Source organism: Microcebus murinus, chromosome 20 (assembly GCF_040939455.1).
Source record: "Microcebus murinus isolate Inina chromosome 20, M.murinus_Inina_mat1.0, whole genome shotgun sequence".
Classification (NCBI taxonomy): Eukaryota; Metazoa; Chordata; class Mammalia; order Primates; family Cheirogaleidae; genus Microcebus; species Microcebus murinus.
This window is the reverse complement of record NC_134123.1, coordinates 10605263-10676492: the sequence shown is the minus strand read 5'-3', so window position 1 is coordinate 10676492 and position 71230 is coordinate 10605263. Positions and strand designations below refer to the sequence as shown.

General features: G+C 42.8%; 2 protein-coding genes across 3 annotated transcripts; one reads left to right on the top strand and one right to left on the bottom strand.

Moving 5' to 3' along the window:
• Positions 1–7951: 7951 nt before the first annotated feature.
• MT4 (metallothionein 4) lies at positions 7952–10380 on the bottom strand. The gene is made up of 3 exons (XM_020282549.2): positions 10295–10380; positions 8694–8759; positions 7952–8173 (listed from the first exon to the last, which is right to left on the bottom strand). The coding sequence occupies exons 1-3, from the start codon at positions 10323–10325 to the stop codon at positions 8082–8084; spliced, it is 189 nt and encodes a 62-aa protein (XP_020138138.2). The 5' UTR covers positions 10326–10380; the 3' UTR covers positions 7952–8081.
• A 26305-nt stretch (positions 10381–36685) lies between these two features.
• Positions 36686–69718, top strand: BBS2 (Bardet-Biedl syndrome 2). 2 transcript variants are annotated; one of them, XM_012755957.2, is made up of 17 exons: positions 36686–37007; positions 41831–42058; positions 45830–45955; positions 46603–46665; positions 47533–47610; positions 50502–50606; positions 50690–50776; positions 53857–53992; positions 54493–54632; positions 55511–55655; positions 55739–55910; positions 56590–56719; positions 57810–57941; positions 58426–58563; positions 59246–59358; positions 68006–68154; positions 69236–69718. In XM_012755957.2, the coding sequence occupies exons 1-17, from the start codon at positions 36891–36893 to the stop codon at positions 69340–69342; spliced, it is 2166 nt and encodes a 721-aa protein (XP_012611411.2). In that variant the 5' UTR covers positions 36686–36890; the 3' UTR covers positions 69343–69718. The 2 variants fall into 2 exon arrangements, with proteins under 2 accessions (XP_012611411.2, XP_012611410.2); XM_012755956.3 differs by having other exon boundaries at positions 55496–55655.
• Positions 69719–71230: the final 1512 nt, after the last annotated feature.

Here is a 71230-nt window from a genome sequence, read left to right as displayed (position 1 = left end):
TTTCTCAACTGAGATAGATCTGACGTGGGAATGCTGCTCCTCCTTACTCTTGGGTTATGCTGAGCATTAAATAAGATTCTTCCTGCAGATTGTTTAACACATGATAGGTGCTCAATAAATAGCAATTCTAGCATCAGTCCCCTGCTTAGGAATCTTGGAGGGTCTGGGATTAGCAAATAACAGACTGCAGTTCCCCCTAGCCGACCTTTACACACTCTTCATGGTCTGCCCCCCGCCTGCATGTGCCAACCAAATGCGATTCATGCTAATCCAGAAATACACCCCAGCTTTCCTGCCTGTATGCTTCTGCTCACTGTTACCTCTTCTTGGAATGTCCTGCTTCAATTTCTGCCTTGGCTGGGCATAGTGGCTCATGCCTATAATCCTAGTGCTTTGGGAGGCCAAGGCAGGAGGATTACCTGAGGCCAGGGGTTCAAGACCAGCCTGAGCAACATAGCCAGACACTGTTTCTACAAAATAATTTAAAAAATTAGCCAGGTGTGGTGATGTGTACCTGTAGTCCTAGCTACACAGAGGCCGAGACTGCAGGATCACTTAAGTTCAGGAGTTTGAGGCTACAGTGAGCTATGATTGTGCCACTGCACTCCAGCCTGGGTGACAGAGGGGGACCCTGTCTCTTAAAAAATTTCCACTTGTTTTAAATCCTACTTATCCTTCTAGGACCTGCTCAAATGCCTCAGGAAGTCTTCCCTCCTGCCTGCAGCCAGATGTAACCTCCCCTCCTTGGAACTTCTGTAGGGTCTCGTCTGGATGTTTTCTCCCCTGTAGGAGAGGGGCAAGGTTATTTTCACATCTCCGCAACAGGGAGACTCAGCTGAAAGGGCTCATTCCTTCCTCTTCCCTCTTCTGTGTTTAGCAAAGTTTCCCGCATACCTGAAGTGTCCTTTGAATGTCGAGTGAATGGATCAATGTGAGAATTGAGTGAATCTGACGTTGGGCTAATCCCTTTTTGTGGGATCCTTTGAAGGCTGAGAAGTGTCAGGTTGAATTAAGTATGTATTGGTGAAGTTACCCTGTAGCCCCCACCATCCTGCTTTGCCTAAATGAGTGATGTGTGATGAATTTCGTTTCATACCACAAATATTTACCGAGCACCGCCTTAATGCGGGCATCATGTTAGGAACAACAGATACAAGGATGAGTAAGACAACGTCTATCTTCTGTAAGAGCCCACAGTCTGGGTAAGCAGCAAGCCGTTTAATAAAAAATCAACACGTAGTAAGATAAATGCAGCTAGAAGTCTGCATGGAGTGGTAGCACCCGTGCCTTTTTACATAAACCAATCTTTCCTCTCTCCCTTCCTAATTATTTGCTTCGCAGGTCCCTCTCCCAGAAATGACTGAGCATCAGAGTCCCCTCTGACAAAGTGCCATATTTCAGTGGTTCTCAACTGTGGGTGATTTTGCCCCCAGGGGACATTTGGCAATGTCTGGGAACTTTTTTTTTTTTTTTTTTGAGACAGAGTCTCACTCTGTTGCCCAGGCTAGAGAGAGTGCCCAGGCTAGAGTGAGTGCCATAGCGTCAGCCTAGCTCACAGCAACCTCAATCTCCTGGGCTCAAGCAATCCTCCTGCCTCAGCCTCCCAAGTGGCTGGGACTACAGGCATGCGCCACCATGCCTGGCTAATTTTTTCTATATATATATTAGTTGGCCAATTAATTTCTTTCTATTTATAGTAGAGACGGGGTCTCGCTCTTGCTCAGGCTGGTTTCGAACTCCTGACCTGAAGCAATCCGCCCGTCTTGGCCTCCCAGAGTGCTAGGATTACAGGCGTGGGTCACCGCGCCCGGTCTGGAAACATTTTTGTTTGTTGCAACTTGATAGCAGTAGTGGTGTGATGCTGCTGGCATCTTATGGGTAGAATCCAGGGATATTGCTAAACATTCTAAAATGCACAGGACAACACCCCCTCCAAAAAACCCCAAAGGATTATCTGGCCTAAAATGTCAGTAGTACCAAAGCTGAGAAATCCTGTTTTACTTTGTCCGGTAATATCCCCTTGATGATTTTGAGCAGATCAAACATATAGGGAAGGGAGCCAGGGGGATCGAAGACCTGCCATCCTGCCCCATCGCTAACTTGCATGTCTGGACTCTATCCAATGGCTACCCCCACCTGCCCGGCAAAGGTGTCCGGGGGCACAAATATGAAAAAGCAAGTGAGAACACTTGGGAAAGTAAATCTGCAAGGTGGATGGTGAGGCTGAGGGAATTTTTTGCAATCGAATGGCCCAAATTTTCCAAGTCAGTTTCAATTTCAAGTATTCTATCCTTTTCTTGTCTTTAAAAATAAATTTGACAATTCAGGCCATCTGTGCCTCAGATTTAAAAAAAACACCTGGGTCTAGCTCCTCTCCCCATCTCTTCTCCTTTGTTTATTTTAGAAAATTCTGAAAAATTAAAAAAAACACACATGTAATCCCTTCAAATGTAAAAACAGAAGCCTATAGTACATAACTGATTTGTAAATGACTTTTTCACATGCTCATCAGTAGATTATGAAATCTGTTCATGACATTAATTTCACTTCTACAATTTTAATAGATTCATTCTGCGATTTACTTAACTAGTTCCCTACTTTGAGACATTTTTGTTGTTTTCAAATCATCCCTATTATAGTCCATGCCATGAAAAACATCTTGGTAGCATTTGTATGTGTATATTCATGATTTTTTCCCCCTTAGAATACAACATTTCTTAAAGTAAAATCTCTGGCTCAAAAGGATGCATACTTTTTTTTTCCTTTTTAAAATGTATTTATTTATTTTAAAATATGCTACTTCAGTAAATTTGGGGAAATTCTGAAAAACAGAAAGGAAGGAAAAGAAAAAATTATCTTTTATCTATGATCTGAACACAACCACTGTTGACATTTTAGTGTATTTCATTTGTGTATTTTGTATTCTATGCGGCTTCTTTAAAATAAAAAAATCACCATGCAACTAATTTGGTTTAGCATTTTACCATAATCATTTCCTGTGTCTTCGTATTCTTAATGACTGTGCCATATCCTCTTGCACGCATGGGCCCTAGCGTACTTGAACATTTCCTAGAGCAGGCATCCTCAAACTATGGCCCGAGGGCCATGTGTGGGCCGCCTGGCACATTTATCCAGCCTGCCGGGTGTTTTTGCTGCGGCTGCCTGTCCTGCTTAGCAGTTGACTGGTCCCGGGCCCACAGTGCGCACTCTCCAATGGTCTGAGGGACAGTGAACTGGCCCCCTGTTTAAAAAGTTTGACGACCCCTGTTTTAGATTTTAGGTTGTTTCTAGCTTTTCATAATTGTAAGTAGGACTGCAATCAATCTGTTTGTGAGTGAAGTTGTCTTTCTGCTTCTTTTCCCCTGAATTCATGCTAAATTCTTTAGATTTCCAGAAGTGAAACTACGGAGTCAGGTGGGAAGAACATGTTTATGGCTCTTTGATGTGTTCGTATATTGCCAGATTATTTTGAAAGCCTATGCCCTGTGAGTCTGGGTGGTTGCACATGGTTAAGTTCCTTTACACCTATGGCCTACCCAGCCCTTCCGGAGCTTGTCCTGATTTATCCTCCCAGCAGCCAGCCGTGTGTGAAGGTCCTGGGCCCCTTCCAGGCTCTCTTGGGCCCCCAAGGCAGCCAGACTGAGGTGGGAACAGCGCCCTCAACCGTTGTGAATTCCCCAGGGCTCAGATGACTAATTCTGCACCTGCCTCTGGGCCTGGAGTGCTCCCTGCTGCCCATGTGAGCATATTGCCTCCCTGTCCTGTGACCTGGGCTCCACCTCCTCCCCAGCACACCCTCCTCTGGTGTCCCCAGTTCAGGTATGGCCTGAGCAGGTGCAGGGACAGTCACAGCCTCTCGGAGGTCTCCACTGTCCCTTAGGCAGGACAGGAGCACAGTCTGGGATGTGTCAGCCTCCTGCACTTTCCTGCTCTAGGCAGCTCTGCCGGGAGAAAGTTCTTCTTTCTCTTGACCTAAAATCTGTTTCCTTGGTGTTTCTTCTCTCCATTCCTGTGTTACCCCTAAGGGCCACAGGTCGCCACTCTGCATACTTTTCCCTGAGGCCCTTCCTTTCCTCCAGATCTCCTTCCCTCGGGGTCTTCAGGTTTCTCTCTCAGCTGGCCCTGCAGGCGCTCGGGAAGAGTTCCCTCACTTCTGAGTCTCAGCTCCCACTGTAGGACAGAGATAAAGCTCTCCATCCCGCAGGCTGGTTGCAAAGACTCGGCGTAATACCAACAAAAATCCTGGCTCAGACTCTTGGCTCAAGATGGTAGCCCAGCACACGGATGTGCTTCTCCTTCCTGCTGAACATCTGTTCACAGAAACTAAACTAAACTAAAGGATTGAGAGGGAAAAGGAAAAACCACTAAAAAGCTGCGTGGGGGAAGATGGTTTGGACAATACCTCAAGGAATCAGAGATTTTAACATATTCCTGGAATATCAGAATGGGTCACATCCCATTTATTGGTATATGGGAGCAGAGAAGGCCGTGGCCGAGATGGAGAAGTAGAGAGGTCTATGGGGGGCTTTGGTTTGGTGGGGTGAGGTCAGGCTAGGAGAGCAGAAGAGGCAGGAGGGACAAAAGCCAGGGTGGCAGCTGCCACGTGGTAGTCAGGTTGACCTCCTGCACCTCGACTTGGACAGCCATCATTTCCCCTAGGCAAGATTTTCTCTGAAGAAATTGAGTAGCCAGTCTAGGAGGGGCCAGGGCTTCCAGAGAAGGGTCAACCCCACAGAGGACGGCCCTTCTTGTTTTGACCCCATTTCCCCACCTGAGCGTGCCAAACCTGAGCTGGCCAGTCAACAAGCTCTGCTCACGTCCACGGAGTCTGCTTTCAGCTCAAAGAAACAGAACTGATTTGAGAAAGAGAAAACCTTCTAGAAGCAGACTGTGACAAAAAAAGAAAAAAAAAAAAAAAAGAGAAAGAGAAAACTTAACAATAAAAATTAAAACCCTTTAACTCATCAGAGAGATTCAGAAAATGACTCTATTCATAATATAGAAAACAGGATATTATGATAAAGTGACATCCAAGGAAGAGTTCTTATATATTTAAAAACGTTCAATGAATTTTTTTAAAAAAATCAATAAAAAGATTGCAAAAAAGCTTGAGAAATTTCTCAGAATGAAGAAGAGAGAGATCCATAATATGAGAAAATATTATGAGACACAGAGGATTGATCCAGGAAAACCAGTAACCATTAATAGCAATTCTGTAGGAGAAAACTTATTGGAGGGGTAAAAATGATTAAAGAAATAATAGACACTTTTCCAAGACTTAAGGAAAAAAAAAAAAGACAAAGTCTTGAGAATGAAAAATGCCACCAAACATAGAGCAGGGTGAATGAAACAAAAAATCCAGATTTGAACCTATATTAGATATTTTAGAGTAGTAAGGATAAGTTAAACACCCCCAAACTTCCAGTGAGAAATAAAAGGCAGGTCATGTTAATGTTTGTAACAGCAACACTGAATCTTAGCGATGGAGACATGCCTTAAAAAGAGCTGAGAGAAAATGATATCGAGCTTAAACTTTGGTATCCAATCAAACTATTAATATGAATCAGGCATGAGAAAAAAGTAAAGATATTTTATGACATTCGGAGACTCCAACGTTTCTCCTAATTCAACCTTTTGGTAAAAAATTGCTTGAGGATATACTCCAGCAAAATGAAAAGGAGTCCAAGACAGAGGATGACCGGGATCCAAGAAGCAACGAATCTAACATAGGAGAGCAATGAAAAGAGAATAACAACTATATGGCAGATTAGGCCTGCCCCTAACATTTATTTGCAGGGCCTGGGGCAAAAGCAAAAATGGAGGACTACCCTGCAGTTCATCCCCTTCTCTTCCCATCCTGACTTATTTCACTCTGTGTGGACATAAAAACTTGCATGTCCAATCCCTGTTCACACATCCTCCCATCCCTGAATACAGGTCCCACTGGCCATCCTCAGGCCTAGATGTGCACAGACTGGTGGCATGGTCCACCGTGAGGAAGGGCAGACCTGGAGAGGAAGCCTATGCAAACCTTGGGATTAAGCTGGGGGGTCCCAAGTACTCAAAGCATTGTAATGGGGCCTTGGGGGAAGGGATCGACGTGAGTTCCAGTTGGACCTTCCTCTCGTATCCAAGAGACTTCTCATATGTGGGGAGGAAGACCAGGGACAGACCCTCTAAGGCAGGGGTCCCAGAGTAGGACCCTCGTTGTCTGGCTCTGAAGTGGTCCTGATTGTGCAGGGTCCATGAGATGATGCTTACAGACTGCTTAAAACAACGCTTGGCGTGCATTAAGTGCTCAATAAATATTAGTTGTTGGTATTATTATTATTCAAATGAGTATCTGAGGGCTGACTCACCCTTTCAAGGATGTGATAGGAATAAATGAGATTTTTTAGATGCAGCTGCACTGAAGGCATGTGGATGGGATGAGAGGGCACCCCTCTGCTCTGGGCACCGAGACTGAGGTTGCAGGGAGGGCGGCCAGCCTGCTTGCTAGAAGCACAAAAGACTGCTCTGCCCCCTGGAAGTTGTTATTACCAGCATTGTGTCCTTCCCAAGGTTACCAAGAGCTCTGCAATTATAGAGTGACTTGGCTGGGGCTTCTCAGAGATTGGTAAACAGAAGCCTAAGATGGGCTGTAGCTCTATTATAATAAAATCTCTGTCTATGGGGCACCTGCTATGTGCATAGATGCTGTGCTACAGTTTTTTCCCTACAACCCCAGAGGGAGGTACATTTCACAGATGAAGCAACTGAGCCTCAGGAGATTAAGTGTCTTGGTCAAGGTCATGGGGCCAAGGAGGGGTAGAATGTTGAGCCCTAAGGCCAAGCCCTTTCCTTTGCATTGTGTTGCTGCATCTAAGGCACAACTCATGGATGGAGGGTGGAGACCTTTCCAGGGAGACCCCAGCTGATTTCCAAACAGGGATAACGAAAGTGCCCAGTACCAGGAAGCACTCAGGAACTCCTGCTCCTTGCCTTGCCAACTGAGCCCGGCTCGGCAGCACGCCCTGGAGCTGCTCTGTGCCCCTGGCGAAGGCTCCGTTGTCACCCAGCCCTTTATCTGGTGGTTGCTGGACAGAGGCTGGGGGAGGAGGAGGCTGCTGCAGTCTCTGGCGGGCCCTGGCGTGAAGGACACATCTCAGAGGTTGCGTGTGCCTTGGGCTCTGTCGCGGGCCATGCTGTGGGTGACAGGCAGTGACCTCCCCTGCCCAGTGCCAGTCTCCGGGGACTTTGGCCTTCTCAGCTGCGCATCTAGGAAGGGTTTGTTAGGAGGCTGGCTCAGGATGTTGTTTCTGCCCCCCCACCGGCTTCTCCTTCCTGATCCACGTCTGCCTGGTCACCCAGTCGTGAAGTTGGGGCCAAATAACCAAACTAGGTCAGGGTCAGCTAATGCCCTCAATGTCTTGGCCTTGGAGATTTTCTTTAGATAAACACAGACTCTGCTCATGACTGATTTAGTGCTCAAGTCCACTACACGGCTACATTTACACAATGAAGCATTCTGGAGCAACGCTATGCCAAAGCAGCCTGGCCAAGGTCGGGTTTCCCACGAAGCAGAGCCTAGGAATCACGGTGGGGGCAGGGGGAAGTGAGATGAGGAAGGAGGGAAGCCACTGCGGGTTACATAAATGAGCAGGTTACTGACGTTTGATCTTGGAGCTCAGTGCTGCTGGAGACTTCTCGGAGACAACGTGGAACGGATCTCAGAGTTGTCCCACTTGAAGGGTGAAGATAGTGGGGCATTATCCACCTATTCCCATTTGTCATTGGTTAAAGGCTGCGCCCAGGGCATTAATTCCCCTGCACCCCTGGCCTGCCTGGGCATGGGTCAAGCACGCCCCTGCAGCAGGAGAAAGCCCCTCTCGGTCCCGCTGGTTAGGGGAAAACAATACTCTGAGCCACCAGACGACCACGAGGGAAAACTTTATTGCTCCGAGCACTTTACAGGAATGTCACCAACACCACATTTGGACAAATATATAAAAAGCACAACCTATTGTACAATCATTCCACCTCCTCCATTCGTGTACTGTACAGACGCTTCCCAGGCCTCCCTCCCAGTGCGATGGACGATTTCAGGGGCAGCAGCTGCACTTGTCTGCGCCCCCTTTGCAGATGCAGCCCCGGGCACACTTGGCGCAGCCCGGGGGGCAGCAGGAGCAGCAGCCTGGAAGGGTCAGGAGATGCACAGATCAGCTTTGGGTCAACACTCCCATCTTACCACCGCCCCTCCCACCGCTTAGAGGAAGTAGGAAAAGATGAGTGTGTGCATGAGGCTTCCATCCATATTAGCAAAACGCCTGGGAAGGGAGGTCGTGGGATGTTAGAGCAGGAAGGGATCTCAGGGGTCATCTAGAATCCACCAGAGAGGGGAGGGGTTGCCAAGGTCATTGGACAGTGGTAAGGCAAGACTAGCACCCAGGGCTCATGGCTCCAGGCCAGTGCTCTGTCTCTGTCACCACTGGGCAGGACAGAACCTCCCCTCCGTCCCCTTCCCGTCCTAAACACTGAGGGTGCCCTGATCCCCGGGGTCGGCGGCAGCCTTGGGGAGATCTCTGCTTGGTTCTCATTCCAGATCTCGCCCCAAATGGGTAAAAGCCCCCTCACCCCCGCCGTGGCTGGAGCACTGAAGATGGGGAATCAGGCCTCTCCGGCTCCCAGCCAGGGGTGCCCCCCACCACACTCACTTTTCCGACATGTTTTACAGCTGCAGGTTGTGCATTTGCAGTTGTCGCCACAGATGCAGATTCCTCCTAGAAGACAAGACAGAGCCACCGCAGCCGTGAGGATGGAGGTGGGGCGGGGACACAAGGCACAAGCCAACTGTCACCGAGGCAGGGTTTCTGGGCCCCTTGCGGGGGGGTGGGGAGGCTGGACGAGAGGGAGATGATGCTGCCGAGCATCACCCCAGTGTGAGGGACCGTCCAGTGGTTCCCAGTCACAGGCCACGGATGGGACCTGGGATAGCTGCCTCAGCGCCCTCGGGGGTGGGGGGGGGGGCTACTTGTTAAAATGCAGATTCCTGGGCCCAACCCTTGAGATATTCTGATTCATAAGTCTGGACGAGGAAAGGGACTCAGTTTCTTTAAAAAAGCAACCCACTGGGAGGCCGAGGTGGACAGATTGTTTGAGGTCAGGAGTTCGAGACCAGCCTGAGCAAGAGCGAGACCCCGTCTCTACCAAAAATAGAAAAAATAAGCCGGGCATGGTGGCACATGCCTGTAGTGCCAGCTTCTCGGGAGGCTGAGGCAGGAGGATAGCTTGAGCCCAGGAGTTTGAGGTTGCTGTGAGCTAGGCTGATGCCACAGCACTCTAGCCCGGGCAATAGAGTGAGACTGTTTCAAAAAAAAAGCAACCCAAATGATTCTGATACACTATGAGGTTTGAGAAGCAGTAGACCAGGCCACCTTAACCAAGCCCAAGGTTCCTCTGGGAACTACCAGAGGCTTTGAGGCCCTCCCCACAGGTGCAAGGCAAGACGGAAACTGCGAGGGAGCATAAAGGAGGCCAAGCGACCTACGGAAGCCCAGAGTGAGAGCCACACTTTGTTCTCATAGCATAAAAACCATCCAGACTTTAACAACAAAAAAAAAATTATCTATCATTTTGAATTTGAAAATGCTGGAAGCTTCTGTCTCTTCTGCAAATTTTTGGTACAAACATGTCCTGTTAAAGACACAGGAGTCTTGTGAGACTTCTTGTTACCATTTTCCGAGGCTGAAAAGCCCAGAATGGCTTTGAACCCCGACTTCTCTCCTCTGGCCAACGTGCTTCCATGGAATTAAGAGGTATCAGAGACTCAAGAGTCCACATAAGCTAGAAACAACTTCCCTGCTGTCTGCAAGTGCTTAATCATTTCGGCACTTTCACAACAACCCTGGAGCGTGAACAGTTGGGAATGAGTAACCCTATTTTACAGATGGGAAAACTGAGGACCAGAAATAAGTGTTGGTGAGTAAATGGAAGCAATGGACCCAAGCCAGGCTGCTGGGCTCTGGGCCAGAGTTCTTCTCCCCACCCTGGCGGCTGCTCCTAGGGGCCAGCAGGTAGCCGGGCCAAGGTTTTCAGGTTCCCATCTCGCCACTGCCTGAGCCAGGATGTCAGTTCTAGAAGATCAGGGCTGGGAGCTGGCAGAGAGTAAGGGCTTCCCCACAGGCTGCCAGTCTGGGACAAACCCCACTGGTGACTCCTAATTGGAGGGGAGAGAAGTGTTCATCAAAGTCCTGCAGGCTGCCTGGAGGAAGCTGGTATGAGGTTCCAGGACCCTGGGGTGGGCCTCCTTCCTTACCAGACATGCAGGTGCATTCTCCAGGGTCCATGGTCCAATGTCCGAGAGGCTCGGGTGCTGTCCCAGCTGGGGAAGGAAGGCTGGGTGAGCAGCCGCGGGAGGCTCCCTATTTATAGCCAAGTAGGTGTAGACCGCGGCTCACCCCACCTCTCCCCGGGGCCAGACGCCCTGCACACGGCTCAGCCAGACACCCCGGGCTGGGGGCTGGGGAAAGCAGGCCGAGGGAGGGCAGAGCAGAGGCTGAGCAGTACGGGCATTCAGGTCACTCTTCAAAAGGGGCTCAGGTGGCTGGACCAGCCCCACCTGCCCACAGGCCACGGTGTCAGGGAACCAGGCTCAGGTTCAAATGCATGCACAGTGCTCACACTGGTAGTCTCCAAGTCCTTCACATTTTATTATCTGCTATTTCTGTTCCCTCCTTCATAGGGGCTGCACCTGTTCCGGCTCAGGGCCTCCTTCTCTCTCCCCTGGTTGATTGTAAAAGCCATTGCCATGGCAGGAGGCTCCAGGCTTTAGAAGGTGCCCACCAAGGACCCCGCTGGCTATACCTCTTCACCCCCTGGTCACAAGGTAGAAAACCAGGGGACTGTGCCCAGCCAGAGCTTGCGACCTTTCCTTCTAGACCACACATGAGTGGTAGAAGCAAGGGAGGACTTGGGGGAGGTTTAACTACCGCCCCCATCTGCACCATAGCCCCATTCTTGGGTCTGGGCAGCTGACTTCTGCAAAATAAGTCAGTGGATGATGCAGCTTCAAGCCTCCCGGACAAGCTGCCATCCTCGCCCACTCCCCGCATGGAAATTCTGGAGCTGCTGTTGCTTACGCTTCCTCCAGAAAGCTGCCTCTGATCTCTCCCTCTCTCAGCTGGAAGAAGTCGCTCCCTCTGTGGCCCCCTGGCGACGTGTTTGTACATTTCTCATGACATTTACTCTCTTCCACTCTGCCGTGTGATGATTTGTGTTCGTGGCGCTTACCTCCCTCGCCCCAGTCGCGGGCGATCGGGAAAGACCCGTATCTCTGCCTCCTCGGTGCTTTGCACAATGTTTAGTGGGCGTTGAGTGAATGAACAAATGAATGAATCAGATGAGGACAGCAGTCGAACGCGTGAAGACGCGCGAGAGAGGAGGTGTGCGAGGGAAGATGTGAATGAGTGAGTAAAAGGTGAGGGGACACACGCGTGCATCTGTTGCAGGTAGCACCACTGAGGGTCTCTGCTGAAAATGCTGTCACTATCCAGAAAGGCAAAACGTGGGCCTGGCCACGTGGGGCTACTTCCTCCAGCTCCTAGTTCGGTTTAGTGGGGTCTCTGTCATTCGTCTGTAAGGAACACGTTGGCCCTCAGGCTGATCCCTGGAACCATGAGTTTTTTGTTTTTGTTTTGTTTTTTTTTGAGACAGAGTCTCGCTTGTTGACCAGGCTGGAGTGAGTGCCGTGGCGTCAGCCTAGCTCACAGCAACCTCAATCTCCTGGGCTCAAGCGATTCTGCTGCCTCAGCCTCCCGAGTAGCTGGGACTACAGGCATGCGCCACCATGCCCGGCTAATTTTATATATATATTAGTTGGCCAATTAATTTGTTTCTATTTATAGTAGAGACGGGGTCTTACTCTTGCTCAGGCTGGTTTCGAACTCCTGACCTCGAGCAATCCGCCCGCCTCGGCCTCCCAGAGTGTTAGGATTACAGGCGTGAGCCACCGTGCCCGGCTGAACCATGAGTTTTGAGCTGAGAACTTCTAATGAGTAGCAGGAACAAGAACCCCCACACAACCCCGAGAACATGCAGTGGCTGACAAGCTCAGCTTAAATCCACACTTAGCAAATAAATACTTCTTTGGAGAAGTGATCTTTAACCTTCTTGGGGAAGTCAAGGAGCCCTTTGAAAATCCGATGCAAGCTCTGGACCCCCTCCCCAGGGGGAAAAAGAAAAAGCACAAATGCACATTTCCTCCACGAGTTCAGGGATTTTGTGGATCTCTTAAATCCCATTTTTGACCTCCTGAGGGGTCCTGACTTAAGAATTCCCCTGCAAAAAAGCAGTCCTGGAGCATCTCCTCTTCTCAAGCAGCAAATTTAGCTCCTTTGAGCCGCTGAGTCCTAAATATCTCCTTCTCCAGATATGGCCTGTATTTTATGCATAAGTAAATTCAGGTGGTTTTCTCAAAACAGTGAAACAGATGGTTCTAAAGAAGCATCTAATACGCCATCTCTTAGGAGACATAAAACGACACGGTTTTTGTCTTCTCTCCTTCTTGTAAAGGTAAAACCTAAATACATGCTGCTCCTGTATCCAGCGGTTTCTGCCAGAGAGAAATTTCTGGAAACTCCTGGCCTAGGGATGGGGGGGGGCGGGGTTTAAGCCTGCAGTGATGGCAGAGAAAGGTCTGCCCTGCCCCCACACCCTGGTCTATGTCTTGGTGTTGGGATTGCCACCCACCCTCTTAATGTGTGCGTCCCTTCAGAAGCAGCCTAGAGCCGCTGGTTTTATTACGCTGCTTTATAAACTGGCTTCTCTAGACCACAAGCTGCTCAAGAACAGGGCCATGGCTTATTCATCTCCACATCCCCCTGGCCAGGCACACTGAGTGCTGCTCCACAGTAGGTGCTCAATAAATATTTATAGGCTAATGGTGAATAATTGGCTCCATTAACAGAGTCACGACCAGGCTGTCTGCTCTGGCTCTTGTCAAAGAGATTCAGAGCTCCTTGTTGCTCATGAAGAGCAACAAGTCAAAAGTTTGAGACTTGGAGTCACCCTGCCTGGGTCCTAATCCCAGCTCTGTTTCTTCTTTGCTGCAATGATTTGGGGCAAGTTGCTTGACCTCTCTGAGCCTCAGTTTCCTCATCTGCAAAGCCTAGCCCATGCAAATGACAACCCGACAGCACTGTTGTTGTGACGGTTAAATGACAGAATGTATAGTAAGCAGTTAGTTCAAAATCTGGCACATAGGCTGGGTGTGGTGGCTCTCGCCTGTGATCCTATCACTCTGGGAGGCCGAGGCGGGAGGATTGCTTGAGCTCAGGAGTTAGAGACCAGCCCAAGCAAGAGCAAGACCCGTCTCTACTAAAAATAGAAAAATTAGCCAGGCGTCATGGTGCACCCCTGTAGTCCCAGCTACTCGGGAGGCTGAGGCAGGAGGATTGCTTGAGTCCAGGAGTTTGAGGTTGCTGTGAGCTAGGCTGACGCCAGGGCACTCTAGCCCAGGCAACAGAGCAAGACTGTCTTAAAAAAAAAAAAAAAAAATCTGGCACAATATTATTATCATGATTACTATTACTACTATTAGCATTATCAGTGCTTAACACAACTTGGCAGCCTGGTTCACAGCACCCACCCATTTGTATGTTTCAGGTTCATAGACCCCTCAGCTGGTGCCACAGCCCTGAGCAGGATGCGCTCATCAGCAGTGAGGATTGTGGAGTTTTAGTCTCTGTGCTCCCAGCTCTTAAGCCCAGCCTAGTTCATTTGGGTCCCGGGGCCTGGAGACCGCAGGACACTGTCCTTTCTGGCTCTCCTTGCTGCAGTTTCAACCTGTTGGAAGGCAAAGTTGACCTCTCACCTGCCGACCCTCGTATGGCGGTATTTCTGGTCCTATGCGTATGACTAGGCATGAGACGTGGTGGGAAAAATCCGAGCAGACAGGGCCCTGTGGGGCATCAGCTGGAATCCAAGACGACCAGCACTGGAAGAACCCTGAGAAGCTGGGGCCAGGCCTCAGGTCACTGGGCTTACATGAGTGGCGGGGGGATTTGAACTTGGCTTCTCAACTTGCTGCTGGCACCCACGCTTTAGATCTGAAGCACTCGTGACAGAATTGTTTAGCAGCTAAAAGCCTTTGCGGCTTTATAAACTGTTTATTAATTATTTTTTTATTAGAAAAAATTCAAACATACTAAAAAGTACAAAGAATAATATTCCAAACACCGCGGTATCTACCGCCCAGAATGAAGAGATGTCAACATCATGCTATTTGTTCAGCTCTTTGAATTATAAGAAATAAAAATTTAGCGAGTTCGTGGCTTTGAACAGCATCTATGTGTTGGTGGCTCTGAACTTGAGACTTCTAGCCCCGGCCTCTCCTCTGAACTCCAGTCTCCTAGCCTGGCTGCTACTCAGCACCTCCACGTGGATGCCAATCGACATCTCGAACCCATCCTGTCTGCACCCGAGCTCTGCTCCCCGCCTCACCTCCTGCCACCTCCTCCCACGGTCTCGCCTGCCTCGGTGAGGCCACTTGGTTTGAGCTGTCGTCATCCCTCTCCAAGATTCAGCACCTGTGTCCCACCTGGTGTCCCTGCATCTGACTCCGTGGCTGTCCTCTTTGCCTGCCCCTCCCCCACATTTGCCACCCAACACTCAGGGTGATCCCATTAAAATAAAAGTGACATCATGTCACTGTTGCACTCAGGAAGCTTCAGAAGATTTCCATTTCACTGAGTAAACAACAAAGCTCTTGGTCACCTCTGGTCAGCCCCTGTTCCCTCTCTGCCTTTGTCTCCACTGTGTGTCCCCAGCCTCCCTGCCAGTCACTCCTTGAACTTGCCCGGCATGCTTCATTCAGCCCCAGGGCCTTGGCTGGTGTCTGAAAGATCTTTCCCCAGATATCTGCTCAGCTTACTCTACCTCCTTCGGGCAAGCTCTTCTCTGGCTGCCTTCCCTAAATTTTCCACCGCCTCCCTTAACACTTTTGTGTGCCTTTTTGCTTTCATTTTCTTCCTTGGTACTTATTACCACGAAACATCCTGTATATTTTGCTTATTTCTCATATTGTCCGACATGAGCAGGGATTTGGGTCCGTTTTGTTCACTGCTATACACTCAGTGTCTAGAAAAGTACCTGGCAAATAGCAGGGGTTCCATTTGTCGAATTAGTATATGAAAGTCCCCTTATATTTTCCTCCTTAGATCCCTCCTCTCTTTCCCTAAAGGAAGCCAGTTATAAAGTTCATGTGCATCTTGCTCGTGCTTATTATATTTTTTTACATGTGTGGGCATGTACAATCTGTACACGGTATTGCTTTGTGCGTTTTTAAAAAGTCTGTAAGTGGTACCACAATGCAAGTGTTGTTCTGCAACTGTTTTCCCTTCCGCTGTTATGTTTTTGAGGTCTTTCCATGTTGGCGCATGGCTAGTCTATAATATCACATCATATGAATATGCCACATTTTACTTAGCCGTCCCCCTACCAACGTTCGGGTTGCTTCCACATTTTGTCTATTATAAAAACGCCATAAGGACCTCCCCATTCATTCATGTCTTGTAGAAGAGTGTGCAAGTTTCATTCATCCCTGGAAGAAAGATGGATAGGTTGTAGGGGCAATTAGTCTCCAAAGATGCTATGGTCCTTCTAGTAATTTCTGAGAGTCCCCATTTCCCCACCACCTCCTCTAATGCTTCTTTGTCTTTTTTTTTTTTTTTTTTTTCTGAGACAGAGTCTCACTCTGTTGCCCAGGCTAGAGTCCCATGGCATCAGCCTAGCTCACAGCAACCTACAGTCCCCCAGTAGCTGGGACTACAGGCATGGGCCACCATGTCCGGCTAATTTTTTCTGTATATTTTTAGTTGGCCAATTAATTTCTTTCTATTTTTAGTAGAGACGAGGTCTCGCTCTTGCTCAGGCTGGTTTCAAACTCCTGACCTTGAGCGATCCGCCCGCCTTGGCCTCCCAGAGTGCTAGGATTACAGGCGTGAGCCATCACGCCCAGCCTCCAGTGCTTCTTATATTCACACTGTTAAATGTCTTCCCATGTGGTAAGTGGGAAGAAGCGCAACGCGGTCTAACTGAAGCATAATTTGCATGGTCTTGCTTCCCAGCTTCATCAATCGTTTCCATCCAGAGACAGAGCGACCGAGAAAGCTGTATCAGTGAGGGAGGCTGAGGCTATGCTCACTCAGGGTAGTTCTAACAAAACCTCGCCCTCTAACCAAAATATACACACACACAAACACATGCAAAATTCTGCTTTTCCTGCCTCTGAGTCCACTCGTGGAACCCCAGGTGAGAACCCCACAGCCAGTATGGAGTCAGGCACCAGGGAGGTGGCTCCCAGCTCTGTGGATGGTAAAAATCAGGTCATGGCTAATTAGGAGCCACCTTGCTCAGGGCCCAAACCACCTGTGCACTCGGCAAGCTTCACAGGCTCTCTGGGGCTTGCGGCGGCTGCTTAATTACACGGGACTCAGCGCCACAGCTATAATTCAGTACCCACCGGGCAAGCGAAACCCTCCGCTTTGCACACGGCCCCCAGGAAGGATGAGTAAGGCCAAAGCCGACAATTACCGACACTCATTGCCCCCAGCAGCAGAGTGGCTGGGCCTGGTTGGCTGGCAGCCCAGATGAGGGCTTTGGAAAGGGGGAAGGAGGCTCCCTGCCCGTCCTTTCCTCCTTCCTTCCTCCTTCTTCTCTTTTCTTTGTTCTTTCTTCCTTTCTTTCCTTCTGTCTGTCTTTAATCAGTCATTCAGCACTAATACCAGGTTTGGGGCTTGTCCTACGGAAGGGGGTAAGTGAACCAGACACAGAGCGTTGGTCCGTAGGAGCTTGCTTTCCAGGAGGGGTGATAAGCATGGCCACAGCCACCAAAAAAAGGAGAAAGCAGGCTGGGTGTGGTGGCCCATGCCTGTAATCCTAGCACTCTGGGAGGCCAAGGCAGGAGGATCGCTTGAGGCCAGGAGTTGGAGACCAGCCTGAGCAAAAGCGTGGCACATGCCTGTAGTCCCAGCTACTCGGGAGGCTGAAGCAGTAAGATCCCTTGAGCCCAGGAGCCTGAGGTTGCTGTGAGCTAGGATGACACCATGGCACTCTAGCCTGGGTGACAGAGTGAGACTCTGTCTTAAAAAACAAAAACAAAAAAAAAAGAAGAAGAAAGCAAGCAGTGTTTCTGCAAAGGCAGCACTGGAATGACCTCAAGGGCAAGCCCCTCCTCACTTGCCTCACCCTAGTCTGGACTCTTCATTCCTCCCAGTCTAGGTCACCTCTGGGTTCCTCGTGGACAGTTAGGGTTGGACTAGGGGTTTTCACATTGTGCACGCTCAGAGCCCTGGGGGATCGTGGCGGACATTGTAGGGGCTGCTGCAGGTGGGATGCCGGGTCCCCCGGGTCCCATTCTCTCTATTTAAATAGGCAGCTCCTCTTTCAAAAGCCAGTTTTATCCTGTGCGTCCCACCCCTCCCTGCTCACACGCATCACGCTGTTATGGGAGGTCGGTAGATAGCACTGAGCTAGAACCTCTTGGAAAATGGCTGGGTACAAGCCCTGCCTAGCATGGTGAGTGGATGTGCCCAGGACAACATAGGGATTGTGGCAGATCCGCACCTGCCGTCCCAAGCCAACGGGGCTCACAGCCCAGTGCTTTTCCATGTTTTCTCTTCCTTTTCTTTTTAAATGAGTTCTTTCATTCTCAACTATTTTTAAAACAGATCAGAATAGAGAACTAAATATGGAACCTTCCAACATGATCAACTATTAACATTAAGTTCTATTTATTTCACATTTTTAAAGGAACAAAACAACGAAGGAGTGTGGAAACCCCATGTGTAATCTTCCCTGGTCTCGTTTTCCTACCACCAAACCAATTTCAACGAATTACGAGTTTATCGTGCCTATATATAGGTTTCTTTTCTTTTTTTAATGACCTATCCTGTCTCCTGACCATGCATGGTTATCTAGTTTTACTACATATAAAAATTACATGGCCTTGTTTTACAGGTTTATAAACCTTATATAAAATGGCATCATTCTCTGTGTAGCTTTTTACAATTATTTTTTTGTTTTTGCTCAGCATTTAAACATGTATCTGTGATTTTTAACTGCTTTGTGTTATTCTGCTGTATGACTGCTTCACAGTTTATTCTTTTCCCTGATAACGGGCATTTAGACGTTTCCACTTTTTCATTATGATGAACACTGCTGCAAAGAACGAAACGTCCTCGTTTCCTTATGTGAAATATACCAGAGTTTCTTTAGGGGGTGTGCAAGGAGCGGCCTTGCTGGTTTGGGGAAAACATTTGCATTCTGCTTTACTAGATCTTCCCAAATTGCTCGTTGCAAAGGTTGACACTCCCACGAGCCACACACTCAAGTACCCATTTCTCCATGTCCCTGTCAACACTTGGTATTGTCAGAATTTTTAATTTTTGCCAATTAAACTGTGTTCCAGGCTTTGGGTTAGCCTCTGGATGGGACAGATATGGCAGATACGAAAGGACATGTCCTTGGTTGTGGATTTGCGTTGCCCTAGTTACTAGGCTGAGCATATTGTCATATGGTTTTTAGCCATTTTGATCTCCTCTCTGCTTTTGCTCAGTGGGATGTAGCCCTAACCAATCTCACTTTGGGAACAGTTCATATCATTTTCTCAGATACTCTGCCTGTCTGTCCCCCCCCCATCCCCCCCGCATTCCTGGTTTTTAATAACTTCCCAGTTTAGGAAGCTCGAAAATGACCTTGGGAGATGAAGAAGATGAATATGCTGGTATATCCCGAGGAAGGTCGCTCAAGGTGGCGTCCTGAATCAGCACCCTTCTGGAAGCAGCCGCTAAGCCTACAGGGCAATGGTCTTGCTGACTTGGGCAAAGTCCGAGTTAGCCTCCTGCACTTCACCACCGATTCATTTAGAACCCCTTCCTTCCAGTTGTACTGAATCCATGGCAAGGGGTCTGGACTTGCTCTGTAATGCCTCTCACGAATACTTGAAAAAGAAGGAAGGAAGCAGAATAATTCTTGGAATGTACATAATTCTAGAATGCCAGAGCTCTGAGAGCAGTAACGTGGTCCAAACCTTCTCTCCATCCCAGTTTACAGATTGGGAGCCTGAGGCCCCGAGACAGGATGCCCAGCTTGTCACTCTACCCCCAGTGCGAATCAGCTGAGTGGGTGAGGAGTCGAGGAGGAAAACCTCCAGGCGTCTTTGAACCTCTTAGGCAACTATACCAAGGCATGGCTGTTCCAGAAGCTCCTGCTAGGATTAAGCAACCACTGCAGACCCCACACGGTGGCACACGCCTCACCCAGGGGTACAAAGAAGGTTTATTGTGTGATTGAAGAGCTGAGATGCCAGAGAAGAATCCACCGGTGAGCAACACGGAACCACCTGTCAGGACGGTGAAACAGACTGAGGTGCCTCGCATGCATCACAGTCTCTCTCCTCCCGCTCTCCACCCCTTCTTCCCCCCTTCTTCCTCTTCTCTCCTCCTTTTACCTCATTCCTCCTCTACTCTCTCACCTCTCATTTTTCTCTTGTTTCCTCTTTTCTCTTTCCTTATACAAGAACACCAGCCTGGGACTCAGGGCATCTGAACCCTCCAAACTCCCTCTTTGGGATCACTCACTCACGAGTTCGCGTCCCTGCCCTGGGCCTCAGTTTCCCTGGGATAACAAGGAATTGTGCATTGCTGGATGCCTGGCCCCTCCCAGCTCTGCTTCTGGGGCTAGTAAGGCGACAACTGTTTGGAGGATGCCTATCTGTAAGATTTCCAGAGGGGCAAGCCCCTCAGCCAGGGTCCCCCCAAAATCGGTTTGTATCTAAGGCATTGGGATCAAAGCCACTTTTGAGAGAAGCCTCACACAAACTGATAACTGTTCCCAGGCACTTTTTGGCCATGATTTTTCTCCAAAGATGTGGGAGTGGATTCCACGGCCCAGGCCCTACAGACTTTGCCGTGTGCCACCCACACAGTGGGCTTGCTGGATTTCCAACACTTCCTCCAGTTCTGAAGCCCCAGGGGTCTGTGGGCTTCTGTTTGAGCAGGAAGGTCCAAGGCTTAAACCGCACAGCCCTCACCCACCAAGCAGGGATTTCGCTAATAGCCCGGACCACAGTGCATGGGTATTTATTGATTTCTTCAGTATGAATATGTAGTTCTCTGAAGACAATCAGATCATCGCCAATTAATGTTACGAAGAAAAAAACAAAGACAACAGTTTGAGGGGTGGGTAGCAGGAGAATAATTATCCATCGCAATCATTTCTCCCATTGTGAAAGGTTCAGTAACCTCTCTCAGAGTCTGGGGGGCTACTGATCTAATGTCTTTACCCAGAAGGGAACCGGGAAGCCCAGTGTGAGAATGAGGAAGGGTGGCCCTAGCCGGGCAGGAAGGCCTGGGTGTGCCAGAATTCCTGGCCAGATACAGGACTGAGTGAGCCTCAGGTGGATGCAGATTTACACTGTCACTGCTTTGATTCTCTCTCTTTCTGTGACCTTGAGCGAGCCACTTGACCCCAGTTTTCCTGCCAATAAAATGGGGATAATAACATACCCCTCTAAGGGTGCTTCTTAAGAATAATTGGCCATTTTTTTGCAGGGCACTTTGAAGAAAATTGCTGTGGGGATATTCTGTTGGCTCTGGAATTTTCCTTGGTGCAGATATCAAACAGACGAGGGTGGCCAATGTTCTGATCCTGGTACTCCCAGCCAAGCCACTTTCCCCAGTTCGGTTGGAAAAGAAGATGGGGAGGGGCTGTGATCACAGCCTGAGCCTGCCTAGACTATTAAAGGCACAAGTCCGCCTTTGATGCCTGCCTGCAACGCTTGTTAATTTTAATAGGAAGTGAGCAGAAGGCTCTGCTTAGCAGAAGAAAACAGGGCCGGGCCAAAGAGGATTAGTGCCAACTAAATTTAGATCTTGTTTGGCTTTGAAGTCCTTGGCTCCAGTGCTGGAATTACAGGACAACTCCTGGATGTCAGCAGGGTGGGAGGCAGGGGGCTGGGGAAAGTGTGGACCTGGGCCCTGCAGCTCCTCGCTCAGACAGGAGCAGATGACCCCTGTCTTAATTTGGGGATCACTGTAGAGTCAACAATCTCCCAAGCTGGTGAGTTTCTGGGGAAACTTTGAATAGGGGTCTTAAACTTAAGTATGTTCAGGGGCCAGGCCGTTAATACACAACAGTGAAGTAGGCTGATTGTAGGAAATAGGGAATGGTGGGGACTGTGGCAAACTGTCCGAGTTTCCATTGAATATTGGGATTTGGGAATAAGGGTCAAAATTTGCCAGCTCTTTTGATTTTATAGAGAAATTGAAAACCTGCATTTGCATGTGCGTGTGTGCGCGCATGTGTGTAATATTCCAATTTTTAAACATTGATCAAAGTTGCTTATTTTTTTAATACTTTTCTCATGAACAAATGTATCCACAGGCCAGAGTAGCCCATGGGCCCTGTGTTGTGAACTCTGCCTTGAAAACTTAAAGCTTCAGTCTCTTAAAATTCACCTAGGCCTTTGGGCACCATTTTCTAGAGACTTTAGTCTGGTCCCTGGTTGAGGGCATCGGAATCACCCAGGGAAAGCTTCGAGAACATACAAATGTTTAGGGATTCTGATTTAAGGCTTGGAATGGGATCTAGGGGTGGCTCATATTTTTTAAACTCATCAGGGGATTCTGATGCCCAACCAAGTTTGGGAAATAGCGACCTGATGAGTCTCTCTCAGTGGTTTTTAATCTCTTTGGGGTCATAAGCCCTTTTGAGAAGCTGAAGAAAGGTATCAACACTTTCCCTAGAGAAAAAAAAAAAAAAAAGATGCTTATCCAGGAAAAAATTTGCACCCTAAGCTCATCCAAGGCTCGTCCTTCAGGGGGTCTTAGTGCCCTCACTTCGAAGTCTATCCACGGCCACTAAGTTAAGAACCTGCCCCGGGCCTGATGGTAGAATCCCATCTACAAGAGCCATGAGAATGGTCTCCAGGATCTCATTTGTACTCCTCCAGTGACGGGGAACTCATTACCTTGGGAGATAGCTCATCCCCTTTTGGGGAGCAGTAGTCTTCACTAGAATCCTTCCCATAGCAGCCCTCTCCAGCACCCCAGCTTTCACCCACACATCCCACATTTGTCCTCTGGTTAATCTCTCTTGCTTTACTGGGGGGCGGAAGACAGAGCTGTTGCAGGAGGCCAGGAGAAGCTGGGGTAGCAATGACGATGAGCTGTTCTTCTTGGGATTTGAGAGCAGATTTGTGACCAGATCCGGGCCACCGCTGCTCATCACTCTGTTCCTTTTACAGCCCCCTCCATTCACCCAGTACGAAATGGCGAACTTGAATGTTTACGTCCATGTCAGCTTTCTCATCCTCCCCCTGTACCTTTCCCTGTGGCTGACTCTCTTTCCCACACCTGTGAGATGAGCCTTTTCAACAAGAGTCAAGTACAGCTTGGAGGTACCAGAAGCATCAAATAAAGGATCATTGGAATCCATTGGAATCCATCATTGGAATCCAAGCATCAAATAAAGGATCTTTGGAATCCACAGCTCAGCACTGTGGCTTGGACCAGGGTCTGGTGGGCACTTGATGGAGAGGAATGCTACTTTCTGTGATATTCATGCCATCACTTATGCATCGAACCACTCGTCCAAACATCGGCTGTTGTAAGTGAGCCTCAAACCTATTTCCTGTCACCAGCCTCAGATATGTCGTGCAGGAATCTGAAGCCTCCTTCTGTTTTTATTCTTGGCCTATCCTACCAAGAGGCATAGAGGCATAGAACACATCATAAGATCCTTCTGAGTAAAGTAGGTTGGAGAGGGTGCTTCTTTGCTTTGAACTGTTTTAAACTTCAAGGAAGGCCAGGCACGGTGGCTCACGCCTGTAATCCTAGCACTCTGGGAGGCCAAGGCGGGCGGATTGCTCGAGGTCAGAAGTTCAAAACCAGCCTGAGCAAGAGTGAGACCCTGTTTCTACTATAAATAGAAAGAAATTAATTGGCCAAGTAATATATATATATATGAAATTAGCTGGGCATGGTGGCACATTCCTGCAGTCCCAGCTACTTGGGAGGCTGAGACAGGAGGAGTGCTTGAGCCCAGGAGTTTGAGTTTCCTGTGAGCTAGGCTGACGCCATGGCACTCACTCTAGCCTGGGCAACAAAGCGAGACTCTGTCTCAATAAATAAATAAATAAATAAATAAACTTCAAGGAAGACCTCTTCTTTGAATAATTGAGGTTGAGTGACTCCACTGTTCCCTCCTTCTGCATCCACTTTGAGACTTTATAGATTTAATTCAAGCCAAGCCTCCTTTCCTGCATGTGGAAGAGACTTCATTCCATAGCTCTGTCATCTCACCATCCTTTTGGACACTATAGTTATCCACAGTTGCCTTTAAAATATACCCAGGTTTGAAAGCAAATGCCCCTAAGTGTTTTCACCCACGTTTCCTCCCAGGGCTTCCAGAAAAAGGGGAATGTGTGTGTCTGCAGATATGGGCCCAAGCAAGTGAATCCCACACAGAGGCTGAGCAAGTGGCATCCTCTTACCAACCCACGGAAGACAGGAGTGACTGGCCACTTCTCATCGAATGGATGCCCATGGGCCTGGCAAGTGCCCACTCATGCATTTACTCATGTATTCATTCCACAATTGTTTCCCAAGTTTGTAAGATGTGCCAGGCTCTGAGCTTCAGAGGTAGCAATCAGTAACACCAAGAAAGTCCTTGCCCTCTTAATTCTAACATTATAACAGGGGAGAAACAAACACATAATAGAGAAGACAAACACATAATCACATCTGTGAACAATTATAAATTGTGATATGTGACATGGGTGAATATCTACAGATACATAAAGGGAAGCCCAATTCAGACAAAAGAGGTGACCCTTTAGCTGAGACTTGTGGAGGGAAAACTGTTCCAGGCTAGGGAACAGCATATGCAAATGTCCTGTGGCTAGAAAGAGGTTGGCTTATTTGAGAAACTGAGAGAAAGCCAATGTGGCTAGAGGCAGTGACTAAGGGGAAAGAAGTGCTGCAAGACTGTGAGTCAAATGCCTACAGGGTTCAGCAGGTGTCATGAATAAGTGAAGTGAGCCAGGTCAGAGACAAAAGGGAGCAGTGGGGACTGTGGCAAATTGGGGAAAATACAACCTGTATAAAGGAGGCAGCTACTGCTCAATTCCAGCCAATCTTACACACGTGGAGATGAAATCTGCAAGTCCAATGTTGCCAGATCTTATGATTGTTCAATAGAACCCCCAAATATAGATTTTTATACAAAATCTCTAATAAAAAAACCCCACCAAGATCCTCATAACACATAGTTGATGGTCTAGGTGCTGCCTCTTTGCAGCCCCCGAGCTGCACAAATCTACAGCAGAGAATCAAGAAACTGCCACAAGGGAGTATCTCCCATTGTGTAAGGAAACTGAGGCCCAGAGTATTCTCAGCTCTTGTTCCCTGCGGTGGTTTCCTGAGGCACAAGGGACCTTTCAGGCTGATTTTCTTTTCAGGCCTCAGGCAGGCTTTTAACTGTGGGGTTCAGTTTTCTAATTTGCAACTGGGAGTGTTGAGGCCAAGTTTGGCGGCTGCCCGGGACTACAGTGTGAGGGGTAATTAGGGTTTGAAAATGACTTTGAAGTTGCCCAAAGCAGAAGAGCTAAATACCCAGAAAAGCTCAGAAGGGGATTTCAAAGGGCTTGTTCCTCAGAGTGACACCGCCTGACATGCTCCATCTCATCGCATGTCCAGCCTTACCCAGCAGGACTATGAACAAGTGGCTGCCCCTGCGTGGGAATCCAGGGAGCACCCCAGTATACCCTCGTCTCCACCATCAGCCTATTCTTTCCTTCCTTCCCTTCTGTTCCCCCTTCCTTCCTCACCCAGATAATCAGTCAGTCCCTTCTATGTGCCAGCCATGGTGTCAGTTCTAGAAATGCATCCTTGCAGAGCTTGCAGCCCAGCAAGGAAAATAGACAGGAAAACAGAAATTACATTCCAGTGTGTGTTACAAGATGGAACTCGTAGGGGGCCCTAGGAGCCACAGGAGCAAATAACCTACCCATCCAGGGGGTCAGGAATTACCGAGTAAGTGATGCTTAAACTGCAACCTGAAGTTAAGCAGGAGTTAGCCCCGGGGCTGGGGGAGGAAAGAGTGGGAGAATATTCCAGATGCAGGAAGCTTCCAGGATCAGAGACTGGTGAGGTGGGGTGAGGGAGTTTAAGTAGTCCCAGACCTGACTTAACTGTCTACACTGGTGGAACCCTGTAGTCCAAGGCCAAATGGTGGATTGGCAGTTAGGAGGTGTATAGGAACTAAGTCACACAGAGCCTCAGGAGCCAGGCAAAGATTTTTTTTTTCAACTTTGAGAGTAATAGGGTAATAAGAAGTTTCTGGATTTCAACTCAAAAGGAAATGTTAGGATTTGATTGCATTTCTTCAGTACTCGGTGGCCAACCAATAGCTTCTAATTCTGCTCTTCTCTGATCACCAAATCCTTCTGCACCTTTTCTGCATCCCAAGACACCAGCACCCCACCTGCAGAGTAGGTACTACCATAAGTTTGTATTTGGGATGAGAACACCGGCTCAAAGAGCTCATCTGCCAAGATCACTGAGCCAGAAAGGGGCAGAGTGAGGATTTGAACCCAGGTCTATCTGGTTCCAAGGCCTGGGCTCTGTGCATGATTTGGAGATGGTCAAGATAAATGACGGATGCCCTGGAAATGATCTGTCTTGGCCTCGTCTCCAGGTAGAAAAATATCTGTGGCGCTCTCTCTGCAGATGTTCAAAGGAAAAAAGAAATCCCACCTCTAAAATCAACATCTGTACTGAGCTGGGTCAAATTTGGGGCAGAGACAGGTTGGGAGGAGCTGAAGCTCTGCTCTGTGTGTGTTTGCATACTAATGAGGCAAGAATACCAGTGGCTCATTAATGAGGACCTGACCTCCGGGCTTCTTAAGATGCCAGCTTTTGTCCAAGTCTTCTTTCTTTGGGGGAACATTCAGCTGGTTCCTGGAACGGATGCGGCTCAAAAGGGCCTTTCAAGGCCTCGTATTGAATGAAGTGTTTTGTTCCCACTGCCGTTTTTTTAAAGACATGGAGAGAAAACAAACTCAGAGTGACTAAGAAGTGCTGCTTCTCAGGGTTGGGCAGGCAGGCAGGCTGCGGAGTCCCAGGACAGGCCGTCCATGAGACAGGGAGGCTGTCCTTGACTTGGGCTGAGTCACACACCTGGCACCTGTGGCAAGTTGTTGCCCTTGGGTTTATAGCTAGGAAGCCTGAAAGGAGATGTGCCTCCTTGGGCATGATGGGACACGTGTTGGTCCAAATGAACCAGAAGGTACAAATTCTCCTCTTTTCAGCACCCAAAGGAGTCGAGAGAGGGCTCAGCCTGGGATTAACCCTGTGTGAGTTTCCCATGGGAGGGCTGGGTCCATGGTAGAAAACTTAGACTTGTTCACATAAATGCAAGAAGAGATGACAGAGGGGAAAAAAAAATACAAATGACTTGTAGAGCAACTGCTAAGGTTCATCTACACCTATAATGATAGAAATGCAAATTAAAACTACAAACAGACAGCATTTAAGGAAACCTATGTGATTGACACAGATCCCAAAATGTGAAGAGTGCCTTGTCGGGCGGCTGGGGGAAAGCGGGTGGGCTCAGGCGCGGGTGGTGACAGGCAAACTGAAGGGTGACCACAATAGCTCTCAAAATGCAAAAGGCACATGTATGTTCACAGAGCAACTCCACTGGAGGGAATTATTCTGTACATTTATTTATTACAGTGTGCACAGGAGTGGCTGTCGGTCATTGCAGTCTTTCTGTAACAGATTGGACAAGCCCTAAATGTCCACGGCAATGGAAGTGGACTCAATGAGTTCATGCAATGGAATTCTAGACAGTCCTTAAAAACACAAGGTAGCTCTGCATGTCCCAATGTAGAAGGATCATGAAGACATAACGTTAACAGGAAAACCAGGGTGCAGATTGGTGTGGGTCAGGATGCCACCATTTGGAGGGAGGAAAGTGGGACGAGGCAACCTAACTATAAACGTTTGTGAACAAAATACATCTTTCAGGAGACACAAGGTCTTCGTTGTTACCTCTGAGAGACCTGGGGAGCTGAAAGTCCACTCAGCTGGGAGTGAGACTTACACTGGAGGTTTTTTTTTTTGCACGCGGGTTATTTTTATTGTATCCTTGTACTACTTTTTCAAAAGAAAATAAGGGGGGAAAAAAGGAAGGAAACAAAAGAAAAGCAAAAATAAAATAAAATGCCACAATCATCTCACCACCCAGAAATAAGCACTAGTAAGATTTTGGCTCATATCTTCCTATTGTTTTTTAATTAATTTCAGGCTTGAAGAAAAGTTGCACCCCATAGTACAAAGATGGCTGGGTGAGGTGGCTCATGCCTGTAATCCTAGCACTCTGGGAGGCCAAGGCGGGAGGATTGCTTGAGGTCAGGAGTTGGAGATCAGCCTGAGCAAGAGAAAGGCCCCATCTCTACCGAAATTAGAAAAAATTAGCCAGATGTGGTGGTATGTACCAGTAGTTCCAGCTACGAGGGAGGCTGAGGCAGGAGGATCGCCTGAGCCCAGGAGTTTGAGGCTGAGCTGCACTCTACCCAGGGTGACAGAGTGAGACACTGTCTAAAAAAAAAAAAAAAAAAGAAAAGAAAAAGAACTGTCATAACTCTCATTTACTGTCACACCTATGTGCATTTTGCCACATCTTCTGTGTCATTCTCTCCTTTCTCACTCTCTACATATATGTACATATATACTGTAAATAAATATTTCTTTCCTCTGAACTATTTGGAATAAGTTGCCCCTTTACTACTAAATACTTCATGATGAATTTCCTGAGAACAAGGATATTAATTTACACAACCATAATACAATTAACAATATCAAGAAATTTAATGTTGACATAACACTTCCATTTAGTCTACAGGCTTTATTTACATTTCACTAATGTCCTGCATAGCAATTTTTCTTTTTTTGGTTCTGGTCCAGGATCTCAGCCAGGACCACACAATTCCATTTAGTTGTCAGGTGTTTTCATTTTCTTTTCATGTCAAACAGTTCCTCAGGCTTTCTTTTTCTTCTTGACGTTTTCGAAGAGGGGAGGCCAGTTACTTTGCAGAGTGCCCCTCCTGCTTTGCCTGCTGTTTCCTTGTGATCGGGTTCTGGCTCTGCATTTTCGGCAGCAACACTGCAGAAGTGATGCTGTGTCCTCAGCACATCCTACCAGGAGAGCAGGATGATGTCAGTTTGTCCCGTTATTGGTGACGTTCACACATTTTTAAAATATGAAAAACTTAGCTCATATTAAGCAAGCTGTGTTGCAACTTTCTCCTCCCTAACCACCTATTGTGACCACTTTTCTTTCCTTCCTTCCTTCCTTCCTTCCTTCCTTCCTTCCTTCCTTCCTTCCTTCCTTCCTTCCTTCCTTCCTTCCTTCCTTCCTTCCTTCCTTCCTTCCTTCCTTTCTTTCTTTCTTTCTTTCTTTCTTTCTTTCTTTCTTTCTTTCTTTCTTTCTTTCTTTCTTTCTTTCTTTCTTTCTTTCTTTCTTTCTTGTCTTACTTTGTTGCCTGGGCTACAGTGCCGTGGTGTCAGCCTAGCTCACAGCAACCTCAATCTCCTGGACTTAAGGAATCCTCCTGCCTCAGCCTCCCGAGTAGCTGGGACTACAGGCATGCACCACCATGCCTTGCTAATTTTTTCTATATATTTTTAGTTGAGCAACTAATTTCTTTCTATTTTTAGTAGAGACGGGGGTCTCGCTCTTGCTCGGGCTGGTTTCAAAATCCTGACCTTGAGCAATCCACTCTTCTTGGCCTCCCAGAGTGCTAGGATTACAGGCGTGAGCCACTGTGCCCGGCCCACTTTTATTTTTTTTATTTTTTATTTTATTTTATTTTATTTTATTTTATTTTTTTTTCTTTTCTTTGCATCCGTTCATGGTCGGCAAGAGGCCACTTTTATTTTTTAACATTAACAATTTTGGGTTTTATTTATTTTTGAGGAGGTGATACAGTCATAGGGTACAAAATTAAAAGGGAGCCAAAGGGGAAGCAATAATGTCTCCCTTCCTTCCTCCCCTGACCCGGTTCTCCTCTCTGAAGCAACAATGCCTCCCTGTTCTTTGTGTCTCTTTCCATTGCTATTTTATATAAGCATCTGGTGAGAGTCCAGAAATCGGTGACTATGTAACGAGCAGCGGGCACGAACGTCCCCACCCACGTTGCTGTTGTAGGAGGGCAGCCTCTGGACCTGCAGCTTCCCAGGTCTCCTCAGAGTCTCCTTTGACCCCGTTGGAAACAGCCACAATTTCTTGGGGGCCAGCGTAAGAGATGGTGGGACAACCTTTGGGGTCAGAACACAAGGTCTGGCTTTCCGGTGATGCCCTGAGCACCTTTCCCTGGTGAATGAGTATAGCCCACGTCTTCATCTGAGAAAGCTCATTTCTGCCTGTCACAGCGAAGCCCAAGCTCCAGGAGTCGGGACAAGGGCTTGGGGTGAAGGTTTGGGAGAGGAACGACCAGGGCCCGTGGACGGACCACAGACCTGCAACTGGGCAGACCAGGGTTCCAGCTGGACTCTGCTGCTGATCAGCCACTAGGGTGACCCCTGGCAACTCATTTTCTTTTTCCATCCCTCTTTGTTCATCTGTGAAATAGGCATAATTCCACCCACTACATTTAATTGTTTTGAGGTACAAATGAGCTCATCTGTAGGAAGCTTCTGGTACTTAGCTGGGGTTCCGTAAAAGTAACTACCCCTTCCCACCTCCATGGGGAGGTAGAAATCCCAGCCAGCAGGTGACTGTCTGGGCTATCCCCAGACTCAGTCCCTACCACTTGCAAACCCACAGGGCAGCAGCCCCGCCCACATCCCATGGACTGGCTGAAAGGCATTGGTTTTTTTTTTTTTTTTTTGAGACAGAGTCTCGCTTTGTCGCCCAGGCTAGAGTGAGTGCCATGGTGTCAGCCTAGCTCACAGCAACCTCAAACTTCTGGGCTCAAGCAATCCTCCTGCCTCAGCCTCCCGAGTAGCTGGGACTACAGGCATGCACCACCACGCCCGGCTAATTTTTTTCTATATATTTTTAGTTGGCCAATTAATTTATTTCTATTTTTAGTAGAGACGGGGTCTCGCTCTTGCTCAGACTGGTTTCAAACTCCTGACCTTGAGCCATCCGCCCACCTCGGCCTCCCAGAGTGCTAGGATTACAGGCGTGAGCCACTGCGCCTGGCCTATATGATAATTCTATCTTTAATTTTTTTTGAGGAATTGTCCTATTGTCCACAGCAGCATTTTACAGTCCCACCAGCAATGCACAAGAGTTCCAATTTCCGCACATCCTCATGTATGTGCTTTTAAATTGGCATATCAAGACATTACCTATTCAAATAATAAATTAAATAAAATATTTTTAAAAGACACTGTGCTAAAGAGATTAGGGTGGTTGAGTGAAAGGAGCAAGGTGACAGTGATAAAAGAAAAGCAGCCTGATCTTAAGAAGGAAGGCATCACTGCGAGTCAAGAGAGCTGAATTTCAGCCTGGCTCTGCATTAACTGTCTGCATCGTCACACCACTGTCTGGGACTCTGTTTTCCCAGGGGTCAAATGAAAGGGTTGGATCAAGTGCTCCTGAGTTCCCCTCCTACTCTATCATCAGTGGGCCCACACTGACAGGTCATCAGAGAGTGTGGACAGCGCCCCCTTCAGGCGGCTGGCTATTCTCTGTTTGCATCACCATCTCCCTTGCCCACTGGCTTCAGCGTGTTGCTTAGGCAACGAGGGAGCCTGGAGGGTGGGAGGAGAGAGAGGCCTGGGTCTCTACTGCCGGCTCCCTGCTCGCCCTGCTGCCTCTGTGAGTAGTACAGCTGCAGCCAGGCGCCCCTCTCTCTGTGCTCCTGAGACACAATTTCCTTCCCTTATGCCTATTAGTTAGACAAAATTTACTTGAATCGGAACGGCTTAAACAACAGAAATTTATTTTCTCACAGTTCTGGAAGCTACTAATCTAAGATCGAGGTGTTGGGAGGGTTGGTTGCTCCTGAGGACCATGAGAGAGAATCTGTTCCATGCCTGTTCTCCAGCTTCTAGGGGTTTGCTGGCCATCTTTGGCATTCCTTGGCTTGCAGAGGAGTTGCCCTGATCTCTGCCTTCATTTCCATATGATATTTTGCATGCATGTGCATGTCCAAGTTTCCCCCTTCTATAAGGACACCGGTCGTATTGGATTATGGCTTAGATTATGATACCCTAATGATCTCTTTTAACTGCATTATCTTTGCAAAGACCCTATCTCCAAACAAGCTCACATTCTGAGGTTCTGATTCAGCCCAGGTGGTCACAGCTTTCACCGCTGCCTCCTTACCCTGCGTTGGTTCCCCAAGTCCTGCCCTCCCTTCACAATCCCAGGTGAGCATAGCGTCTGTGTCCTGCAGGGACTCACCAAGCCTCGGCCCCTTGGCCAGTTCACTTTTGTCTATCTTTCAAAAAGGAACACTGATCTTTATTTCTCGGTGTCCCCTGCCAGAGAGTTCCATGGCAGCCTTGTTCTGTGTGCTGTACAGATGCCATCACCCTTGGTTTACACTTGGGGAGCTTGAGGTAGGTTGAGGAAAAGGACGTGTGTGTGTGTGTGTGTGTGTGTGTGTGTGTGTGTGTAGGGGGCTCACAATATGTCTACGTCTACTTTAGAGTTCTGATCCTCTTGGAGCAGGCTCCTTAAGGAACAAGTAATGGTGAAATGTGCCCAGGTTGGGAAAGAAACTGGGAATTCCATCCCCCCGGGATCCCTTGAAGGGGCCACGTGGGGTGTTTAGCATAGAGGAGACTTGGAGGGAAGAAGATACATCTTTATTTATTTATTTTTTTGAGACAGAGTCTTGCTTTGTTGCCCAGGCTAGAGTGAGTGCCGTGGCATCAGCTTCGCTCACAGCAACCTCAAACTCCTGGGCTCAAGCAATCCTCCTGCCTCAGCCTCCCAAGTAGCTGGGACTACAGGCATGTACCACCACGCCCGGCTAATTTTTTGTATATATATATTTTTTTAGTTGGCCAATTAATTTCTTTCTATTTATAGTAGAGACGGGGTCTCGCTCTTGCTCAGGCTGGTCTCGAACTCCTGACCTCGAGCAATCCACCCGCCTCGGCCTCCCAGAGTGCTAGGATTACAGGCGTGAGCCACCACGCCCGGCCAAGATACATCTTTAGATACCCAAAAAGCTGACATACAAAGAGTGATGAAGTCAATCTTTTTCTACAGAGAGACTGATATGTGGCTCAATATAAGAGGTTTCTGAGAACTGTGTTTAAATGTGGCGGCCTCCACGTGAGTCACTGAAAGTATTCGAACAGGGCCTCTGTGGTGATTCCTGCCTCGGGCAGAAGCCTGGGCTGGCGATCTTTCTGGCCCCTTTCTCCCTGGAAATGCCACGAGTGTAGAAATGGAACTTGGAATTTCCTTTAGCTTTCTGTATCCCTTAAAGATATGCTATTCAGATCCACAAAGCTGCATACTGCTTTAAGCTCCAGGGGTGCATACCAATGTAGAAAAACTCAAACCTTCCAGAGCAGGTGCCCCAGAGGTGGGCTTTCTGCTCAAATGGGTAGTTACTAATGCTGAGTCAAGCCTTAGCCAGCGTCTGATGCTGGCCACACCCACGGCTGGCTCCAGGGGTCTATAAAGAACACACTCCTTGGAAACTGGAACAGACTCTAGCTATCAGCTTTGATCTGAACCGGGGGCGGGATGGGCCAGAAGCCGGTTCTTCTGCTTCTTGAGTGCTGGGCTTACCTTGAGTGCTGGGCTTACTACGGGCAGCTGTCTAATTTCAAAATCATTTGAAGACTCTTTAGCTCTTAGTTGCCCTGGCAAAGCCGACTTGTCATTAAAGCACAACTCTGGTCACACCTTCCCATCAATACCATTTACTACTGTGGGCTTGGCAGGTGGAGATGAAAGCTGGAGGAATTTTTCATACATCACAGAAACAAAAAGATTAAGGAGAGCAGATTTGTAGATTTTTTTTTTTAAAATCACAACTGATGTAGGTTATATAGGCATTTCAAAATCAGAAGCTGATGCCTAAAGCCAGAGCATGTTAAGAAGAAGAAGAACAACATCAACGAAAATGAATCAAAATGTGTTTTCTTTGAGTGAATTGTTTGGCAAGGCAACTATATTTGCATCCCAGTAGGCCAAATCTTTTCTTTATTTTCTGAAAGAATCTTTAAATGTAACTCACTGAATAAATCTTTGAATAACTGACGATGTGACGCGTTATTATTATTTATTAAAAAAAATTAAGTCCTGGTCCTCATGTATGGTAATATATGGCACATGGTAATCATGCTCTCATGGCTTTCCTTCTTTGGTTCAGGAGTCTCTGGCTCAGCCATGCTGCCTAGAATCTTTAGTATGGTCTTGTGGGTGTCATGTCATTTACACCTTATAGAGGTGGCAAATGGTGCAAAACAAGAAAAAGAAAGAAGTGTCACTTCTCCACGCTTATCAGTGCAAAACCATATAATCTATTTCGTATTCTTCAACTATATAATCTATTTTTAAGTTATGCAAGCTAATCCTACAGGTTGGGATTGATAAAGCAGGGTGATTTGGGGGAGCAGAGCAGGCCTTTCTGAGGAGGGGAGCACTGAGCTGAGATCTGATCATCTCTGTAGGAGCCAGCCTTGATAAGATCTGGGGGCAGAGCATTCCAGGTGGAGAGAAGTGACAGGTGGCATAGTAGTTCCTGCCAAATGAGTTATTTGAGATGTGAATATAGATTCATTTAAATAAACAATCATTTCTTCACCAAATATTTAAAGAGCACCCAATAGTGCCAGGGTATGTTGAAGGTGCATGGAAAATGTTAGGTTGGAAAGTTTCTCGAGGAGGAAGGTCTACCACGTATCAGTTCTGTTATGCAGTAACACTTCGCTGCCAGGTTTGAGAAGATTTGGGGCAGAGAACTCCAGGTGGATTCCAGGTGTTGGGGACAGTAAGTGCAAAGGCCAGGAGGTGAGACCAAATTTGATGTGTTGGGATGATTCACAGACACTGGAGCTTTGTGGGCCAAGTTAGGAATTTGGCATTTATTCAATGTGTAAGGGGGAAGTCATCGGAGGGTTTTATACATGGGAGTGACGTCATCTTATTTTTTGAATAAATTTTTAAAATCAATTTTCTGTCAGGCATAATTATATGCAATAAAATATACTTATTTTAAATGTACAGTTTGGTGTGTTTTGACAAATGCATACATCTCTGGAACCACCATCACAATCAAAATGTATTATATTCTTAAGTCCTGGTCCTCATATATGTGCACATGGTAATCACCCCAAAAAGTTCTCTTTTGTCAGTTGACAAAAGAGATCCTACTACTAGCACCCCAATCTCCAACCCTGGACAAAAGTTCCTACAGACCCTTCATCTACCTTCTTAGAGTTGTCATTTTTTTTTGGTTGTTATTTTTATTTTTTTGTTATATTTACTTATTTATTTTTAAAGTCTGGTAAAGCGATGCAGTGGGCATGGAGAAGGAACATAGGAATCTGTAACTGGTTGCGGTCAATTACCATTTTGCATAACCATGGCATATTTGTAAGAAATTAGCATTGCTACAACAGTACTAACCAAACTATAAACTCTAATCAGATTTCACCAATTTTCTTACTAATATCTCATAGAGCCCCGCCCCATGCGGCCCGCTCTGCTCCAGGGGTCTCCCTGCCCCTGTCCCTCCGTAAACTGGGGAGAGCTCCTAATGGCCAGTCCCTTTAAAAAGTCTGGGGAAACCTGAGACTGGGGTCCTTTATAGGCAGGTTCTGGGAAAACAGGTGTGGCAAGAGGCTATGGATCTGGATCCCTGAAATCTATAGAAATCCCATCACCCTCACACTACTTTAAAGATTTTTATTTTAATTAAAAAAGTGAAAACAGGCTCACTGTAAAAACAGCAAACACGACAGTGCATAAAGAAAAAGGCAAAAGTCCTTCAGGTGGCCTCCCTGCCCAAGTCCACTCTACAGGAGTGAGCGAAGCAGCTCTCTCTCCCCACCTCCCTCCAGCCTTTAACAGAGTCTTGTGGTGCCTGAATCTCCATTTTTTACACCTGCACACCCTCTAGTGGGAGTACTTTGCAAACTCAAGGTGAGAACAAGGAGAGGGAGTGGCAGGCAGCAGGCGTGGCCTAAACCCGGTCCCCCTCTGCTGCCCTGGTCACCCTCTGCCTAGACTATGTTATAGAGATCCTCGATAAAGGTTTGTCAGAAAAAAATGAAAGGCCCAGAACGATCCATTAGAGATTCTTTCCTTTCCAGTTATTCTTGGGAGAGGCAGCCTACCAAGCTGTGATCAACTATCAGCAAGGAGAGTGGCTTCAGGGAGCTGATGACTTTGTGCAGGCAGAGTATGAGGACTAAAGAGAGAGGACTTCACAAAACAAAGTAAGTTCTGATAGGCAAGGGCAGAACGACAGACCCAGGGCATTTTCTATGACAAGGCTGATCAGGGAGCTGCTACAGGATGTGGAATCTAGACAGGTGATAGAAGAGGGAGTGAGGGTGGAGCAGAGAGGGGCTGGGTGAACTCAGGGGCATTGTCTATCAGAGGGGGCCTGGAGGGCCACTGGCTCAGGTCTTACATTCCATCAAGACCCTCTAGTCTTTTGACATTATCTCTAAAAGAAGTTACAAGTCACAGACACACCAACGGGTTTGAAAAAAAGATGCTTATTTGTATAACTGTAATTACAAAATGTAAATATCAAGAATATTGCAGAACTCATCTTTCAAGACCTGAGCAGCATTCTGATCCAGTTGTTATTTTCCTCCTCCTGGCCACCTTCTCTTCACTTAGCTTCCAGGACACGGTACTCTCCTGGTTCTACTTCCTCACTGCTGGCTCCCCCTCAGTCCCCTCTGGGGGTTCTTGCTCATCTTCACTGCTCACTAAATGTCTATTTCCAGAAAGCAGCCAGAGGGAGCCCTCAGGGCCTCTGCACCTGAGTTTCCTTTGCTGGAACACTCTCAAGACTGGCTCTCTCACTCCCTTCAAGTCCTTGCCTGAATGTCACTTTCTCAGTGAGGTCTGTTCCACCTATTTAACATTGAATTTCCTCCACACCTCTATTCTCTCTTCCTTCCCATCGTTTCCTCTATAGTGCTTACTACCAAATGGCTTACTGCTATTCAATGAATGGTCACTTTTCAGTTTTACATGTTTACATTTAAAGATATATAAGGAGTCCCACAAGGGGCCCCAGATTATTGAAACGTGAGACTCGAAGCATGTTTTTTCTTCTTTTGAGAGGACTGGTATACTTAGTGCAGGTAAGTAACTGCCACAGTTTCCCTCGACATAAGGGCCCCAGCGAGGGACAGAGCAGGCACTTAACTATTTCTCGAATCAATGACCCTTTGGAATGGGGCAGCAGTGCGTGGAGCCTGTAGGGATGCAGACTGGTTATGGTGTTAGAAGGGGAAACCCTAGAGGTGCACGGGCTCAGACATGCCCCTGCAGACACATTACTGTAGTTGAAATGAACGTAAGTTACAGCAGCAAAACACAGGACTCCATCACCAACAGATAACCGACTGCAGTCTCCGCCGCGCCGAGGCCGATCGCGCAGCCGCAGAGGGCGCTGAGGCTCGACTGCGCAGCCGCAGAAGGAGCTGGACGGGTCTGCGCAGCCGCAGAAAGAGCCGGCGGTCCTGAGACCAGTTCGGCCCGGGCTGTTTCGCGCCCGGCCTGGGGTGTTTGGGCCCGGGTGGGTTTTATCACCGCGCTCCGCAGCTCGTCACCGGGGCGGCTGAGGCCGGCTCCACAGCGCCCGCCTCGGGTCGCCAGCCCTCCTCCCCTCAGCCGCCGCCATCATGCTGCTGCCCGTGTTCACCCTGAAACTGCGCCACAAAATCAGCCCCCGCATGGTGGCCATAGGGCGCTACGACGGGACTCACCCGTGCTTGGCTGCCGCCACCCAAGCGGGCAAGGTAACCGCTCCCACCCGCTCGGAGCCCAGACCCCTGGGGACCCCACGACCTCCGCAGCCCGCGCCCGTGTGGCCCTGCTCCCTCTCTCCGACCCCGCCCCCAGCCCGTGTTGCCTGGCAACGACCTGGTAGTAGTTCTCCATCCTGCCAAGAGTAATGGGGTCTTACAGGAACAGCTTTGCTTATTGTGTGTGTGTTTGTTTTGAGACAGACTCTCCCTCTGTCATCCATTCTGAAGTGCAGTGGTGTAATCACAGCCCACTGCAACCTTGAACTCCCCAGCTTAAGCGTTCCTCCTGGTTCAGCCTCCCGAGTGCCACCATTCCAGCGAATTTTTTCATTTTTTGTAGAGACAGGGTTTCGCTATGTCGCCCAGCTGGTCCTGAGCTGCTGGCCTCAGCGAATCTCCCGCCTCAGCCTCCCGAAGGGCTAGGATTACTGGCGTGAGCCACCACGCTCAGCCACGAACAGCCTTTTTGAGCAGTTTTCTTGTCTGGCACTCAGACTTGGACAGTGTTGGAATCCTGGATCTATTGCTAGGGAGCTTAGGGAAGAGAATCTTCCAGAAGGAAAGCAGCTTGGTCAGGGTTAGCAGTGATAGATTCTGAGTTCGCTCTGCCTGTCACGTGTCCACTCTCTCTCACTGCTTTACAGAAAAGAAGACCCTTAAATTAAATCACACAGATTGCACTTTTGATCCTTGTCCACGTACATTCGGGTCTTTCCCTTTAATTTAGTCACTAATTATTAGGTGCTTACTGTGTGCCAGGTACTGTGCAAGGTATGAGTCACAGAGAGAAAAAAGACACTGAACATTCGCCAGATTTATACTGAACATTTATACTAGATTTTGGGGATTCAGAAATAAACTTGGAGTGTCTACTTTCAGAAAGCTTATAGTCCAGAAGGACAACAGACAAGGCAAATAAAAGTCCTGTGTATCGATGGAGGCACATCCAAAATACATGGAATACAGTGACACCAAGGGTAGTATCTTCTAATAAGTACAAAGCCTTATACATTATGTCAGCATATTTGCTACAAGGCCAAGGGCAGCAGCATACACAGGCGTGGTGGATTCTGGCTCCAGTACCTACTAATTTCATGACCTTGGGCAAAGTACTTAATAACAGTACCTAATACATAGGATCAGGATTAAATAAGTTAATACCTGTAAAGCACTTGGCATATAGGAAGTGGTCACTAATTGTTAGCTGTTATTTTCTTTTTATGACTCCCACTTTATTGATTAGAAATGTCATTTCAGAGAGGTTCATTGCAGCACCTGAGGCCATTCAACTAGAAAATGATGGAAGTGTGATCAGAGTACATGTTCTCTGACCCAGTGTGGATTTCATAAGCTAGCATTTGTGTAATGATTTATATTTTCAAGACAATTTCCGCCTGTGTTGCATGTCATATGATATGCCTTGGGATGCCTAAGTAAAAAGTAATGATTCATTCTCATTAAGTAGTATAATGGAGTTAAGCTTTAGCACAGGGTCTGGCATGCCATAATGTTACTTGTTTGTTAGAAGGCATGGACAGATGACAAAATGAAATTCTTATTGGTTCTGCTGTAGGTGCACAGCTGTTACATAAATGGGCTGAAAATATCCCAGTAATATTAGCTCTGGCCCTAATTCGAGGCCTTAATATGTGCTCAGCAGTGTTCTTAATTCTGCAGGTGCAATGGTGAATATGACAGACAAGTTTTGCCCCCTTGGAGTTTATATTTGAGAGGGAGAGTCAGGCAGTTAACAGAATATATAAATTACTTCATAGGAGAAAAACAGAATAAGGGGTCTGGGATGATAGGAGCTTGCTGTTTCAGACAGGGTAATCACACAGGCCTCCAATAACATTTGATCAGAGGTTTGAAGGAAATGAGGAAATAAGCTTTGCAGATAAGTGGGATAAGTGCCTTGCAGGCAGAGGGATCAGTGTGTGCAAAGGCCTTGAGGTGATTATATGCTTAGAATACAATAAGGGAAGCCCAAGAGGTAGCCACGGGCCAGATCATATAGGACCCTGTAGGCCATGGTAAAGACCTTGGGTTTTATTTTTTATTTTATTTTATTTACTTGGGTTTTATTTTTTATTTGAGACTGGGTCTCACTGTTGCCTGGGCTGGAGTGCAGTGGCATCATCATAGCTCACTGCAGCCTCCAACTCCTGGGCTCAAGCAATCCTCTTGCCTCAGCCTCCTGAGTAGCTGGGACTGCAGGTGTTTGCCACCATGCCCAGCTAATTTTTTTGTTTCTTGTAGAGATGGGTTCTTCCTATTGCCCAGGCTGGTCTCAAACTGGATCCTCTCACCTCGGCCTCCCAAAGTGCTGGGATTATAGACCTGAGCCACCGCACCTGACCAGACCTTAGGTTTTATATTGAGTATATTGGGAAGCCACTGAGGGTTTTGATAAAATGGATGATGGGATTTGATTAAAGCTTTAGATAAAGGATAATTCTGGCTGGTATGTGGAGGATGTACCACCACAGGATGCAGGAGGAGGTGTGTGTAGGAGTGGGAGCTGGGAGATCAGGTGGAGGCTTCTATGGAAGCTCTTACATTAGAGTGTCACCTATGGCTGTTTTTGAAGATGGGCAAAAAAACACCCAAAAAAAAATAATTTAAGAAAGTCCTGTGTATTTGGATACTGTGCGTTCAGAACTAAACAAGTCTGAAAAGGTCTGAGCTGATCTTTTATCTTGAGACTTAAAAAAAATGGTAATATTTTATGACTCAAGTAATTCATGAATATATTCTTCTTTAAAAACAAACATTGCAGGTAGGGCTAGAGCCCTCTTTGACTGCTGTGGCCTGTGTCTCTAGAAACAGGACTTTGTTATTCTTACATCTAGGACCCTCTTGTGAACATGCAGCTGACTCTGGGCCCAAGCAAGGTGATTTGAAAAAGGGATTTCTTTTTTTCTTTTTTTTTTTTTGAGACAGAGTTTTGCTTTGTTGCCCAGGCAAGAGTGAGTGCCGTGGCGTCAGCCTAGCTCACAGCAACCTCAAACTCCTAGGCTCAAGCAATCCTTCTGCCTCAGCCTCCTGAGTAGCTGGGACTGCAGGCATGTGCCACCATGCCTGGCTAACTTTTTCTATATATATATTAGTTGGCCAATTATTAGTTGGCCAATTTCTATTTATAGTAGAGACGGGTCTCGCTCTTGCTCAGGCTGGTTTTGAACTCCTGACCTCAAGCAATCCTCCCGCCTCTGCCTCCCAGAGTGCTAGGGTTACAGGCGTGAGCCACCACGCCTGGCTGAAAAAGTGATTTCTTGTTCTTGCAAGATGAACATTAGTGTTTTCCTCTGGGGACATTTTTTCTCTCCCCACGGTGCTGAAAGGGTCAGTTGAATTTATATTGTCAGCAGCACCCTTCAGCTAGAACAAATGTGTGAACTTCAGCCAGTCCTTTGGAGAGTCTAAAAAATAAGCACTCACTAGGAGTGGTCCATTTGTCATGTGCTTGAAGTTGTCTTTTTTTCTTGCCTGAAGGGCCAGGTACAATCTCCCTGGGGACTCTCTGTGTGCAGAGAACAGCAGGATGGGAACTGGGGAGAAGACTGACTCCTGAGACTCTTGTTGCTCTTGGCAAAAATCACAAACTTTGTATTCCCATTAACAGTGAATATGGAGCCCATAAGTTATTGCCCCTTGCCTTCTTTCTTAGCTGTAAATCAGGGGGTTGTATGAGGATCAAATGCAATTAATGTTTATAAAAGTATCACACAAATGAGAAAATGAAGGTAATATTCAGTAGTAGTATACTTTTCTATATGTTTCTAGTCAATTCTTTTGAAAATTATTTTTTGTTGAATAGGCTGCCTTGGGTAGCTAATAATTTAAAATTAATCCTGTTTTGATTTATACCAAAGCGATAGAATAATCATTTAAAATTAACAAATTTTAGAACTAGAAGGGCTTAAGGGATCTCTAGTCCAGTGTTTTCCATCCCCCCCTTTTTTTCATATTGCCACCTCATGGAGCTTGCTTTAGACAATGAACATTTCCCCAAATTTTAATACCATGCATATACTGTATATCTCCTTTCGTACTGTGGCCCTGTGGAGGGCTACAGGCATTCTAATATTTAAGATTCCCTAATCCCAAACCCAGTTACCCATCTGGGAGTGAAATTACCCCTCTTGAGAATGCATTCTCTTGTCCAAATCTCCTTTTTACAAATGAAGCCCGAAGAAGTTGAATGGTTTGTGTAGATACTCAGATTATTATATTTATGATAGTTGAAACTGCTAATTTTTTTTATCTTTGGGCTACTTAGTACTGTCTTACTCATATAAACTATAAAAGCTTTCAAGAAACTTGATTTATATGACTCAGATTAAGTTTATAAAACAGATTTACTAACTACCAGACTGTTTTAAGGGTTAGAAAGTAAATTTATTAGGTGCTTGGATAAAAGATACCAAAAGAAGTGTTTATTCTGTTGTCTGTGATCTTCTTGGTGTGGTGCAATCATATTGAAGCTGGTGGCACTTTATTCTTGGTTGATCAGGGAAAGGCTGGTTTGTAAGAGTACTTGCTGCTGGGTGGCTTGTCAGCTGCCCTGGTAAACAACAACTAGATCTTATTCATTATCTTGATATTTGCAAAGTTAAGAACCACTGGATTTCCATAGTTCATAATGACTGAAAGTTGGCCATGCACAGAATTCTATAAATGTTTTAAGTTATGTAGGAGATTGAAGTGTTAACGTTGATATCTATTAATAACCTGGTTCTTTTTAAAAATATATGACATTTATTTTATATTTTGGTATTTTAAGGGAATATGATTAACTGTTTTTGTTTTAGGTTTTTATCCATAATCCTCATACACGGAGCCAGCATGTCAGTACATCCAGGGTCTGCCAGAGCCCCCTGGAGTCTGACGTTTCTCTTCTCAACATTAACCAGGCAGTCAGCTGCCTGACTGCAGGAGTATTGAACCGTGAGCTTGGCTATGATGCTCTTTTAGTGGGGACACAGACTAATCTTTTGGCTTATGATGTCCACAATAATTCAGATTTATTCTACAGAGAGGTAAGTGTAACTGTTTATAACCATAGATTTCCATTGCTTGTTAATGTCCATTGGCTTTTTATGCTTGAAAGAGAACAGGCATTTATTTTGGTTTGTTTACTGTGTAGCTGTTATAGTATAGTTAAACAGCATGGAGAGTTTGCCATTTACATCTGCTTTATGTACTTGGGACTTATTTGTTTGGTCATGGTTGGTAACCACTTGGTGACACTTTGGCTTGTCTCTGTGAGGTATATCTTTGATATCATCATCTGGTAAGATCTCCTATTGAGAATTGAGCCAAGAGCTGGGAAGCCTGCAACTAGGTCTCCTGGTGGCCTTGCATTAAAGTTTAGTGCAATAGTTTGTAGGAGAAACCCTTATTATAGCCTGCCATTTACAGACTACTGCAACTTTAATACATATTTATTATAGAAAAGAAAGAGCAAAAAGAAAAAAAATTACCCCTCATTTCTTCATCTAGAAATCATACTTAACTCTTGAATTTATTTATCCAGATGTTTTACCAAGTATATATGAGTAAATTTTTTTTACAAAATGGGATCATACTATACATGTAGCCTTTTACTTTCCCCCCATGACAGCTTTAACCCCCTAACCTTGGACAACCAGTAATCTAATTTCTGTGTCTATAGGTTTACGTATTCTAGACAGTTCATAAATATGGAATCATATAATATGTGGTCTTTTGTGACTGTCATTTTCCTAGCATAATTTTTCAAGGTTGATTCATATTGTATCATGTGTTAGTAATTCATTCCTTTTTATGATGGAATAATATTCCATTGCATATATATATCACATTTTATTTGTCCATTTATTAGTTAATGGACATTCCATTCTCTGGCTATTACATATGGCCTTTTCATTCAATAATATATTGTGAACATTTTTATATGAAGTTATATATACCTTTATATCATTCTTACTGTTTCTATAGTATTTTCATTGTGTTAATATATCATAATTTGTTTAACCAGTTCCATAGTTTTGAACATTTGTGTTATTTTCATTATTTATGAATTACAGTTGATACTGTAATAAGCATATCTTTGCCCACTTCTCTGATTATTTCCCAAGGATAAGTTCTTAGAAGTGCAGATGCTTTTTGTTTTTTGGTATTTTTTTATTGAGGTAAAATGTATATACAGTAAAATGTACAAACCTTAAGTATACAATTCAGTGAGTTTTGATCCCTATAACCAACACCCTCAATAAAAATATAGAACATTTTCATAACTTCAGAAAATATTGTTTCCCATTCCAGTTAGTTCCTATTTCCCACAGACAATTGTTCTGATTTCTATCAGCTTAGATTAGCTTTTCCCGTTTTTGAACTCCATACAAATGGAATCGTATAGAATGTACTCTTTGGCGTCTGACTTCTTTCACTCAAAATTTGTCTGTGAGAATCATCCATGTTGTTACAAATAACAGTTCTTTTTTGTTGCTGAGTAACAAAAGTGGTATATTCCATTGGGTGAATATTCAGAGTTTATTCTCTTGGTGATACACAAGTGGGGTGGACATTTGGGTTGGTTTCAGTTTTTGGCAATTATGAATAAAATTGCTATAAACATTTTTGTACAAGACTTTTTGTGGACATATGTTTTAATGAATTTTTATATAAGACTTTTTGTGGATATATGTTTTAATTAATTAATTTATCTTGGGTAAATACCCAGGAGTGGAATTGCTGAGCTGTATGGTTTATAAGAACATTGTAAGAACCTGCAAAGCTGTTTTTTTCCCAAAGTGATTGTATCATTTTACACTCCCACCAGCAGTGTATGCGAGTTCCAGTTGCTCTGCCTCCTTTTTCAACCTTTGGTATTGACAGTGTTTTTAATTTTAGCCATTTAGAGGGCATGAAGTGATACCTTACTGTTGTTTCATTTTGCATTTCCCTGATGATCAGTGATATAGAGCACCTTGTGCTTATTGCCCGTTTATGTGTCGTCTTTTGTGAAGTGCCTAAGTCTTTTGCCTATTTTTTTATTGGTGATTTGTCTCCTTATTATTGATTCATAGACATTGTTTAGGTATACTAGATATAAGTTCGTTTTCAGATTTACGTATAATAAATATTTTCTCTTAGTCTGTGGCTTATTTCAGTAGGTAGGTATCTTTTGATGAACAAAGTTCTCAGTTTTGGTGAAATCCAGCTGATCAGTTTTTTTCTTTAATGGTGGTGCTTTTTCTGTCCTTCTAAGAAATCTTTGACTATTTCACGGTCACAAACTCTTACTATGTTGTTGGTCAGGACTGAAATATTAGTCAGGGTTCTCCAGAGAAACAGAACCAATAGGATATAAGAAGGGAAAGGATTTGTTTTAATGAATTGGCTTACATGATTTGTGGAGGCTGGCAAGTCTAAAATCTGCATGGTGAGTCCACAGGCTGCAGACTCAGGAAAGAGTTGATGTTGAAGCTCAAGTCTGAAGGTTGCAGCAAGAGAATTCCTTATTGCCTGTGGGATGTCAGTCTTTTTGCTATTAAGACCTTCAACTGATTTGGATTATGCCCACCCACATTATGGACAGTATCTGCTTTACTCACAGTCTACTGATTTGAATGTTAATCTCATCTAAAAAATATCCCCTCAGCAATTCTAGAATAATGTTTGGCCAAATATCTGGATACTGTGGTCTAGCCAAGTGGATACATAAAATTATTATAACATCACAGGGACTGAACTTTATAATTGCTGAGTCAAAAACTTTTTTTAAATGAGATTTTTAATAGATATTGCTAAATTGCTCTCTAAAAAAGACTACTATTTTCCATCTCCCCCTCAGAATATGAGACTGCCTGTTTTATTACATCCTAACCAACAGTGGATATTATTATTCTTTTTTATTGCTATTCTGAACATTGAGAAATGATATAATATGTTGTGAGAATGAACATTTTTCGTGTTTGTTGGCTGTGTGTATTTCTTCTCTAATGAATTTCCATTTCATATTTTTGCTTGTGTTGTTTACACTTTTCTTATTTGTTTGCCTTTTATAAACCTTATATTAACACAAAAAAATTAACTCTTTATCTTATATATTGCAGGGTTTTTTCCCCCCAGTTTGTTGTTTACCATTTAACTTTATCTTTTTGTTGACTGGCCATTTAACATTTTTAATTTCTTATGAAGTCTTTTCTTTTCCTGTATAGCCAATCTTTATAGTTTTCCTACTTAAAGATTATATAAGTTAGGATTATTTTCCTATACAATAAACAGTATTTGAAAAGATGTTCTTGAATCTTCAAAAATAAATTAAATTATGCTTATGTAATTTATTCAATAAGTCTGAGATACTTATTCTGGATGATGGAACTATGGTTGTTTATTTTATTCTTTGTACTTTTTAATAACTTTAAAATTAAAAAGAGTAGTAATAAGATGATTGACTAATAAGTATTAAAAAGATTTCCATCCAAAATAGTTAAAATAAATTACAAAGTTTGGGTGTTTAAAGACATAAGCCCTGATTTTCTGGAGAATTTGGCCTCTAGAACCTTAAGTCTCAGAAAGCCTGGATTATCATAGCAGCTGATTGTAGCAGCTTAGTGTGAGAGCCGAGGTTCTGAGTTTACCTGAGATCTGTGCTCATCCTTGCAGAAGCCACAGGATGGGTCTCAGTAGACAGCCCGGGCTGCCCTCTCAAGAGACCATGTAGCTGCTCACTAATGATGGCAGAGGAATTTGTCCAGATAAAAATATGGGTATACATTACCTTCAGTGTGCCTGCAGATCATGTGTCCTTTTTTTCTTTTTAGGTTGCAGATGGGGCAAATGCAATTGTGCTGGGGACACTGGGAGACATTTCCTCTCCTCTTGCAATTATTGGTGGAAATTGTGCTCTGCAGGGTTTTGATCACGAAGGAAATGATCTCTTCTGGACGGTATGAAGAATAAAACGTTCTTTTTGGTACTCTTAAGCATTTTTATTTATTTATTTATTTTTTGAGACAGAGTCTCACTTTGTTGCCCAGGCTAGAGTGAGTGCCGTGGTGTCAGCCTAGCTCACAGCAACCTCAGACTCCTGGGCTCAAGCAATCCTCCTGCCTCAGCCTCCTGAGTAGCTGGGACTACAGGCATGTGCCACCATGCCCAGCTAATTTTATTTATTTATATCTATCTATCTATCTCTATATATATGTATATAGAGATAGATAGATATATCTTAGTTGGCCAATTAATTTCTTTCTATTTATAGTAGAGACGAGTTCTCGCTCTTGCTCAGGCTGGTTTCGAACTCCTGACTTGGAGCAATCCGCCCGCCTTGGCCTCCCAGAGTGCTAGGATAACAGGCGTGAGCCACCGCCCCCGGCCAGCATTTTTATTTTTAATGTTATTTTGTGTTTTTTTAACCACTGACTGTACTGAAAAATAAAAAACAAAATAGAACAATATTTATAATTCTATATATTAAAAAAGGACATGAATAATTTGAATAGCATCCATTTGTATAATCTTCTTCATGTAGCTAATATGTCTGGAGTAAGTGAAAAAAAGATGGCATATTAATGATTTTGGGTTTTATTTTTAGGTTACTGGAGACAATGTTCGTTCCTTGGCCTTGAGTGACTTTGATGGTGATGGGAAGAAAGAGGTACGTGGGAGAGGAGATACCTCTCTTGTGTGTTCAGCTGAATAAATTTTCCCATGACAGTAACTTTAGTTTTGAGAGAAGTGTTAGCTTCTCTTGGCTGATTTTGGAGCTCTATTGCTAAATGATGAGCTAACTGACCTCATGTGTCTTTCTCCTCTCTTTTGAACAATAAATCACTTGTGGTTGTTTAATACAAAGATCAAGGCTATGGTGTTTCCGAGACACAAGAGGTGACATTTTGTGCAGGATGATTTTTTAAAAAAAGACACAGGAGAGGGCAGAGAGGGCAGAACTGCTGATGGGACTTCAGTTATATTCACAGCTTTAAAAATTGTTTCTGATACTTTGAAACTATATTTGTAAGTAGTGCTCAGTTTTGGCCTACTTTTTCAGGAATCTAAAAGTCTTAGAGATTGACTCTTAGCCTTTGAAATCTTTCTAATGGTTATTCTAGAAATCAGCTGTTTGCACAGTAAGTAAGTGTGAAGTTCTGTGTTGGGCACTAACCTACCCCTCTCTTGTCCATGCATACTGGGCTCTGGTATTTGAAACAGGGCTTCCATCTGTGGGCAGAGGAAGTTCCTGAACCAGGGAGCATTTTTAGGTGCTCAGTGAAGAAACATGCTCTGGAAAGATGTACAGCCACATGGCAGGATAAAAGCTGTAATAGCTACCTTTTCTTCACTGACTGAATCTGTTGATCCTCCCATAGAGGAAACCTTCCTGAGCATTGGATTATTGGGGGATTGGAACTCGTGGGTGGCAGTAGGAGCATGCAAGGTGTTGTGCCATTTTTTGTTTTATTTATGGGAAATTTTACTGTTTTCACTTATTAAACTAAATGTGTATGATTTTTTCCCCATTCAGCTTCTTGTTGGATCTGAGGATTTTGACATCCGAGTTTTTAAAGAAGATGAGATTGTGACAGAAATGACGGAAACAGAGGTAAGAAATGCCGCCTCAGAATTATAGTCACCTTGGGCAAGATAGATCAGCACAGTCAAATGTAACATCAGATGAGACCGCTGCGACATCCTCTCACAACCCAGGTGGTTTTAGAATAAAAACGGGGGGTTAAACAGAGCCACGTGTTACAGAGGAAGAAGCACTTAAGAATCTTGTATTAAGATATATGTTGAAAAGACTAATGAAAGAGAAAAATTATTGAGTATAGTTGAATACATAAATGCATTTCTTTTAATGAGTTAATACATATAAATAATAATCGTAATAACAATGGTAACCATTTATTATGCATCATAGGCCAGTACTGTTCTAAGTGCTTTATATGAAATAACTTATTGAATCCTTACAACAACTCTATTAGGAAGATATTATTTTCATAGATGAGGAAACTGATGTTAAGTTTTTTTGTTGTTGTTAAATTACTTATGCAAGGTCATGGCTATTAAGTGGCACGGTCAGGATTTGAACCTTTGTGCCTCTCCCTCTTCCTACTCATCATGTATATTGCATGGGACTAAATGAAGTACATAAATGAGATTTTTATACTTTCTTCTCTTAATGCAAATTAAGTACCTCTTAGGCACATTTCTATAGGCAAACTTAAAAATTAGAATGTAAGAGAAATTGGCTAGTTTCTTTGTGATTATAATTATTAATTGAACCTGAGATGTTTTTTATAGAGTTTAAACTTCATATTTTTTCTTTGTATGTGGGGTTTTCCAATTTTCACTGGATTCACAAATTCTAAAAGAGCTGTAATCCTTAAACTTCATTTTTTAAAAGAGGTGTCCAAAGGTTACCTGTATAGTTTGTGGTTTTGACATTCTCAGGATATTTGTTGGCTGCTGGTTTTCTAAGATTGGCAAGACTGAAACACAAAAAAGAATTAAGATATTCTCCACTAAGGAATAAGAAGAGGATAAAAGAGCAATGGCTTGTGAACGTTATAAATGGACAGAAAGAAATCAGTAGAAGGGAGTCTTAGGGGTCATAATGGTGGGATTCTGCAGAATTTCATTAGGTGGTATTTGGGAGTGTGTATCAGAAAAGCTTGAGGGCACTGGCCTCACAACTGATCTTGGCCACTTGTCCTTAAATTCCTTGCTTCTTGCTACTTGCAAAAGCTATCTAGGAATGTCAGACTTCTTTTCCCCTAACTAAAAGAGGAGATAAAAAATCCAAACCTGCATATTGATATACAAAGTATTATCAATGATTTTGATTAATTTGCTTTTATCCTATAGCAAGAGTCATGAGTTTTTACTTAGTCCCACTATACTTTTTATATATTCAGTTATGTAAATGATAGTTATGGACAGAGAAGAAATGAAGAGGAGAAATGAATGCCAAAAGCAGTAGTCTGAAGATGTGTGTCTGTACAGGGGGTTCTGTTTTATGTGCTAATGTGTGCTCTATGGTTGTTAGCTCTCATTAGATCCTTAAAGGGGTTTGCAACCTCCCTCCTCCAACAAAAGCCCAATTTGAGAATCACTGCATTATAGGTGCTGTGTCCTGCAGTATCATATTCCTTTTGTTCTAATTTTTAGTAAATCTGTCCTCATTTGATTGGAATCATTCAGGTTTTGTTGGGTTTCTGTTTATTGTTAATATTAGATATGTGGAGGGTGTACTCTTTGAAACACTTTTTTCTTAAATCTTAGAAAAGGGGGAGAGGGCGTGAAATAGAGCTAGGGATTTGAGGGGACATGTTGATCCTCAAGTGCACAAAAGAAAGAAACAAATGAACTAAGAAAACACCAAAGTACCTGGGGAATCTGTGGCCAAATTTATGAAAACATAGACTCTAAAAAAATATTCATTTGCAGGACCATTTTCCTGTACTCTTGGTTTGGTTTTGCTACTAGGTCAAGTATCTTTCCCCAGATCAGCAAAAGCATGATTCATTTGGCAATTCAACAGTATTGAGTTCAGTACTCTTCTCAAGCCAAAAGTACAGTACTCAAGCCAAAAGAATGGCTTCAGCTAAATAATTTTAGAATCCTACACAGCACTTTGTATTCAGAGTTAAGTGAAGTGGGTGGTTTTATAGAAAAGCTGTAGGTGTAAAGGAAATTATATAACTATTCTCTGCTTGATACAATTTATTTTTTAATAGCTCTTGTATTAGGGGCAGAATTAGAAAGTAGTTCTACAGGATCATAGATATCACTAAGCTTTGGTTTTAACTTTAAAGGATAATTTTGTTCAATATCTAAAATTTTAGCCTTCTAAGGATATCATATCCTTGAATAGTCCTATAAATATTTATGTATAATATATGCATTCTGTATTTTGTTATGCATTACACAAATCCATGTGCTCGAGTTTTTACTTTTCAAAGGACTATGTTTTCTTTCTTTTCCTTCTAGAAAACAATAAATTGTGTCATAGAAAAATATACACAAAAAAGTTAGATATTTAATTGTGGATTGTTACAAGTCTTTTAAAAATTTAGACTATAGGACATTATGAGTTAAGGAAGCTGGAATAATCATTAAAACCTCTTGGGTTAGTGTGGATAGCATCTATTGCACATAGTCTAAATCTTGTGTACTTAGCTTATCTCCTCCCTTAATCCCTCAGTTTTATTGTTTTTTAAAAAATAATTTGAAACTTGCCACATAAGCATGATCTAAAACACCAAACTTTGTGAGTTTATTTAAAACTGATTATCCAACTCTGAAATTAGATAACATGTATCATAGAGAGAATAGGAATATATTCCTTGCGAATGGATTGGAGGAAGTGCATTTAAATTTAATTTTAACATAGTTGTTAGCAAGGTGTGCAATTTTATAAAGCCATACTTCACATTTATTAAATTGAGTCTTAATGAAAAGATGTTGTATTTTTATGTATTGTTTTTGCAGATAATCACCTCTCTCTGTTCTATGTGTGGCAGTCGATTTGGTTATGCCCTTTCCAATGGCACAGTTGGAGTTTATGACAAAACAACCCGATACTGGAGAATTAAAGTTAGTATGATTCAGCCTGTAATATTCAGGGACTTTATACTTATTGAGTGACTTCTGTACTAATTGTTGGAATTCTTTTTCAGTCCAAAAATCATGCCATGAGCATTCATGCATTTGACCTTAATTCTGATGGTGTGCATGAGCTGATAACTGGTTGGTCCAATGGGAAGGTAAGTTTAAATAGCAGAGTTCAGGGATAATTCAAGGTAATAATTGAGGTGTCTTGACTATATGACTTAGAATAGTAACATAGGAATATAAACTTGGGTTCCTTGGCTGTGTTTTCAAATTCAGCTTAATAGTCTTTCTACATTGTTTATTCCTGCTATAGTTGTCAAGAACTGCAGAGTAAGTGTCCTTTTTGTCTTGTAAACTCTGTTTGAGGGAAAATCTCCAGGGAAATTCTCTCTAAATTTCTTCTTTGAAGGACCAAGAATCCATCAATCAGGTCAATTCTAGGTGTAGGCCAGTAAAAAAAAAAAAAAAAAGGAATTTTAATAACCTAATAATGAATAACTCTTTGAATAACTGTTTTCTAAGAAATCTTCAAAACTGGCTGAAAACTTAAAAGTAATGGGAAAAATCATGTTAATGTATTGTTTTCTGGGCTGTAACTTCAAAATAAAATCATTTTGCTTTCTTTCCTTTTTTAACTTCAAATGAGAATTTTCTACAGTCTTTTGGCAAGTCAGGATTGTCTTGTTAGAAACTAAGCAGCTGCCAGATCTCCATGGATACCATTTGGCCTAGCTTTCTTATCTGTCAGTGTTGGGTTGCCTGAAGGAGATCGACTAATTCCTCTCTTTTCCTCTTTGATTTTTCTTTACTTTTGGCCAGCACCTTGTAGCCTTCCTTTTGTGTTATGTGAAGAACAGATTCTAAAAAGCTGTTATGTTGGTTCCTGCTTATCCACTTAGTTTTGTCTTTTGGTGTGGGTATTAAAAATTATAAGAGAAGATTGTGTAGTTGCTTACTGAGAAATTTGAAAGTCTATAAAATGGATGTCTTAGTTCAGGCTGCTATGACAAAATACCATAAAGTGGTGGGTGGCTGATAAACAAAAGGAATTTATTTCTCCCAGTTCTGGAGGCTGGGAAGTCCAAGATCAAGGCACTGGCAGATTTCGTGTCTGGTGAGGGCCACCTTCCTCACAGATAGTCGTCTTCTCACTGTAGCCTCACATGGTGGAAGGGATGAGGAATCTCTCTGGGGTCTCTTTTGTAAGGGCACTAACCACAATCATGAGAGCTCTGCCCTCATGACCCAATCACCTCTCAAAGGCTCTACTTCCTAAGACCACCACCTTGGATGTTAGGATTTCAACACACCAATTTTGTGGGGACACAAACATTCAGTCCATAGCAGTGGACCATATTCTGGGGGCATATAATTTATTATTATTGGTTCAAGAGTTAGAAAATACTAGACTTGAGAAATTACCAAGTTACCTGAAAATATGACTCAACCTAGATGTTTTTATAGTTAAATGCTTTCAAAATTTTAAGAAATTTCTATTATATAATCTGTTTAAGAACATAAAAAAGATAAGAAAATTACACAGTTCATTATATAAATGGAAAAAACTGATTATCTACCCTTAACAGAAGTAGCATAGAAAAGGAAAATATACAGATCCAACTTTGGTAAAAATACAGGTCATTTGTTACTTCATAGGCTTTCGCATTCATAATGTTCAGCCCTCTGTGATGTTATTAATAGCATCTTGACTGTGATATACTGTAGACAAGGGGCAGGCTATAACCTAAATTACTTTAGTTTTTGATTGCAAAGTTTTGCCCAGAAAGATGTTTATGAAAAGGCAAAAATAGTGAATAGCATTGGCCCTTGAAATGATTGCTGTACCAGATTTTCTGGAGCTAGCCCTTTTGTTAAGAATACCTGTGTCCATGACTGGAACAAAATCATCATTTTAAGTGATTGTCATCCATTATAGTTTTTGAGATACATTTGTTTCTGATAAGTCAGTTATTTATTTGTCCTATCTCCTGAAAATAGGAGATTCAAAGAGGACAGGAGAGCTCTCTAAGGTATCTGAATAGTTTTTATGAGGAAGAGGAGCTCTTAACTGGGTTGTTGTAAAGGTTGTATGGTGGAAGATTGGGCTAACTCTGCATTTTCAAACTTCAGATATAAATATATATGTTTATATATAATGAAGATCAAATTTTTATATAGAGTTAACATTAATTGTGTCCTTTTATGTACCAGGCCCTGTTTTAAGTGGGTTACATATGTTAACTTCGTTAGGCCTCATTATTACTCTTTGAGGTGTAGTACCATTATCTTCCCTGTGCTCTGGTTATTGATCCCCAGATGAGAAGACCAAGCACAAAATGGTTAAGAAACTTGCCCAATGGCTCATGCCTGTAATCCTAGCACTTTGGGAGGCAGGGGTGGGAGGATTGCTTGAGTCCAGGAGTTTAAGACCAGCCTGAGCAACATAGTGAGACCCTCTGCCCATCTTTACAAAAGCACGCACTGTGGTCCCAGCTATTCAGGAGGATGGCTTGAGCCCAGGAGTTTGAGGCTACAGTGAGCTATGATGACATCACTGCCCTCTATCCTGGATGACATAATGAGACCCTGTCTCAGAAAAACACAACAAAAACCAAAAAATAAAACTTGCCCAAGATCCCATAGATAGTTCATGGCAGAACTGGGTTCTGAACCTAAGCAGTTTAGCCATTAAGCCCATGGCCTTTTGCACTGTGCTGTATGTGCTCCATATACTGCCTCTCAGCCGACCTGTTTCTTCAAATGAAACATTGTATGAAGGCCAATATGGAAAACAGCCTTTATTTAAAAAGAAAAAAGCATAGATGGTTGGGGCCTCTTATGGTCCCCTTTGGCCCTAGCAGTCATAGGTATCTCCTGAGAAGTCATAGGACTTCATGGAATACTCTTGAAAACTGCTAGACTAAATGACTTCTTTTTTTTGTTTTTTTGTTTTTGTTTTTTTAATGGTTTTACAACAGCAGTAATATCAGTTGGCCAATTAATTTCTTTCTATTTATAGTAGAGACGGGGTCTCGCTCTTGCTCAGGCTGGTTTTGAACTCCTGGCCTTGAGCAATCCGCCCGCCTCGGCCTCCCAAGAGCTAGGATTACAGGCGTGAGCCACAGCGCCCGGCCTCTAAATGACTTCTAAAGCTGATTTTTATTTTTAAATTTTGTGGTTTTTGAAAAAACTGTAGCATAAGCAATTTTTTAAGTTCTTGTTTTATTTTTAGGTTGATGCTCGAAATGACCGAACTGGGGAGGTCATCTTTAAAGACAACTTTTCTTCTGCAATTGCTGGTGTTGTAGAGGGAGATTACCGGATGGATGGCCACATACAGTTAATCTGCTGCTCAGTGGATGGGGAAAGTAAATTGGGTTGAGACAAATCCTTGAAAAGTCAGACCAAGGTGGGAAGATCGCTTGAGGCCGGCAGTTTGAGACCAGCCTGAACAACATAGTGAGAGACCCCATCTCTACAAAAAATGAAAAAAATTTAGCCAGGCATGGTGATGTGAGTCTGTAGTCATAGGGGGGCTGAGGTGGGAGGACTACTGGAGCCCAGGAGTTTGTGGTTACAGTGAGCTATGATGGCACCACTGAATTCTATTCTGAGAGACAGAGTGAGATCCTGTCTTGAAAAAGAAAGAAAGAAAAGTCAAAATTTCAATTTGATTGGGTCCAAACACCAGGAAATTCCACTATTAAGTATTTGTATTGAGATCCTCTAGTTCTAATTAATCCATCTAAGTTGTGGAGATGAGAACTTAGGTTTTTGTTTTTAAGAATAGGTAGATGATGATGTAAAAGTAGACCCGGCTATACTTGGGATATTCTTCGGTTTAGTGAGGGTTTTTCCTTCTTTTCAGTACGGGGCTACCTGCCAGGCCCAGCTGAGATGAGGGGGAACCTCATGGACACCAGTGTAGACCAGGACCTGATCCGAGAGCTGAGTCAGAAAAAACAGAATCTGTTGATAGAGCTCCGTAACTATGAGGAAAACACCAAGGTAGGTCCTCATGGGAAGTGGAGTCGAAAAGTTACGACTGATGGGGAGGATTAGCAAATGTGGAAGAAGATTGAGAGTGTCCGTGTTGGCCAGGGTCTGGGCCTTTTGCTTCAGCCTTTTTGCCAGTGTGAGCATTGATAGGGTATATGTCCTTTGATTTTGGAATTCCACTTCCAAGTAACTAAACTATAGAAACATTTGCATGAGTGTTCAAAGACATTTATTGCAGCACTATTTATAGCTATGAACAGCTGGAACCAATGTAAATGTTCATCAGTATGTGCTAGGGAATATTAAGCAGCTCAGAAGAACGAAGTATATATCCTTGGACTGCTAGGGAAGGGTGTCTATGGTATTATGAAGTGGCAAAAAGCAAGAACAATAGGTATAGAGTATCTTTTATCTTTCTCAAAAACAATTAATACAAAAATGGACAATCACAAAAACTGTAGTTATGTGTATGCATGTATATGCCAGACTGGCGGGAGGATGAGCTGGGGAGTGGGAATTTAATTTGTCCTGTTGTGCATTACTATATTTGAATTTGCTGTACCAAGTGAATTTTTTTGTTACTTTAAAAGAACAATACAAAAAAAAAGTACAAGGCATGACGTGGGTACAGTGGACCATAACCACAGAAAAGGGCAAGGGTATTTTCCCACAGGCCAGACAGAGCAAGGGAGCAATGATGTGGTGAGTTCTCTGAATTCCAAAGATTAATATTAATATTAAGATTAAGATTCCAAAGATTAATTATCAGATTAATAAAATAAGATGATGGACACCCTGCCTTTTGAGGCTGAATAGCCATATTATTTAAAATTGACATTAGTTGGCTGTTTTGATGACCCAATTGGAAGCAGGCGGGTGTTTTGCAGGCTGAACTGAGTGGTCCACTGAATGAGACTGATGGGCAACGGGGCATCATCCCAGCCAACACCAAGCTCCACACCGTCCTCTCAGTCAATTTGGGCAACGAGACTCAAGCTGCTCATGCAGAACTGTGCATTTCCACTTCTAATGGTAAGAAATTACTGACAGGTGGTGTTTGTAGGCACCTGCACCATCTTGGAGTAGTTCTTGAACTGTTTTCCCTCTTCCTGCAGACACCATCATCCGGGCAGTGTTGATCTTTGCAGAGGGAATTTTTGCAGGTGAAAGCCACGTTGTACATCCAAGCGTTCACAACCTCTCCAGCTCCATCCGCATCCCAATTACACCTCCCAAAGATGTCCCTGTGGATCTGCACTTGAAAATCTTCGTGGGTTACAGAAGCAGGTGACCCTTTGCAAATCACAGTTCTTTTGAGACAGCATTTAGACAAGGGTCACAATGTTTAGCTTTTCTATATGTCATGGATTTTATGGGGCCTGAGAAGCTATTTAATGGTTCTGTCCACCCAGTCAAGATTTCATATGACCTTCTATTTCCCTAATTTGAAATCTATAAAAATAGAGAAAAAGAAAAAAAGGGTAAGTTTAAGATGACTATTTTCTATTTTTAGTTAGATTATCTCATCACAAAAGTTTAAAAAATATGTTTAATTGATAATTTGTCAACTTATAGTTTTGACTGCTAAGACTACAAGGGTTAGGATGCATCTTTGTATTAGGAAGATGTGTGTGTGTGTGTGTATGTTGTATAAATAAAACTTCAACTGGTGAAGAAAAACTGCTTTGTGAATGGACAATAAAAGCCTTTTCACATTTATTTTAGGTTTTTTTTAAACCCTTAGTGCATGCACGTGTATATGTACATTCATGTTATCTCTAAACTTCAAACCTAATACGTTACCATAGTACTTTAACCCACAAATGTTTTAGGGTTTTTTTTGTCTTCAGTGAAAACCTTAAATATCAATTGATGACCTAGGTAGTGACTTTATTTTCTGGGCCTTGCACTTTGAAATAACATTCTATACCAAACAATTCTCTTGTGTTTCACCGGTTGGCCATAGCACCCAGTTTCATGTATTTGAATTGACAAGACAGCTGCCCCGATTCTCCATGTATGCGCTGACCAGCCCGGACTCTGCCAGTGAGCCACTCAGTTACGTGAACTTTACCATCGCAGAACGGCCACAGCGGGTGAGAGCCTTGCTTTTTTCTTTCAATGCTTTTGCATTGTAGAATCCTTTAGATGTTATTTTATAGAAAGGGGGAAATACATGAATGTATTAAGTTGGTAGCAGCATATATGATATGAAAGAATTATGTAACTTCAAGTTGGCTTATAATCTGTATTAAAAATATTGCTCAAATATCTTCTTTCACTTTAGTTATAGGTGAATTCTTAAGAGTTTTTAATTTCTCTCTTTCTCTTGTTACGTGCGGTCTTAGTGTGGTTGTCCTGGCCTAGTATTTCAAGAGGAACCTGCATCAAGATGAAAAGAGAATGAGACTTAGAGCTAGGAATAGTTTTGGGTTCAAGTGCTACCTTGACTATTATAATTAAATTGTTAGTGATCTTGGGGAAGTCCCCTCACCAGTCTGAGCTCGATTTTCTTATCTATAGGTGAGGCTAGTCTTGCCCACCTCCTTGGAGGGCCCTGAGGATTATCTGACAGTACCTTGTAAAGTTTAAAGGACTAATATCAGTGGACTTTAAGTTTGGCTGAGCTTCAGAATTCTTAGTGAGGCTTTTAAATCATGTATTCTCTCAGACCCCTGCCTGGCCTGTGGAACCAGAAATTCTAAAGGTGGGCCTTCTCAAAAGGCCTCGTGAGTGGTTCTTATGTGGAACCTGTGATGCAGACCACTGTAAAGTATTATTATTAGTAACATTAAAACTTATTCTTTACATATTGTGTGGATATAGCTCTGACTGTGATATATGCACTTCATTTAATGTTTTTTAAGGAATAGAATGGAATAGTTTTAAGCTATTGTATAATAGACTTAGCATCATACCTGAATCATTTATACATTGCATATAAGATTATGTCTAAGTAGAAAATTCTTTAAAATCATGCCTACTGTGGGGTCAGGCATAATTATGAATGTTACTTAATGTGTGTGTTGGGGGGAAAGGGGGTGTGATTAATGTTTTCTTGGTACGGGGTGAAATATAACTCTTTTTTTTTAACCAAGTAGTAACACTAGAAGAAAGGAGAACTCTTCCCTCAAGAATGGCTGCACTTTAAAAATGGAAGCTCATTTCATTGTGTTCATTTTTAAGGTTGCTATGTGGCTCAATCAGAACTTTCTGTTACCGGAAGACACTAACATTCAGAATGCTCCATTTCAAGTGTGTTTCACATCCTTACGGAATAGTGGTCATCTGTATATAAAAATAAAACTTAATGGAGAGGTAATGTTTAATGTCATGGGGCATAGATTTCTCACGTAGTATTTACTATTCAGTGCAAAGTGAGGTGGGGGACACCAGTATCAAAGTCACAAAACCACATGTTTCAATTTAGTCTGTTAGTGTTACCATCTTAAACGCTGGGGTATAATCTATAACAGAGGTTTTCTGTCTCCATCTCTCCTTCCCTTCTCCCCTTCCTTATCTAATTTGGGAAGGATTGGGAATACATAGGTGAACAAAATCATTTTCATTGTTTGAGTGATTTTGTCATTTAATTTATAAGACAAGAGGATTGAACTTTTTGCCAGCTGCTGGAAATAATGAATGCAGTTTATAATTTTCTTGAGGACTAAACTTTATCTTGTGTATCACTACATGTAAATATATGCTCAATAATTGTTTCGAATGTGGAGAATGTACTGTTTCAGCTAAGTTTGTCTAATATCTGAGGATGCTAAACTTGTCCTATTTTCTCTTTGCATAGATCACTCTCAATACTGATGATATTGATTTGGCTGGTGATATCATCCAGTCAATGGCATCATCTTTTGCTATTGAAGACCTTCAGGTAGAAGCGGATTTTCCCACCTATTTTGAGGAATTACGAAAGGTGCTAATTAAGGTGAGGGCACCTAGTGGATACATTTATGAGAATATGGTAGTCTAATAATGTTTGCTATGTTTCCCTTAGGAGATTAATGATAACCTAAGTACAAATGTACTTATGATAATGATCTTTTAAAGAATTTTCATAAATCTTGAAACAAAAATTGAACTAGTATTGGAGAGTTCACCAGTTAAAAGATTTCTTCTATAAAAGTAAGTGGTTAGTTCCTGACCACCCTGCTTTCTTTCTTTGGTTTAGAGGGATAGGATGCTTTAAAAAAAAGTCATATTAACGTTTTCCTTTGCTAGTTCTTGATCTTAATCTGTCGTATCTACTTTTAGTCTTAGGTCTTTCTAAAAACCCAAATTTAAAACAAGAAATCAAAATAAGGAGGGTTGTGATTGGCTCCAAAGTATAACAACATTCCTACTGCAAATCCCTAAAATGCTAATATGTGTGTTGCTAGGGCTCCAGTGCTAAGGTATGAGAAGGGTCTACATGGAGTATCATATGGAATATTGGAGGCAGCATAGACTATTTGTTGAGGAGATGAAATAACGGGAAGTAGCTAAGTTGGTATAAGTGAATAGGGGAAAGAAAAGGGCCTCTGTATATGGTAAACAGTGTCTTCTCAGTCTGTCTAGTTTTCAAGATGTTTGTGAGGCCATTTTAATTCCTGAGTGTTCATGGTCTCCAGGTGGATGAATATCATTCAGTGCATCAGAAGCTCAGTGCTGACATGGCTGATAATTCTAATCTTATCCGAAGTTTGCTGGTCCGAGCTGAGGATGCTCGTCTGATGAGGGACATGTGAGTATTTACCATGGTTAGGACAGTTGCAAGGTTAAAAACGTGAGCAATATGGAATAGTGACTCTCAGATGTTTCTAGTAGGAGTGTAAATTGATGAAATGACTTTGGAAAATAACTTGGCATTATCAGTAAAGTTGAAAATGTGTGTACCCTATGATTCACTAATTTTACTCCTGCTTTATAGCCTAGAGAATCTTGTGCACATATAAACCAGGATATTGGTACAAGAATATTCATGAAGGCACTGTTTATAAGAATCCCAGAGTGGAAATAATTCAAACTAGCATCAACAGTATAATAAATAAACTGCAATATATTTTGCACAATGGACTACCACATGGCAGTGAGAGTGCATGAATCTTCATGACTCATAACAACATGGACAAATCTTGAAAATATAATGAAGCCTTAGAGAAGTAAGACTTACAATAATATGTACAAAGTGCTTCCATTTATATAGTTAGGAAAAAAGACTAAACCATATTGTTTGAGAAGCATGCAATAAATAAAAATATAAAGAAATGCAGGGAAGAGATTATGATTATTCCATGACAGGGTTGCATATGCAAAGCAACCACCAAATGCCAAAGGAGCCAAAAACCAAAGAATGAGGCAGACAAATCCAGCTTGTCTGTGTAAGATGATTGATTAGTGGGACTTACAGGTAGAAGCATGGTCTTGGGCGGCATAAGACAAGATCACTCACTATATTGCAACCCTCCAGACCTAGGGCTTATTTCTTGGGGAAAAGTATATGTGCTCTGGAGGAATGTGTGGGTTGCTTCATCACAGCCTATGATATATGCAGCGACATCAAGGGTTGTTTGGGAAGAAAGGTGGAACTTACAGTGAATAGGTGTTTCTACATTAAGAGTAATACGTCAGCTGGACATTTTGGAAGCATTCCCAGACTCAGGGTTACTCAGGCAGATTAGCATTTTAAAAAATTGCTTTTGTCCCCCCAGTCTTATAAGAGACTATTTTCTACTAGAGGAGGAGGACTGTGTTCAGAAAGAATATATTTTTTTTCATAGTTAATACTTACTGAATATTTATTTTTAAAATTCTATATTGCTGGTCATTAGATTCCAGATATTTGAAGGTTTGAGGACAGGTTGTTTTGCTAGAATAATAGTGCAATGATATGTGTGTTTATTTATATATATTTGCACATTTGTCTTTTCTTAGGATACATTCATGAAAATATAATGAATCAGATTTATTCATATTAAAATTTCTGGGCCAGGCGCGGTGGCTCACGCCTGTAATCCTAGCACTCTGGGAGGCCGAGGCGGGCGGATTGCTCAAGGTCAGGAGTTCAAAACCAGCCTGAGCAAGACCCTGTCTCTACCATAAAAATAGAAAGAAATTAATTGGCCAACTAATATATATAATATAAAAATCAGCCGGGCATGGTGGCTCGTGCCTGTAGTCCCAGCTACTCGGGAGGCTAAGGCAGGAGGATCGCTTGAGCCCAGGAGTTTGAGGTTGCTGTGAGCTAGGCTGACGCCACGGCACTCACTCTAGCCTGGGCAAGAAAGCGAGACTCTGTCTCAAAAAAAAAAAAAAAAAATTTCTATTATCCCTGTGCCATTTTACCCTCCCACCTTTCCTGCCTTCTACCACCATTGGATGAATGGATTTTGTAATTTAAAAAAAAATTAATAAATACAATTTCTGTTAATATGCACCCAAAAGATTATTCCAGTTTCTATTATTCCCTTTCTAACCCTAGTTTTTGAGAGTGACTGTTTCCCCCAAATCCTGACCAATAGTGAGCTTTGTCAAAATTTTCAATCAGTAATTATCTGGTAGATGAAGGATATCTCACTGTTTCATTTTTTCTTTGTTGACTTCTAAAGTTGAGCACATCTACTTATATTTATTGGACATTTGCATTTTTTCTGTGAATTCAGTTTCATATCCTTTTTCCGTATTTTAATTGAAGTGCTTGTCTTTTGTTTATGTTTTTGGTCTATCCTATTTTAAAATGCAAATATTCTCCCATTTTCCATTTATCTTTTTTTTTTTTTTTTAAGTCAGAGTCTCCCTCTATTGCCCAAGCTAGAGTGCTGTGGCGTCAGCCTAGCTCACAGCAACCTCAAACTCCTGGGCTCAAGGGATCCTACTACTTCAGCCTCCCGAGTAGCTGGGACTACAGGCATGCGCCGCCATGCCCAGCTAATATATATATATGTATATTAGTTGGCCAATTAATTTATTTCTATTTATAGTAGAGACAGGGTCTCACTCCTGCGCAGGCTGCTTTCGAACTCCTGACCTTGAGTGATCCACCTGCCTCGGCCTCCCAGCGTGCTAGGATTACAGGCATGAGCTGCCACACCTGGCCCTCCATTTATCTTTTAAACTTACTTTTATTTATTTTTGTGTTGTGTTTTGCCATGTGAGACATTTTCAATTTGTATGTAAACGCATGTCTATCCATTTTTTTCACTTATGGTTTCTGTCTGTGTTCAGTTGCTTAAAACAGCTTCTTGGCATTGAAAGTATAAAAATATCTTTCTAGTACTTTTACAGTTTAACATTTAACATTAAGGACCAAAATCATTAGGAATACAACTGGTGTAAATGATAAAGTCATGTTGCTTATTGGTATACTCACAAGGCCAAGTTTCGTGGATGGGTAAGTTTGGATGATGAAAGATAATAACAGAAGATGATCCTGTGTGAAATTTTGGTTCAAAGCATGATAATTCTGGCCCCAAATTAATTTTGGTTTGCCAAAGCTAACAAATAAAAATACAGGACACTCAGTTAAATTTGCATTTCAGATAAACAACAGTTTCTTAGTTTATGTCCCCTACTGTATTTTATCCGATAAAACAAACTAAGCAAAATAAAGAAGTATGATTTGTAATAACTCTTCAATAAGTGAAAGTCATTGTAATATTAGAATTTGAAATCATAATAGGGATTCATACCTCACAAAGAAGAAGAATGGAAAGTAGACATCAGATGAAGTGGGTGAGATGAAGGATGCTAGAACATGCTCACCCCTGCTTGTAAGAGCTACTTATGCCCATCTCTTGCCATCTCCACATTTAGTGATGTCAGGCTTGAAAATTAGCCATGGTGAGTGTATTTACAACACAGACATCCCCAAATGCTGAAATCAATTTTTTTTTTTTTTTACTCCAGGGAGCCAGTTATTAGCAGTAGAGACAGCTGACAGGGAAGTCTGGAGAAGACACCAAATATTAGTACCTTTACTTACTTTGTGGTTTGGCCTAGCTTATGCCTGGCCAGTCATAGCATCTGTCATTCATGGAACAGTGGGCTGAGCCTCAGGTTTCCCAGGAAGAACACACTGAGAAGCTTCTGGGATGCTGACCATGTCCTGTTTCTTGACCTCATTAATAAGCATTTGTTCTATGAACTTTCCAAATGTGTAACATTTTACAATTTAAAAAGTTAAAAATAAATATGTGCATGTCTACCTTCATGCTTGCTAGGATGCAAAATTCATCTTGGCAATAAAATGTACTGAAACTAATTCAGTAAAATAGTTAACAAGTGATAACGAAGTTTATGTGTGTATATTAGAGACGAGTTCACTCAGAGTGCTGGTTGTATTTTTTCCTGAAAGACCTGAATTATTGGTGAATAATTAATGTGGTCTTGTTCAGAAGTAAATGATTTTTTAAATAATTGTATTGTTGAAAATTTCAAACACATACAAAAGTAGATTGAATATTATAATGATTTCATATGTATTAGTACCAGCCACGGAGTTTCAACAGTTAACTAGTAGCTGATCTTTTTTCATCTCTACACTCACTCTCTTTCCCTCCTCAGCATTTGAGCAAATTTTGGCCATCATATAATTCCAGCCACAACTATTTCAGACAATGAGCCTTTAAAATATATACATATATGAATATATATATATGTACACATATAAAAATCATAATACCATTTTCACACTCTAGTCAGTGTTTAAATGTTCCCGGTTGTCTTATAAATGTGTATATGTGCATTTTAAATTGGTTCTTCAAGATCCAAAGACCAAAGGGCATACAATGAATTTGGTTGAAAATCTCTTTTAATCCACATTTGCTTGCTCACTTGCTCTCTTCCTTTCCTTCTCCTGTAGTTTCCCATTTTAGATTTTGCTAGTAATATCCTCGTGGTAATGTTTAGTAGTAATTCTTCTGTCCCCTGTGTTTCTGTTAGAATAAGGCTTGATCAGATTCAGGTTCAATTTCTGGCAAGAATACTTCCTGAGTAATGACACATAGTTCCATGAGGAAGCATGTAATGTCTGGTTATCTCTTTTATGATGTTATCAACCATTGATAACATAATGAATCATAACCCAGATCCATTATTTCTTTTGGGGTTTGTAAAATAGGGATACTTAATTCTGTTATTTTTTCTTCATATATTAGCTGGAATTCTTCTATGAAAAATAATGTTACCTCATGATTAGTGAATTATTTGGTTCCCTGAGGTACAATTTGTACAGGAAAGACAGGTTATTTATCAGCTTTATTTATTAGCTTTAAAATAATGATTTCATTCCCCAGCATCCTCCAAGGTAACCAGTGAGATTTTTAAATCCCTATGCACTTATATATTTTAACATATTTAATGTGTTTCAGTCCATTTCAGTTACTATTTTTTATGACTAAATTATCCTGCCAATGGAAGCCTCTTTAGAGAGTTTCCTTTGAACATAGTCCCATTAGTTTCATTAGTTCTTTGTTCTCTTATATGGTAAGACATTTTAGGCTAATTGGTACATTTCCTGGTCTAAATATGGAATCAGACCAGTCATGGTGGCTCACACCTGTAATCCAGGTGATATGGGAGGCCAAGGTGAGAGGATCACTTGAGGCCAGGAATTCAATACCAGCCTGGGCAACATATCAAGATCCTGTCTTTAGGAAGTGTTTTAAAAATTAGCTGGGCATTGTGGCACAAACCTCTATATAGTCTTACCTGGGAGGCTGAGGCGGGAGCCTTGCTTGAGCCCAGGAGTTCTAGGTTACAGAGAGCTATGTTTACATCACTGTAGTACAGCCTGGGTGACAGACTGAGACCCTGTCTTAAAAAAATAAATAAATAAAATAAATATGAAATCAGTTATTTCTCTAGAGTCCTGTTTTTTTTTAAGTGGGAAATGATATTTAGAGATCATAGTCTGAACACTAAAGGTGTTCATTACTACTGGCTGCCCATTGTGTTGGTGATAGGAAAATAGGGTTTAGTCAAGAGCCGCAGCCTGAGGAGGTAGAGGATTATTGTCTCAAAGGCCATCTCAAATTCCTCAGGCTGGCTGAAGGATTTTAAAGGGAAAGGAGTTCTGGAAAACTAGGGACAGGAGCTGGCTGTGTGTAGGTCGTCATATCTTGTTCCCACAGTTATTGTGAGTGGTCTGGGTGGCGTCAGTCAGCTAGCCCGCAGCAGAATTGAAGGTTAACTGTTCAGCACTTTTCTCCAGGGGCAGTCCTGTAATCTTGGTTTCATGGTTACTTGTTCAAGGCCAGTTCCTGGGATTCTTAAGCAGGCACACAATTAGGCATTGTAAAAGAAAAAGTTACTAGTTAGCTTTAAGATGGTGGCTCTTTCTGTTACACCTCCCATGAGATGGCATTAATCTGTTCCTGAACGATCTGTCCCCATGACCCAAACACCACCCACGAGGCTGCTGCACTGGCAATTAAAGATCAACATGAGTTTTAGTGGGGACAAGCCACATCCAAACCATAGCAGGCATATTAATCCTTTATCTGTGATATGAGTTGCAAATATTTATTTCTGAGTTTGTCATTTGTATTTTCCCTTTGCTTAGATTTTTAAATTGTTTCAATTTTGGTTTTGCCTTGTTAAAGCTTTTAAACAATTTTATGTAGTCAAAAGTGATCAATCATTTCCTTAATACTTCTACATACTGACTTACAGTTAGAAAAGTTTTCTTTGGCCAGGCTTGGTGACTCTCGCCTATAATCCTAGCACTGTGGGAGGCCGAGGCATGTGGATTGTTTGAGCTCAGGAGTTCAAAACCAGCCTGAGCTAGAGCGAGACCCCGTCTCTCTACTATAAATAGAAAGAAATTAATTGGCCAACTAATATATATAGAAAAACATTAGCTAGGCATGGTGGCGCATGCCTATAGTCCCAGCTACTCTGGAGGCTGAGGCAGGAGGATTGCTTGAGCCCAGGAGTTTGAGGTTGCTGTGAGCTAGGGTGACACCACGGCACTCACTCTAGCCTGGGCAACAAAGGGAGACTCTTTCTCAAAAAAAAAAAAAAGAAAGAAAAGTTTTCTCTCCTCCCAGGTTATAGAGTAATTCACTTGTTTTTTTTTTTTTTTTTTTTTTTAGACAGAATCTAAAATTGTTGGTTTGTTTTTTCTACTCATGGTAAATACACAGAACATAAAATTAACCATCTTAACCATTTTTAAGTGTAAATATGTTCATAATGTATTTACACCAGGAGCGTCTCCATAACTCTTCATCTTATAAACCTGAAACTCTGTACCCCTTAAGAGTAACTTCCCATTCTCCCCTCCCTTTATCCCCTGGCAACTGCTGTTGACAATACCATTCTTTTGTTATCTCTGCTTTGTATGTTTTAGTGCCTGGTATGCTAGGTGCCCCTCTCCCCAACCCATCTTGCTTTGTCATGGTTTTCCTGGCTACTTGTGCTTGTTTGTTCTTTCTAATGAACTTCATCAATTTTTGTAGCTCTACAACTAAAATAGGTATTTTTATTGATATCATGTTAAATTTATTAACTCAGGAAGAACTAACATTGTTACAATGATGTTCAGTTTTGCTAAGAACGTGATATCCCTTTATATTCAAGTCATATTAATATTTTATATCTTTTAGGAGTGCTTTATAAGTTTCCTCCTGTAAGGTATCAGACATTTGTTAAGTTTAAGCTTAGGTATTTTTTTTTCATATTTTGTAATTGTAACTATCTTTCTTTCACATATTTCCTATAATTATGGATTTCTGTTTACATATATGAACACTATTGATTTTTATCTCTTGATTTTTATTTTATTATATGCCACTTTAGTAAATTATCTAATAGTTTTTCTAGATGTATTCTTGTATCATCTGTAAATTGAGATAGATATTTGTTCCTTCTGGCCAGCTAACTTTAGGGCCCCCTAGTTTATTTATAAATATTTATAAATATATATATATATATATATTTAAATTTATTTTATTATTTTTTGGAGACAGAATCTTGCTTTGGTTGCCCGGGCATGAGAACAGTGGTATGATCATAGCTCACTGAAACCTCAGATTCCTGGGCTCAAGTTATCCTCCTGTCTCAGTCTCCCGAGTAGCTGGGACTACAGGTGCACACTGCCATGCCTGGCTAATTTTTCTATTTTCAGTAGAGATGGAGTCTCGATCTTGGTCAGGGTGATCTCAAACTCTTGACCTCAAGCAGTCCTCCTGTCTCGGCCTCTCAGAGTGCTAGGATTATGGATGTGAGCCACTGCACCTGGCTTGTTTTTATTTTTTTTTAAGTCAAATTTGTTAATATATAATTTGCACATGCAGAAATTCACCCTTTTTAGGTTTATAGTTTAATAAAGTTTGAGAAACTTAATATAATCATGTTGCTGCCATCACAATCAAAATATAGAATATTTCCATCACTCTTGTGCCTCTTTGTATCAGTTTCCCTCCTAACTTCCAATCCTTGGCAACCACTGATTTTGTTTCTTTTCCTATAGTTTTACCTTTTCCAAAACATCATATAAATGGAATCATACATATAGCCTTTTGACTCTGGCTTCATTCACTTACTATAATGCCTTTGAGATTAATACATGTTGCACGTTTCCGTAGTTTGTTCCTTTTTATTGCCGAGCAGTATTCCAATGTATGGATATGTGATATTTATCCCTTCACCAGTTGATGGACATTTGGGTTGTTTCCAGACTTTGGCAAGTATAAATAAAGCTGCTATAATATTTGCATATGGGTATTTTGCAGACATGTTTTAATTTCTCATCAGTAAATACCTTATAATGGGATCGCCAAGTTATATAGTAAGTACATGTTTAATGTTATAAGAAACTGCCAAATCATTTTCCAAATTAGCTGCACCATTTTGTATTCCTATCAGCAATGCATGAGAGTTCCAGTTGCTCCACGTCTTTGCCAGCATTTGGTATTTTCAGGTTTTGTTTTTAGTCATTTTCATTGTTGTGTAGTAATAACTCATTGTGGTTTTAATTTTATTACTTTGTTTTTAAAATGATAAAATATGAAGCTGAGTTTTTTGTCTAAAAATAAGAATAGGTCAATTTTACCTAATGAATATTAATGTGAAACTTGGAAGATAGTTTGTCACCTTGCTCACTTTTGCCTACCCCCAGTACAATGGGCTTGATAATTCTTAAGTACCTAAATCAAAACAAACCATGGACCAATAACCAAAGAAGGTCACTTGTCTTCCTCAATTATTTGGAAGAAATAGAATATTGTGATGGAAACTTCTCAGTGTTTTCAGAGCAAACTTTAGCAGTTACCTTGTTTTAATGAAACTACAGCTAAGTGGTATCTTTATGTTTTGAAGAAGTTTGCAAGTTTTTCTTAAGCCTACCATATTGAGATAAAATGATGTTAAATTTCTACTGATTTACACAGGAGAACAATGAAGAATCGCTATATGGAACTCTATGACCTTAATAAAGATTTGCTAAATGGATATAAAATTCGCTGTAACAATCACACAGAGCTATTGGGAAACCTCAAAGTAGTAAATCAAGCAATTCAAAGAGCAGGCCATCTGCGTGGTAAGTCTTCTTTCATAGCACTGCAATTCGTCTGTAATTTTTTTGGGTAAGAATCACTGAAGATGGTTGTAGCATTCAGTAATTTATACTGGGGCTGACAATAGCATACCTTCAACACTCCAAAGTTGGCATCAGTCACTTGAGTTTCAGTCAGCCTAATGTTTGGCTTCCATTAGTCTCCAGACTTCAAAGGGACTGAAAACCTTCAGCTCCTTTTCTTAGGTCTTGCTGCAACCTCTGAAGAAAAACCTAATATACATATGTGTATGTGTATATATTTATATAAATATATATATATATATAAATATGTGTATAGCCATAAAAGCCCCATTAGAAAAAAAGAGACTGAAAATTAATGAGCTAAATGTCCAACTTTAACATTTAGAAAAAGAACAATAGGCTAAACCAAAAGAAGCAGAAATATAGCCAGAGATTGATACCTGAATTCTGCTGTTTTGGGTCGATGCCTTGACCTCTTTAGAAATAATCTTTGCTAGGTAGAGATGAACCTTGATCCTTTTCTTTAAAACTGACTTTTGATTTCTTGGTTTGAGGTGGTCTCTAAGTTGGTTTTGTGATCAATTCTCTCACCAAGTTATCTTTTTTTAGGAAGTAGTAGAATAAATTAGTTAAATATACCTATGTAACTCGTTTCTACCCAAGTTTTGCTGTTTTAATGCCAGCCTCTAATTTATAATTTTAATCTTTTTTTTTTTTTTTTTTTTTTGAGACAGAGTCTCGCTTTGTTGCCCAGGCTAGAGTGAGTGCTGTGGCATCCTAGCTCACAGCAACCTCAAACTCCTGGGCTCCAGTGATCCTTCTGCCTCAGCCTCCCGGGTAGCTGGGACTACAGGCATGCGCCACCATGCCCGGCTAATTTTTTTATATATATATCAGTTAGCCAATTAATTTCTTTCTATTTATAGTAGAGACGGGGTCTCGCTCTTGCTCAGGCTGGCTTTGAACTCCTGACCTTGAGCAATCCGCCCGCCTCGGCCTCCCAAGAGCTAGGATTACAGGCGTGAGCCACAGCGCCCGGCCAATTTTAATCTTTTGGTGCTATATGTTTCTTTTCATACAGTTGGAAAACCAAAGAACCAGGTGATCACTGCCTGTCGGGATGCTATTCGAAGCAACAACATCAACACACTGTTCCGAATCATGAAAGTGGGGACAGCCTCTTCATAGGAGAGGAAAGACTAGGTAATGACATTTCTGGAAAAAGTTTTCCATCTATGCTGGCTTGCTTTGGATCACATCCTGGTGAACCCGGGGTGCTAAGAATGAAAACAACCTTGGTGAGTTGGGCAAATTAAAGACAAAGTGTTACATCTGAAGGATATATTTACCTTCTGTTTTTAAATCAGTAGTACTAGTGCTGAATAATAATAGGTTTGTGTGGAGGAGGACGAATAATTTTGAAATGTTAGGGCTTCAAGGTCCAATTTTTGTTTGTATATGTAAAGTCAGTATATAAATACATATTTTTTTCTTGAAATTGTAATTGAATTTGTAATGTTAAAATAGATTGTCTACTTTTTCATTAAAATTTAAAGGTGTTGAACTTTGTGTTGACTGTAAAATCACCACCAAATCAGAATTGCATAAACCATTTGTATTTTGTGGAGGAAAAAAAATGTGGGTATTTGATTTGTGTGTTTTCTTTTTAATCACCAAAAGGGAGGTATAAAACAATAAATTTATATTAAGGAAGAGTCAATTTAAGGGTGATCTGCTGGTTAGGGTAATGTTAGTTGCTATTAACAAATGGACCTCAAAATTCATAGTGACTCATTTTCATTTATTATGTAAGGATTTTTCTGTAGTTATTCAGGAACTCAGGTTCCTTTAATCATGTAGCTCTGTCATCCCTAGGGGAGCCTTTTACTACCTGAATTCACCGTAGAAATGAGCCTAAGGAAAATGTTTGGGTGACTCACAGTCATCACATACAGTGGAGGCCACAGGGCAGTGAGGCTTCATTTTCTCAATTGGAACCCTCTTTGACAAGTGCTGTCCCTAGGGCCTTGCGGTTATTTAGTCATGGTTGTAGGTCACCATAAGATCATTATACCGTATTTTTACTATGCCTTTCTATGTTTAGATATGTTTAAATACACAGATACTTAGCACTGTATTACAGTTGCCTACAGTGTTTAGTACAGTAACATGCTGTGCAGATTTGTAGGAGCAATAGGCTATATCATATAGCCTGGGTGTGTGTAGGAGGCTCTACCCTCTAGGTTTGTGTAAGTATAATCTTTGACATTTGCATGATGAAATTGCCTAATGATGCATTCCTCAGAACATATCCCGGTCTTTAAGTGAGGCGTCACTTTATATCCAAGCCAGTAGAAAAAGAAGAGCTGTGGTCTGAAAATAGTACACTGTCGTTTCTACTCACATTCTATTGAGTAGCATGGCCACATCTGCAGGGGAGGCCAGGAAGTGTAATCTGGGCGTATGCCGTTGAGGAGAAAGCTGATATTTGTGCCAATAGCTGGCAGTCCCTTCCCTAGGAGTTAAAATCTTGCCCTAAGGTAGATTTCAGGACTGGTTTAATGAGTAAAACTTTAGTCTTCGAAGCTCAATAGCATCCATAAGCAGTTTGGGGGAGAGTGGGACCTTCCCCTTGAGGGTAATATAAATTTTTTTTTTCTTTTTTTTTTTTTATTTACAGATTCTCAGCAGAAGGTAATATAAATTAATTTTACTGGTCTCTGCTGTTTGGCCACTTAAGATTATCTTCTCCTGTGTCTGAAATGTCAGCTTTATGGAGTCCTACTTTTTATGAGAATATGTCCCATAATACATTTGGTTACCATTTTCAACCTATAAGCTGAAGAGATAACCCACGTTTACTGTATTGTTTTCAATAATCCCGAAGTAGTAAAGTATCATCATAAATCTGCGTCAGAGATGAGGAAACAGGTGCAGAGATTACTTATTTGCCAGGGTTATAGAGTTAGTGGCAAAACTTGAGTCCCACTGTTGAGTCTTTTCTATTTTAACCATAGTCTAATTTGTACCTTTTTTTTTTTTTTTTTTTTTTTTTTTTTTTCGTGGACGAGGTTCT

Excerpts from the sequence above, each read along its gene's own strand:
- MT4 (XM_020282549.2), bottom strand. The coding sequence starts at position 10,325 with ATGGACCCTGGAGAATGCACCTGCATGTCTG. Across the intron at positions 8,760-10,294 it reads AGAATGCACCTGCATGTCTG|GAGGAATCTGCATCTGTGGC; the intron begins GTAAGGAAGGAG and ends CTTGTCTTCTAG. Across the intron at positions 8,174-8,693 it reads CTGTAAAACATGTCGGAAAA|GCTGCTGCTCCTGCTGCCCC; the intron begins GTGAGTGTGGTG and ends TGACCCTTCCAG.
- BBS2 (XM_012755956.3), top strand. The coding sequence starts at position 36,891 with ATGCTGCTGCCCGTGTTCACCCTGAAACTGCGCCACAAAATCAGCCCC. Across the intron at positions 50,607-50,689 it reads CCCGATACTGGAGAATTAAA|TCCAAAAATCATGCCATGAG; the intron begins GTTAGTATGATT and ends ATTCTTTTTCAG. Across the intron at positions 57,942-58,425 it reads AAATAAAACTTAATGGAGAG|ATCACTCTCAATACTGATGA; the intron begins GTAATGTTTAAT and ends CTCTTTGCATAG.